The following is a 70793-nucleotide window of genomic DNA, read 5'->3' on the forward strand; positions in this document are numbered from 1 at the left end:
TGGTTGCCACCCGCACGGGCCCCTTTTCAGGGATTGATCTCTTTGTGGCCGTGCTCATCCACTGAGAAACCCTGTGGGTCCTCGGCGAGCCTGGCAGAACTGGGTCTTCCAGCACACACACCCCCAACCTCTGCAACCTGACCCCAGGTTGGGTGTAGGATTTCTGAAGCAGATTGTCTTCGTTTCCATGTGCTTCGGTGTGCGTTTGTCCGTGTGTTCGTGTACAGGGCGTTGCTCCCAACAGCTTTTCTCCTTCCCGTGTAGTGCAGCTCCCTTGTCAATGCATTTTAGACCTAGATTTGACTGTGAGGGAGGCCTTCTTTAGCATAAATCTCTGAAAATGAGCTGATGCATATGTATAGAAAATGTATTTTTCCTTTTGCTGAAAGCCTTCTTTATAAACACTGTAAGGGCTTGGTGCTGCACTGTGAGGTGGAATGAAGGACATGCATAATCCAGCATTAGGAACTCTGCTTTCGGTGTCCGTGAGCATTCAGTACACACTGGCAGATGTAAATATTTATATGAAACTGCAAACCTTTCTGTCCAGCAGTGTTCATGCCAGTCAAGTATTGGTGCTGCACCTGCTGTGGCTCCTGTTGAACTTGGTAGAAGTCCTGTGTGTGCAAAGATGATTTGGACTCTTGAAATAAAGAGTTAGTCAAGTGTCTTTTTCAGAGTTCGAGTGTCTGCTTGCTTTGATTGTATTGCCTCTTTATCATGTTCTTTGTGTGACTTTTATAGTCCTGGTGCATTAGAAATAAATTTCAAAGCCTCACATCAGTGTTTAATCACTTAGAAAAGAACAGTGTGTCAGAGGCCAGGCTTGTCTTCAGGGAGGATTGTACAAATGAAGTGTTTTTAACCTGTCACTTGAGGCTGTTCAGACACTGTGCACTTCAGTGTGCAAATGGCAAATCAGATGTTGGCAGAAGAATCCACTCGGTGCAGGAAATGAAAGCTGATGAAATGGTTTCTTTGGAATGTGGCAGGTTTTTTTCCTATTGACATGGAAAGTTTTACATCACTGCTGGGCTTTGTGGTGTGCTACCTGTGCTGAGGCTTTGTTAACTAATATAGAGTTTATACAGTACAAATGTAGGTACTGGGGAATACTCCAACTGAGCTGTTGCTTCCATTGAGGTCAAAACGAGCACTTTTAATGCAACCAGCCAAAATTCTGCAACCTTTTAGTACTTAAATTTAGCACTACTGTGCTCCTTTATCACTTGATCTCATTGCTTGTGCATCCTCAGCTTCAGTCAGATGATTAAAATGCTCTTTGTGATGGTTCTCTAATTAACCAAGTTCATAAAGTGTTGGATGGCTAAAAGAACCCATAAGATACACCTTGGTGGAGGAGCCCTGGTGAGCAGGCAGGGGAAGTTCAGGAACACCCAGAGCTGTGATTGGTGTTGCTGGTGAGCAGTGCCTCGTGTCAGGTCTGATTTGTGTGACAGGAATTCGATCCAAACTCATTGTCCTCTGTGTGGGGGCGCGTGTGGAGCCCGGCAGCCTCTGCTCTGTGTTCTGTAGCCTCAATGTGCAAATCAATGATGTGTTTGAGTGAGGGGAGCGCTGCTTCTGCAGGACTGACAGTCCCAGCTAACGAGAGCACTTCAGGATGATCAAATATTGACCTGCCTTTGTCCCGAGCAGATCGATGCCGCTCGCACCAGCACAGTTCATGGATTACAGCTGCTGATTAACCAGCAGAAACTTTGCTCAGCTCTGCAGTATTTGTTGAGCAGCAGAGGCACCATGTGGCCAGAGAGGTTAATCCAAAGGGAAGGCTTCTTGTGGCGTTGCTAAGGGTCTTTCCTTCTTTTTTGTCCTTAAGGCTAGGAGTCAAATGATTTCTTTGCATTGGTGTATGCTATGTTAACCTGCTTTAAATTCTAACCAAAAATTCTGAGCAGTGAAGTATAAATTTCCTTTTAAAATCAGCCACTTGTTGTCAGGCAGTGACACAGGTACTTTGAATTTCATTGCATGCTGATCTTTAAAGACACTGGTGGTGTTCCAGGAAAGCTCATTACAGAAAGCCCAAAATACAAACAGTAAAGAAACCCACTGGATCTGAAAACAGCCACCTGAAAACATTTCACAGCCCAGTGCATGCGAGGTTATAAATATCTGAGCTGTGCGTGAGAAGTCTTCAAACCTCACCATCATTGCTTGTAGGCTGTGTCTGAGGCTGCTCTTTAGCTTAGACAAGACAAACATACTCTATTTGCCTTTACTTTAGATTATAAGGTGACTTCGTGTATGAACTTGACACCACATAATCTTTGCACTACAGTGAGTAATTTTATCTGTAAATTCTGTGTTAACTTGTAAATAAGGTATCGCGAAGGAAAGCATCGTCCCTTGTCAGAGAGGGACTCATTCATCATGTTTTGGGTCTTTAAAGCCAAAGTTACAAGGTTCTGGTATGTGTTTTAAAGCTAGAGGAAGTCAGGGTGGGGTAACCTTGATACAGACATCCAGACTTCACTCTTGGTTTAGCTTTTTAAAAAATATCCTTTGAAGTCCCTCCCTGTGTTTGGTTCTTCACTGACTCTGACCCTTACAATACCCTTCAGTGGATCATCTCCTTGGAAAATAAGATTATTTTTTATATTGTTCCTGTCAAATGACACATTTTCTTAGAGAAATAAAGCCCTTCAGAATTAATTTTTTTGGTCACTTGGATTAGGTAGAATTAAGTGAGTTTGTTAATGTCTTATACAACCCTTCATAATAGTGACGAGGTAGAAGTTCTCCCAAAATCTCTTCTCCAAGCATGTTCTGCTCTTGCAGTGTGACCCAAAATGTTGTCATGTGGCAGAAGGACTTTGTTACATGTTGTTAAATAAGATTATAACCACTTTAGCCACCTTTTTTGCCTCTTTTCTTTTGAGGATCCCATTAGTTAGTATTGGTCCTGGGAAAGCCTGAAAGGTGATGCAAAATGTTCATTGAAACGGATTGTAGTTGTTATCTTCTGGCTCTTTCAAAGATATTTGTGATGTGTTTATTCTTACAGTCTCTTCCTTTTGCTGAGCGTAATGAGGAAGGAGAACTTTGTCTTGGAAAGTTCAGTTTGCCCTTTCCCTGGGTGGCATCTTGCATGGGTAGTTAAGGTAGTTGTACCCAGTAGTGTAAATAAACCTCTGGAATTTGGTTTTTGTTTGCTTGGGATGGCTCTGGGTGTACACAGGTACACACTGGCTCAGGGATCAGGCTGGAGCTTCCTACCAGAACATCAGTTAGTAAAATCTTATTTTGGAAAATCAGTCTGGGAACACCCAGTTGGAAAAACTTTCCTAAGGCATTGCCTTGTGCAGTGGCAACTGGAGTGAAATTAGAGATTTTCCTAAAGAGCATAGAAAAGCTTCCCTTTGTGGAATGACAAGTTAAATTAAATTCCTGAAACTTTTTGGTTATTGTTTATAATTACCCAGCCTGAAAATTGAATTATTTAATGATTACAGTTTAAAGATCGAGGAATCAGTAAGCAGATTAACTGGACCCCCACCTATTTGCAGGAGGGTGGCAGAGGTGTGGGGCTGGTGGCCAGGGATTGCCACAGCTCATCTGTGTGTTTTCTTTAAAATTGGCAGCCATGAATGTCCAGGGCTCCGTGAATTATTCCTCCTTCCAGAAGAAACTCCTTCCAAAGCCGAGTAATGACTCTGGAAGAGTGTTTTCCATAGGGCTTTGTGGAACAGCTGTTTGCTGAACCATTTTCCTGATGTGTGCAGATTTTTCAAAGGGAGTTTTCTCTGTCCCAAAGTTTTGTGCTGACCTGGCCCTGCTGTGCCAACCTGTGCTGGTGAGTGATGGACTCAGAGCAGAGTCCTGAGGAGTGCTTCAAAACTTGTTTGCTGCTCTTACTGTGAGAAAGATGAGCATTAATGCTGCTTGTGTCAAATGCAGGAGGGTGGCAGGTACCTGTAACACAAATACTATCAGCTCTCTTGCTGCCTCCTGCATTTCAGAATCAAGAAATAAATACTTTTGTAGAGCTGATTGAGTGAACTTTAAATTTGAATAACTTGTGTACAACCTCCATCTCTGTACAGGCAGTAATTCTGCTGATGTAATGCTGTGCCACTTCTGGGGAAAATGGCAAAAATTAGTCAAAACATTTCCATTCGGTCCCTTTGTTTTTAAAAGTGGGAAAATGTCTTGTGAAACCTTGAGTCCCCGTGTATGCTTTGAATTTTAGCTTATTAGTTGGCTCAGAGTTAAGGAATGTTTGGCTATTGTCAAGTGAAGTCCTGACAGTAAAAGCAGTTCATGTATGTCTCTGGAAGTGCTTGTGTTGTTTTATAGCCGTACTTATTACAGAAACAGAGGTGGACCCAGTTGAAAAATTAAAATTATCGGTGTTTGGTTTAGGGGGAAGATTATAGAAACTCTGAGCTTGGCCTATTTTAATAAGTACATGTGTTAATTTGGAGATGGGTCTTATTTTGTGAGAGGAGAGTTTAAGAACAACTATATGACATGTTCTTGCTATAGATTGCTAGTAGTATATAAGCTGTAAATACTGTTGAAATGTAAATGTTCTGTCAGAAGCTTGTTAGTGTATCTAAATGCCTGTGGGAATGGGAGGCCCAATCATATCCTATCACGGAAAAGGTTATGCTGGACATTATTCAAGTTGCGGTAATGGCTTATAGGCAAAATCCCTCTTTTACTGAAAGCTTCTAGTATAATGAAAAGTTGGAGTGGAGAAAGAAGGTTAACTGTACTGGAACCAGGATAAGAGTCCACGGCTCAGCGCTTGGATAAATTGACTCCAGATGCTTTTCATCCGTAGGCAATGGATCCAAATGTGGTTTTTAGAGTGGGAAGCCAGTTAATGACCAGCTTAGTGCTGCTGGAGAGCCCTTCAGGAGAGCCTCATGGGGCTGCCAGCAGGTGTCCCTTTGGCATTCCTGGCAGAGGGCACAGAGCTGGCTGGAGTTTGGGATTATCCACGTGTGCTTTGGTTATATCCATAAACCTCCAAGGAGGGTGCAATGGCTGTGTGGGTTGTGTGTAATTCCAGCTGCATGGCTGAGGTGTGGAGCTCTGCAGGGCAGCACCTTCCCCAAGCACAGATCCTGAGGATAACACACTGCTGCTGTCTGCTTTGCTTTCATGGACTTGGTTTGACAGGGGTGAACTCCAGATATTGCTGTGATCCAAATTCAGTGTTCTGCTTCCACTGGAGCTGCTGTCAGTGCATCACCTCCGTACCCTGACATCTGAATTTATTCTTGGTGCAGACACAGTTCCATGTTGCCTTGGCTTCCAGCTGTTTGCTGTAAGTCAGCACAGCTTTTACTGATGACCTGGAGAGTGTGAGTGCTGTCAGAACTCACTCGACTGTTCAACTGCAGCGTGGAATCACAGTTCATTCCTGGAAACAGGGATGTGAATGAACAGCTCAGAACTGGCTCTGTCAGGTTAGATTTTTGGGTTTGCTACTAATTTGAAAGGAAAGTCTTATCAGTGACAGGTGTGATGGTTAAAGCATGACCCCTTGGTTATTCCCCCATTTATTCTGAATTTTCTTTCCCTGTGTGGCTGTTCACTTCTATTAAAATGCTTCAGACTTTCCTGAGTTTAATGGGTACCTACAGAGGAATTAAAGGTTAGAGCTGCATAGTGGTTATTGAGGCATCAGTTTCCCCACATCATATTCCAGTTGCTTCCTTTGCAAAACTTCTTCCTGCTGCCTCTAAAAGGGTCAGGAGGGATCGTTGTGATTTATATTGTTCTTTCCAGGGCTGTTTCTCATCCTGAGTAAGGACAGGGAGATGTGGGAGATGATTTCCCACTGCAGCACACACTTATTTACTTGTGCCCTTCCATGGCCTCACATTCAGTGCTGTGATATTCCTTCCCTCCCATCTCAGGGTTTATTTTATGTGGCCCCAAGAGGAAAAAGGTGATGATACCAACCCTGAAGTTGTCCTAGGTTCCTGCACCTGCTCTAATCATCCCAAAACCTTTATGGGTGTCAGGGTGTTTGGTTTATTTCTGCAGCATAGCAGAGCAGAGGGAATGAGAAGAGAAATAATCTTGGGGTTAATTACAGGGATGCCTGATGTGAGTAGGTGTGTAATGTATGGTCTTTGTGGAAGGGCTTCAAAGAACTCTCCTAACCAGTAGCTTTGCTGTTCAGAGCTGATTTTACAATTTATTCTCTGACTCTTTATCAGAGAGAAGTGATGCAATATCAGGATCTTCTAGTCCTGGAGCTTCACCTCGAGCTTTGGCCCCTCTCCACCCCAAAGATACCAGATAGAATAATACAAATTTTATTCTCTCCACAGCAATTGTGAGGAAGCCAGTTGGGCTTAACCCTGCTCAGACAGACCGGAGGTGGTGCAGCACCATTGGCTTTTGGATCAGGTCTGGCTGCCTTAAGGGATTGTTTAAACCTAAATACATTCTGAGCTTTCTGATGAAAGCTGCCAGTTTGATTAAAGGAGATTAGGTGCTTTTTAATTAATGTGATGGTGGGGAGGCTAGACCATAACAGTGGCTCCAGTGATTGCAGTCGGTTGTCTCCACATCCCAAATAGCAATGGATAGGTTTTACTCCCCATTGATAGAAAAATATACTTTAAATATCCTGACTTAGTAACCAAGGAGTTCAATCAATTACTCAGTATTTCACTAAATAGAGAAGTGCTGCAGTGAGTGAACAGGGTCTGTTCATTAAAAAAGCCACTTAGAGGCTGAAAAGTGATTTTTTTTTTTTTTTTTTTTTTTTTTTTTTTTTTTTTTTTTTTTTTTGAGATTTTGAGATTTTGACAAAAACTTAGCTCTTAAAAGGGGAGCATGGAGGAGAAGTACTGTGCTGCTGACTTGTTTTCTCCTCCTGTCTGCTGTGGTCATCTGGAATGCAAACTAGCAGTGGAGGGTAAATATTGCCTTCATCTCTCCCTCCTCATTCCTGTCCCTCCCGTTGATGTTTTGATGTGCAAAACACTCTTCACTTCAGAAGCTGCTGTGCGGGGTGGTGGAAAGGAAAACAAACCCCTCGTTATTAGTAGCTGTTGCCGTTTGTTAAAGCTGTATTTTCTGCTGTGTCTTCCAGCACTCCCTCCTCCACAGCAGGAAATGAGGGGGTGCAGGGGAGACGTAAGCCAGAGAAAAAAAGCTTAATTATACAAACAAATGTGTTCATGGGAGTCTTGCAGATTGGAGGCCCCAAACCACGCAGACCACTTTGCTGAGGGACAGAAACTGAAAGTCTGTGGGCTCGTTCCTAGTTAATTGGAGGTGACATTCCCATCCTTGTGGGTTGGTGGTGTTGTGCATGTTGTGCATTCAGATGCTGAGATGCAGCGTGTCTCGTTTTGGGAGTGTTGAGCATCGTTAAATGTTTGCCCTTTGAAATTTCTGCAGTTGCCTCTCTTAGGGGAGTTGGTGGCATAGACAGGACCTGGGTAGCTTGGAATCAAACACCAGTGAGCTAGCTGGGCACCATCACCTGCCTGGGGTGGGGTTTTGAGGTGTTTGTTGAGCTGTTGCCTCTCCTCTGATGGTATCACTGTAGCGTGTGATGGTTTGTTTGTCTGGACCTTCAGTGTTCATTATCTTGTCCTCTACACCTCAGTGTGGTCCCCAAAAGCTGGTTCTCTCTCCCTAGTGCTGGAAGTGTGAGTGTCCAACCCCCTGTCCACAATTTGGCCTCTCTGTTCTGTTTTGGCACCCAGCTTGGAGAGTTTGCACCTGCCCAGCAATCCTGCAGGCTCTGGTGTCCGTCTGGATTCCCTTTGGTGTCTGTCCTGCAGTTGTTGTCTGGGACACCTGAGCACAGGAGAGCTGAGCTGAGAGGTGTGGACAGCCCTGGGCTGGAAAGAAGCATCCGTGGAGTGATGAAAGCTGTGAACTGCTCATGTGTTTTAATAGGAAGGTCAAATATTGACTGTTCCTGTGCTGAGCCCATGGTGGTTACAGGCATCTTCCCTGGACTCTGGTGATTCCCCTTCCCACCTTTTTTCTTTATGGATGATCTTTGTTCAGCCTGGAGTGTTAATTTTCTTCCTTGGCATAAATCATCTTGATGATTTCTGGGTTGGTGTGTGAGCCCCATGCTGTACATAAATGAATGAGTGACACGAGGAATATCTACAAATGTAGTTATGTTGTATGTAATGTACATAAGGAGAGAATGTATTTTGTTCATTTTTTCTTAATAAAAATGTATATGCTAGCAAGGGTGTTGATTTAAGATCTGTTTGTTCTCACATCGCTTCGGAGAGTGGAAAAATGCCTGTGAAGGTCTTTTAGTGCTGGAGAAATTGTGAAACCAGTGGTGCATTATGTCTGACATCACTGATGAGCTCAGTCAGTATCCCATAAATCCAGCATATTCCGAACATTCACATAGACTTTTTCTGGAGAGCAACACAGAGTTAGAACATAGGCTGTGGCAAACTGCTGATTTTTAATACCTGACTTCAACCAAATCTCCTTTTTTTTTTTTCCTTTACATAAGCAGAAACTTAACCTGGAACAAAATGTTTTATTTTGGGTGCTTGGAGGCCAATGGAACAACTAAACTGCCCACGCTGCTGCTGCCCCTGTGCTGCCCTTGGGTGATGCCTCTCCTGCTTTATGGGTGTGAGGTTTGATTCCCTCCTCCACAACCAGGAGGGGCTGCAGACCAGAGGGAGTGAGGGTGAAATGCAGAAATAAATAAAGGTGAAGTGCAGTAACAAGGGTGAAATGCAGAAATAAGGGTGAGTTGAAATAAATAAAGGTGAAATGCAGTAACAAGGGTGAAATGCAGAAATAAGGGTGAGTTGCCTTTCCATCTGACTGTTTGAAGGCATCAAGAGCTCAAACAAGTGCTCAGGCTGTGGTGGGGGTGCCCTCACATCACCCCAGCCTCCCACCCCTCTGAGTCCTCTGGTTTTTAAATTGAATAGATTTTCCACCACTCTAATACTTCCTTCTGCATAGGAAAAGTACAGACTCTTCCATGGCTGGCTACCATGAAGGTCTGGGTTGGTTTTGTTCCAGCTGATCCAGTGTTTTCCCATGGAGCATCTCCAGAGCAGGAAGTTGTGGCCCTGGAACTTGTCCTCTGCACTGCCCACCCCTTCCTCACTCAGCCAAAGACACGAGTCTTTTACATAAGAATGTTTATTGACAGAAATACATGATGCTCTCAAAATATATTTGTAGGAAAATGCAAGAATAATCTCTTACAATCCAGTTCCTCAGTAAATTCCAGTGTAAATCAGACTCCTGTCCCCATGAGAGATGCTGCTACACACAGTATGTAAGAGCTCTACTCTATGTGCAAGGTTCAACAGGTTTAACCACCTGGGGAATTAGGTTTTCCTTCTCCAGTCCCTCATGGATTATGACTTGTGTGTCTTCTGTAGGCAGCAGTCACAGTATCAACCTTATCAGCTGGGTCACGGCACTGCGAGCGGGAGATAAAATGCTCCTAAAGTTATTTACATGTTTCCTCATGAATCTGAAAATAGAAAAGTCTCTTGCAAGGACATCTGACCTGCTTGTAAAGCTCTCACCGAAAGGTAAGAGCAGGAATCTCTTTGTACAATGTGTGTGGGATGTTAAAGCTGTTTTGGGGGAGAGAAAGAGGAGCGCAGGGAAGGAAGGAGGGGCAGGGAGAAAGGAAATGCCTTGATAAATCTTTTTTTTATTATTAATTTATTTTTTTTGGTCTAACAATTATGGCTACAGTCTACGAAAGGAAGGGTTAAGGCCAAAGATGCTCATTGCTGCATTTCCTACCTGATTTTTTTTTTCCAAAAAAAGAATGTTCTCAACATTAAAAAAAAAAAAAAAAAAAGTACTGTTTTCTTTTCCTGTGGAAATAGTTCTTTTAAATAGGGGAAGGAAAATCTACTATAAAATATTAGTGGTTTAAAAATATGATGTCTGGAAAAATAAATAAATGTACAATTCCTATTCAAATATAAATCACTATAAGCACTTGCTGAGCAGTTAATGTCCTCACTCGTCTCTGCTCGGAAAGATTTAAGGTTACTTGATCTCAGGCCTCTGTAGGGTTCTCTTGGAAAGTCTTTAGACCTGACTCATTAAAGCACTTTGGCATCTCTTTGCTGGGAAGGGAGAATCTTTAGGCACATGCCAAAGCCTGACTGCCTGGAGATGCCCTGCCAGGGGTGTCCTCGTGGCAACTCCAGCCCCTGTGGCCACAGCATCGCTGCTGCCCCGTGTTTTCACTGTGTTTTCTGGGAAGGACAGAAATGTGAGCTCATGGACCTGCTCCTTGTCTGTCAGGGCAGCTGGGAGGCCACAGTGCTCACAAGAGCAGTTGTGGATGCTGAGGCCTGTTCTCTGAGACTTGTGGCCACATTAAAGAGCTGAACTTGATGCTGCCAGAGCAGGGACAAAGCCCTGGCACGAAGTTACCTGGGCAAGAGGTGTTTTTCTGCTTTGTGTCGAATTTTACTCCCCTACCAGGCTGGCCTTTAGCTTTTTCTTTCTTCTTTTTTATAGCTTTTTTTTTTTTTTTTAAGATTTTTAATTTTTTTGTAAATTTATTTTGTTTGTTATTTCTCCTCCCCTCCAAAATTATTTCCCCATAGTGCAGTGCACGGGTAAGTGAAGTGTGCAGAATACATTGCTAATGAATACCAGGAATATTTACATACAAAAATAAAAAGGTTTGAACACTTCAGACTCTGCCCTTCAGTGCAAGGACAGAAGGGGGAAGAGCCACTTGTATCTTCTGCCAGCACCTGTCCTGGGGCTGAGCAAAACACCCCAGTCCCCTCCTTCCTGAGTACTTCCAACTCCACCAGGGTTTCTCCAAGCTTCCCATTGCTTGGCTCTGCTTTTCCCCTGATTCAGGGCAGCCGTGGGAGCAGATCCCAGTCGGGTTCCCTTGGTGGCAGAGCCCAAAGGGAATGTCCCTGCTGTGCCTTGGTTTATGGCAAGCAGAGGAGAAGGGCCGTGTTTGGGCATCGCTCTCATCTGCAGCTCCTCTGGTTTGCAGAGGGTTTGGGACAAGCACCATCCTCATGTTGGGAGAGGAACTCAGCCAAGTGACCTTCAGGTCCTTCATGTGCTGGGGGATGGAGCCCAGCTGGAGGATGACCCCTGCCTCTGCCAGGACTGAGCTGCTTCACCAGAGCAAAGGCATGAAACTCTCCCCAACCTTTCAGAGCCGTTTAGGAGCTGTGGTGGGGAATCAAAATCCAGAAATGGCTTCAGTCCAGCCATGTTTTTCTTCTCCCCTTCAAAGGCTTCAGCAAAGGGAGACCTGGTGACAGACCAAGGGCTGCAGGACAAAGTTCAGTCCCAGCTTTGCTGCTGAGCTGGAGGTTGCTTTGCAGGTCTCTGTTACTTTAGTGGCTTGTGGAGAAGAGCTTGAGAGCATGGGCTGAGCTTTTAAACCTCAAGGGGATGAAACACCAAGGGCCACGTGAGTGCCACCAAGCTCCCTGGCTCATGTTCTGCTGCTCTTTTACCTCTTCTGCTGCTCACGCAGGAAAATGTGCCCTCAAAAATCACAAACCATCGTGGTGCATGTGTCCCACAGTCTTGTGGAGGATGGATGAGGGCTGTGAGATGCTGCTGTGTAATTCCTGGAAGGCAAGTGATCCTTCTATAGGGAAATGCAGCACCAGAGCTGGGCTCCTGCACCACAAAACCCCCCAAATCACAGCTGGGCTAGAGACCAGGCATCGCTCTTGCTCTCCACACCCTTCCTAAGAGGGATGAACTCAAAGAATTCCTCCTTTTCCTCTCCCTCCATCTCATCCTTTCAAAACAAGAAGCTGCTGCACCTCTCTCAGTCTCCAGGTGGGTGCAGGGTCTGTTCCATAGCCCTTGGCAGTGGGGCTGAGCATCACTTGGCACTGCTGCATCCCTGCCATCCCGCTGGGTCCAGGTGCATCCATTTGCCTGTGGCACAACGAGGGGTTCCTGTACGTTTTAGCTCTGAGGAGAGGATGGAAACCAGATTAAAAAGGAACAGACTGTTCCAGTTTTTTCATTCACTACCTGGGTGTCAGGGAGGGCAGGGTGATGACTAAACAGCGTGGGCCAGAGGATTTGTCGAGCTGTAATTGCCAGGTGCTGCTTTGCTGTCAGACGTGCTCCATCTCCTGTCCTATTTATTTTATTTCTCTTGATTTCTGAGCCACTTGGTAGCTGGGGGATGCAGCTGGTGTGGTCGGATGTGGGATGGGAGGGGACGTGCTTGGAGGAGACACCAGCAGCTCTTCAGGAGCAAAGCCACCCTGTTTTGCCCATGGCTGGTCAGATCTGGCTTGGGAGGTGGATGGGAGATGGAGGGTGCTTGGCCAGATGTGGCTTGTGTTGATGTGCCCCAGAGGTGTCTTCTCATGTCCTCTCCTCTTCCATCCTGAATCCCCTGTGGCGGCACAAGGGGCCATGATTAGTTCATTAAGGGATTTTCTGCTTTTTGGGGGGGAATTTTGCCTTATTTTGGAGCTCTGTGGGCGTGCGTGTCGGGTTTATGGGGTTTCTTTGGGGGGTGGTGGTGGTTGTTTTTCTCTTGATCGAGTTCCGCATCCTATAAATGCGTGTCCTCCTCTTCCTCCAGGTCCTCCTTCATGAGGGTGTCCAGAGGAACGATCCAGCTGTCCCCCAGCTCACCATTGAGGTTCACCTTCTTCTCCTGCATTTCAGAGGAGGTCTCCATCACCTCCAGGGTGGGGTTGTCGTGGTAGCCGTTCTCCATGGTCTGCATCTCCTCGGTCAGGCGCTGCTATGAGGAAAGAAAACCATAAACCCCACTGAACAACACCTTGGCCACGCTGTGAGTGTCACCTCAGGGCTGTCACCTCCCAGCCAGCTGTGACACCTGCCCCATATAGATCTATGTAATTACATATAGAGATTTTAAGGTTGAGGCAGGGGGCAGCAAGGGGATAGCATGGAGCTGGCAAGAGGAAGACTCTGCTGATGATGAGAAGGAGGAAAGAGCACATGTGGAAAACCTCCAGGAGCAGCTGCCAGCTTCAGTTTGTTCCCCCCAGGACCTTGGGAAGAGGTTGAGCATCTCAACTGCATCTCAACTCCTGCCTCCCTACCTCAAATCTGCTCTTCCCCTCCCCTTGCTCTCCACCCCTTTTTTAGCTGCTTTATTATTATTCTCCTCTACTCAGGGGTAGCTCCCACCTGCCAGTTCTTGAGCATTATCCCTCCTCATTCTGGAACTCTCAATGGAAATCAGGCAAGGAAAGATGGAATCAGGCACTTTGTCACCCAGGTCCTTTGATGTGATTCACTTCAGGCTCCGACTCAGCCCTTCATCCCTTGGCAGAACCCCAGCCCATCCTAATTTTGCATCCACTTGGGCTCCTTCATCCCCATCCTTCCTTAGAGGGATTCAGTGGGGAACTGCAGTCCTTGTCATCCCTTTTTGAAAACCACAGGGCTCTCGGTGGGTCCTTTACCCCTATCCTTCCCTGGAAAGATTCAGTGGGGAGCTGCACTCCTTGCTCAGCCCTTTTTGGGGAGCCCTGTTAAAATCTGCCTGGATTCACAGCTTGCTCTATTACAGTGCTCCTAGTAAATGTCAGGAGACAGGCGTGGGAGGGAATCCATGGAGAAGGAGAGGGATGGAGAAGCAAAACTGCAGGGCTTGGTACTAGCACAGGAGCTGCAGAGGTGCTGCTGGGAGTCCCCTGTGTCACCTGTGGCAGGGTGGGGACTGTGGGATGCTCAAAAGCAGAGGACACACCTGGGCTCTCCCAAGGCTGCTTCCCTGTGGGATTGCTGGTGTCCCACCATGGCAAGGCACCCTCCAGCCATGCAGCAAGGGGGAAAGGGGCTGTAAAGCTGGGCTTTAGTCCTGTTAAAAGCTCCTGGACCCTACCAAGCACCGGAGGTGAGAGCTGGGGGTGTTACGGATGCGGCGCCCGCCCCTCCGATCCCTGTGTTGGAACTCACATTAAAGATCAGGGCCACATGTCCATCATCAAACCCGGGGACATCAGGGTGGATGTTCTGGGTATTTCCAAGGTAAAACAACAGGGAGGGAGGTGGAGGGGGGTGAAGATGATTGGAGAAAAAAACAAAATAAAATAGAAAAAAAAAAAAAAACAAACTTTCAAGTCATTTTTGGAAACGAAACAGAAGGAGAACAAAAGAAACCACCCAAAAACAAAGCCAGGAAGGAGGAGTGTGTTTGGTTTTCGGAAATGGCATCCCTTGCTTTGCTTTTACTCTTTTACCCTGTGCCTGGAGGGAATTTACTTCTGGGACATCCAAGTTGGACTGGTACCTATTCCTCTGCACCAGGTTATTTTAGGGACACATGTTCCCATCACTAAAAATACCCTATTTCTACCTGTTTTCTGAACAACATGGGGCGTGTTATGCTGTTGTCTGTCCCTGGTGGAATGTTTCTCACCCCCACCAGGGAGGTTTCATGCAAGGGATGATGAAATCCTGGAAGCTCAAAGGGGACCACAGTGCAGGTCAAGTATTTATTGAGGTCTTGCTTCTCTCCCTATTTCTTCCCAAAAAATCAAGCCTGGAAAGTACAAACAAGTCTGACAGGGGCATTGGTTTGATCTTCCCTCCCTCCTGTGTTCACCTACCTTGCACTGTAAATATTTAAAGCTTTATGCTTTGTTTTCCTGTGGGGCAGAGGTTGGGATTGCTGAGAAAGGATGAGCTGGTCCAGGGGAAGATGAAGTAGGAGTGAAGTAGGTTTGCTTCTGCATCAGGAGGGTGGTTTACCCTGATTGCATTATCTGATTTCATATTTATTTTCCTTTTCTGTTTCTGTCTGTCCTAGTGTTAAGTCCTCAGGAACAGCAGCTGGGACCAGTGCAAACCTCAGTGCCCCAGGACATGGGAATGGCCAGTCCTTGCAGGTGGATGCTACACTAAAATCACCTAGGATTGCTGCCTGAGATAAAAATCATATTATTTTCTCTTTCTGTGTTGGTTCTTCCTTAAATCCTGCTGCTGCTGCTGCTGCTGCTCTGAAATTTGGCCTTGGCCCAGCTCTTGCAAAGATGTGGTGGTGTCAGTGCCCCTCCTGCTGATGCTCTGCACACAGCTTGAGGCTCCCTGGCACTCAACCCAGCCCCACTACTTGTAAAAGTATTTCAAGAAATTTTTTTTTTGAGGGATACAGCTTCTTTTTGGAATGCGGTTTTGGATTGAGAAAGGCTTTCTTGGCAAAATTATGACCCAGAGTGGTGCCCACTGGGCAAGCCAGGATGTCTCCACGGGCAGAGACAGCAGCACTGATGATCCTCATCTCCTGGAGATGCCTCTGGGATGATGGAAAAGGTCTTGGGATACCTGTCCCACCCTCCTGCCACCTTACCTGGTCCTTCTTTTGGGAGAAGCGCTGGTGGCAGCCGTAGATGGCGGCGACGAGCAGCAAGGACCCGGCCAGGGTGATGATGGTGATGATCAGGGGGGTGCTGAACTCATCATTGATGGTCATGTCCTCCACCATTTTGCCAGAGGTGATGTTGGCAATGCCCAGCTGCCACAGAAGGGACAGGTCAGGCTCCTGTGCCACCCACCACGGGGGGACATCCATGGGGGCAGATATGGCATGACCAGGAACCCACTTACCTCCTCTAACTTGTCCTTCTTCTCCTGCAGCTCCTTGAGGACTTCTTCAGAGTCCAAGGGATCTGGGGGAAGGAAAAGGCTTTAGTGAGCACACGGTGTGGAGAGGGGACAGGTTGTGCCACCATCCCCTGGTCAGAGGGGTAACCCCCTTTCTGGAGGAGGTGGATGAAGATGGGTGAGGATGAAGCCAACCCTTGTAGGTGCTTCACATCCAGACAAGGAGCCAAGATCTCTTCTGGAAAGGGGGATAGCCCCAGAGCTCCCAGGCCCCACCATTGATCTCCAGTGGCTGATTTACAAGAGAGCCAAATGAGGGGCTGTACCTGGCTCCTCAAGGATTAGTCCCCAGTGCCTGGGTGCCTTCCCTGAGGTTGGATGTGGGGTCTGGATCACCCACTCAACCCCTGCTCTGGTGATGAGTAAGAGCAGGGTGGAGCTCAGGCCTTCCTTCCCCTCATGCTCAGGCAGCAGCATGTCTCCATCTTGCAGGCACCCTGATCCTAAAGTAATATTTGGGAACCCCCAGCTCTGAGCTGGGGCTCAGACATGGGCATGAAGCTCCTCTCTGTGGTCTTTGGGGAAGGATTTGAACTGGGCACCCAATTTTAACCACCATGGGAGGAATTCCTCCTGGACACTGGTCAATGCCTTGACTCAACATGGCAGAGGGATCTGGTGCATTCCTTGGGGCTCAAAGCTCATTTCTGGGATCACTGTACCTCTCCCAAACTGCTGGGATGGGGCAGCCATGGGAACAGAACCCTTTGGCCAAGCTCTGGTAGACCTGAGGACTCTGCCAAGCCTCCAGCTCTGGGGTCCCCAGTGTCACCCTGTCCCAGTGTAGCAGGAGGGTGGGCTCATACTCACGGTGCAGGACCACCCAGACAGCCCAGTGCCGGGAGTGGGGCTGGCAGGCCATCAGTGTCACCGTGCACCGGTCCCTGCTGGCGTTAAACACGTGCTGGGCCGTGGAGCAGAAGCTCTCATAGAAGGAGTCGTTCCTGCTGGCAATATTCCACTCCTCCTGTGGAGACAGCGAGGGTCAGCACTGCTTGCTCCCCCACCCAGGGACATCCCACCCCATCTCCAGGGATGCAGGATGCCCCATCCTTATAGAATGTCCCTTTTAGGACTGGATGTGCCACTCCGTGCCACGGTCTGGTTGACAAGGTGGTGTTGGGTCACACTCGGTGATCTCGGAGGTCTTTTCCAACCAAATGGGTTCTGTGATCTTCCCTCATCCCCGTGCACTGCCCGGCTGCCGCCGGCCCTCCCAGGGAACAGGAAAAGTTTAAAAGTAGTTTCTTTACAAGAAGCCGAGCTCTTGGCTGCCGTTCCTCACCGGGGCCCTGCACCAGCCTTATCTGTGAGCCGCAGCTTTCGGTGTTCCAGGAATAGCAGGTCCCTGAGGGAAGCGGGGCGGGGGTGCTGGCGAGGCCAGGGGGCCACAGTGGGAGCGGGGCAGGGCTCTGCAGCCCCACAGTTCCCCCAAAGGCTTCTCCAGCCTTTCTACCCTCTGTCCCCACCAACACAGGTCCCTGTCCTGCCTAAAACTCCCCCACAGCTCTGCAGGGAAGAGCAGGAGAGTGTGTGTCTTGCTTTTGGATGGAATCACAGAACGAATCAGAGTGGTTTGGATTATAAGGACCCAAAACATCACCCAGTTCCACTCCCTGTAACTTCTGTAAGACCAGGTTGCTCTAAGCCCCATCCAACCTGGCCTTCAACACTTCCAGGAATGGGAAAGCCACAACTTCTCTGGGCAAACCAAAGCAACCCTGGAGAGATGGGAGAGGGGTGGATGGAGCCCACACTCCCTCTCTGGTGTTCCTGAGGGTTTTTGCTCAATGCTTTGTAGCATCTGGGAGCTCACTAAGGTAGAGGGGATCACCCTCCTGCCTGCACAGATCCTGACGTGTGGATGTGGCACTTGGGGACGTGGGTTAGTGGTGGATTTGGCAGTGCTGGGTTAATGGTTGAACTTGATGATCTTAGCAGGTTTTTCCAACCTAAATCATTCCATGACCCTGTGCACAGACCTGGCTCTCTCACAGGTCCTATATGAGAGCTGCTGTACATACAGCTCCTGTGTGCACAAGTCTTTCATGTGTGTAAAAGTCTTTAATCCCTGCTGAAATGAGGTGCCTGGCTGGGAAAGGCTCTGCTCCTGCCTCCTCCATCACCCCAAACCTTCCCCTCCCATCCCAACCCCACGGGTGGCTGGCAGCACCCTGCTTGCTGCACCGCAGGGATGGGAGCTGCCCGGCCCAGGGACGCACCTAATCTCACCCCATCTTATCTAAATATTTGGGAAGCAGCAGTGGAGACAGGATGCACTTGCCGGGGCGGAAGGCTGGCCCCGGATACCGTGCGAGGGTGAGCTCAGCATCGTGAGGCCCTGGCTGTCCCTGGGAACAGCCACTGTCCCTCGCCTGTCCTTTCGCTTTGCATTCCTCGGGGCCCCTCTGTGGGGTTGTGCCATCGCTGGGAAAAGAGCTGAGTGGGAAATCTGCCCCAGCCCGAGGGCAGCATTCCCTGGAAAGCTTGTTCTCAGCAGGGCAAGGGAAGAGGGGGATGTAGCTCGGTGGTTTTATCACGTCTGGACGCTGGGTTGTGCTCCTACGCTTGGAATGTCCTGTGATTTACCAGTCCCTGTCTGCGCAGCACTTTCTGCTTGGCAGAGGAAGGAAAAGCCTCTGCTGCCTCCCTGCATCCTCCTTCCCCTGATTTTGCCGCAGCTCTGCTTTCCCCCAGCTCTTAATAATTAATAATTAAATGATTTCCCCTGCCACCCCATGGGGCGGGGGGGGGGGGGGGTGGAAATTTCCTTTTTTTGGGTGGGGAGGGAAATGGGATGCGAGGCTAAAACCTCGCTGAGACCACTTCAGTGGCAGCTGGTGAGCAGTGCTTAAAGCCCATCAGAGGCTGAACCGGAGGGATTGTCCCTTTCCAGGGCTGGAGAGGGGCAGGGTGAGGCTGGTGGGGATGCCCTGGCAGCTCCCCCTGCACCGCCGGAGCCTCTTGCATTCCTTGGCCGCAGTTGACAGGCGCTGCCGAGCGGCTCGGATCCGGTTCCCACACTGGCGGGGACCTAAAACCAACATCCCCGAATGAGGTAACAGCACTTGAGTCAACAAACCGGCCCCGCCAGCTGCGCGGGGTGAGGGGGCACCATGACCCTGCTGGGTGAGGGAGTCCCTCTGCCTGCTGCAGGGACTGTCCTGTGTCCCCAGAGCAGGGGGTGTCACACAGCAATTCCAGTGGTCCTGCTGTGGATTTTGCATCTCCCACTGCAGCAGGTTCTGCTGCTCCCCAGCATCCAGTGACTCAGATCCTTGGCACATCTGTGTCCAGGTGGGGGGCACAATGGAGGAGGAAGCCCTGGAGATGGACACGGGGCTGTGTGGGTGAACCACAGCTCAGGCTACACCAACCACCTCTGTCATCATCACTTCTCACTTTACCTAACTCATTTTGGGGTTGGGATGAGGAGCAGAGAATCCATCCACCCATCCATCCATCCATCCATCCATCCATCCATCCATCCATGCATCCATCCATCCCTCCATCCCTCCATCCATCCCTTCCAAGGCAGGAGAAACCCAACTGAAAATACATTTGTGAGCCAGACCTTGGAAGAAGTCATCCTATAGAATGTGAGGTATTGAGCTAATAAGCTTTTTTAAAAAACTCATTAAGATCCTGCTGTAATCAAAGGAAGGAGAAGGAGAAGGTGGGAAAACATGGACCAAACTGTTCAGCATTGGTTCAAAGCATCACCTGAAGAAGAAGGATGCAGGAAACCAACCAGCCTGTGAAACACCTGCAGTGCACAAAGTGGCAGCAGCTGTATATTTGGCTTTTTTTTTTTAAGGATTTATAGTTTGAGTTCCTTGTTTTCTGGAGAATATGAGGTGTGGTGGGGTGACAGGTCTGCAGTTCCTGGGTTCAGTCCCAGCTGTTTGCTGGGGTCTCCCCATCACTGGTGCTGCCCCACCAGCCCAGCAGTGGATGGGGTGAGTGGCTCTCCAGTGTCCTCTCCCCTGCCCTGTGTGATCCAGACATGTCCCCCACTATTGGTCCCCCCACACTGCCCTGGCTTCTTGCTGAACCTGATTTTTAGTACAATACCACCCTAACTCTGGCTTGTTCTCGGAGCAGGATCAGAGCTGTTTCTGGAACACTCCTCACAGTACACACTTTCCTGTTTTCCCACGGGCTGTGAAACGCAAAGGATTTTTTCACTTTGCTGTCAGGATTTGGCCACAGCCGTGTTTACCAGGCCTACAAAGCAGGGAAACCAGATAGTGCCATTTCTCCGTTATCTGCTCGGCCTGGGAGGCACAAAATGGGCTGCAATTTTCAGGAATACAACGAGTGGAAAGTTAAGGGCGAGCAGGGGAGGAGGTATTTTGGCAGCTGAGGAGGGCGATGGGATGGGAGGATGCAGCCCGTGGGAGGATGCACCCTTGCAGCCCTGCAGCCTTTCTGTGGCTGTTTTGGGGCGTAATTGGCATTCTGTGCTAACAATGCTCTGGGCTGGTTATTGCACCCAGAGGAATCAAAGGGAAGCAGGGTAGGAGACTCCCTGGCTCACCTGCTCCAATGCTCCATGGCCCTGGGGCAGGCCATGATGCCAAAGATGTGATGTCTGCCCATCCCTCAGCTTCCCAGCCTCACCATCCCTGCTTCCAAAATCCTCCCAGTACAACTCCACGGGAAGGACAGCAGCTCTGGAACATCACTGTGCCCAGAAGGAAGGAGAAAGCTTTAAACACCAACTCAATCCTAAGTCCTTTTAGGCTCCCAAATTGGATTTTGTCACTCTGATTGCATATTTTTATATATTCAATACAAAATTTGATGAGAAGGTTTTCCAGCATGAACCTGCAGCTGTGTCCAGGCATTACATGGGGAAAGGGATGGTCTCAGGATGGACCATCCTGCTGGGGATTCATGGAAATCAGGCCCCTCCTTGGAATCATCCCCAACATTCAGAGCAGCATCACTAAGGACATCACCACTACTGCAGGTGTGTGGACAAGGAGCATTTACACCCAGCAGCAGCCAGAGTAGGAAGGTGACAACACACACCAGGCAGGGGCTTTCCCTCCTCCAGGAGCACAGTGGATGGTGCTGGGAGGTCCAAGCCCTTTCCAGGGCTGCCAGGCAGGGCCATCACCCAGGCACAGGGAATTTCAAGAGCTGCTGTGGTCAATAGTTGCACTCACAATGTGTCTGAAGGGGTTTAGTGAACACAGTGTGGCTTCACTTGGAGAGTCCCTTCCAACTTGGCTGATTCTGTGATTCACTTAGGACAGGGAATGACAGGACAAAGGGGAACAGTTTTAAGTTAAAAGAGCAGATATTTAGGTTAGATATTAGGAAGAAATTATTTATTGTGAGGATGGTGAGACACTGGAGCAGGTTGTTCAGAGAAGCTGAGATTGCCCCATCCCTGGAAGTGTCCAAGGCCAGGCTGGACAGAGCTTGGAGCAATCTGGTGTAGTGGGAGGTGTCCCTACAGGCTGTGAGGAGGCCCCTGAAGTGCCAATTTTCCACTGCTTACACTGCCAGAAACCAGAGCATTATCCTGCCAAAACCCACCCCTGAGCCCTACCCACAGTCACTTCGTCTGGGCCTCACCAGCCATTTACTGGTGCCTCTTCCTCTATCACCAAAAAACTTCCTATTTGGAACTTATCACCACAGTGCATCTTCCCTATTGCAGGAAGCTCACAATTTCCACCAGAACCATTCTGAAGGAGGATATTCTCAGGAACAACAGCAGGCAGTGCCCACCCACCAGAAAGAGTCCTGGTGTGGGGTCCTGGGTTGGGCTTGCCTGCCCCCAGCCTTCCCACCTGCTCCCTGGTCTTGTACAGGGTCTGAAACAAGTGAAATGGAGGTTTTTTTCCTCTCACTTTAGGGTTCTGTGAGAGCACTGAGGAGCACAGTGAGTCCCAAACTCCAGGCTCCTCTGCTTCCCAGTTGCTCTGCAGTTGGGTGTCACCCTACCCAATGTGAGGTACAAGACCTCACAAGTGCACAATGACTGTGAAGGAACACCTCATTTTTTTCCTTGGGTTTGGGGACAAAATTCCAGCCCCTCAGTTTAGGCAAGAAGATTTCCTGCCAGCATAGGGTAAGATTTACCCTTTAAAATTTTCCATTTGTCTTTCTGTAGGACCTGGGTGGGTTCACCTGGTCCTTCTACATGGAGAAGACAACACTGGCCTCTTCTCCTCCTGCCACATCCCCCAGTGTCACCAGCAGTGGTGACACTGCTGAATGCAGGGTTTGCATTCACCATTTTACATTGGTTGCAACTTTGATGAAATTCCCTCATTTCAGAGCATTTTCTCACATGCTCAGAGCACCACAGGTTAAAATCTGAACCTCCAACAGCTGCTAATTCTCCATGGAAGCCAAAAAGGTGGTACTTACACAGGTTCTAGGTTCTTTCAGCTGAATGGTGGGCCTGGCATGTTGCACCTGGTCGTGACAGAAGAGCTGGAAAGGCAGAAGAAAAGCAACTCTCAGTGGTGCACAAAGGTTGGAAGGATGGTTGGTCATCAATCCAACAGCCCATCATTCGTTTCCTGGGGAAAAGAGCCTGATCCCCTGCTGGCTGCACCCTCCTGGGGAGGTACAGAGAACCAGAAGATCCCCCTGAGCCTCCTTTTCTCCAGGCTGAGCCCTCCCAGATCCCTCACATCCTCCTGGTGCTCCAGACCCCTCTCCTGCACACGCTCCTCTTCACCTCCATCCTCATTGTCTCTTCTCTGGAAAGCTCCAGGAGAAAAGGATGAGCGTAAAGAACCTCTAAAACTCCTTTCCAACCCAGAGAGTTCTGTGATTCTACAACCTGGAATAAATTTGCTGGCAGATCTCTCTCTCTCTCTGACACAGAAACAGCAAGAAGAGCCACAGACTCCACGTGCATGTGGGATGGCAGCTAAATTAACACCCCTGAGAGGTGCCCACCTTCCCACTTGGTGCCATTACCTTGTTTGTGTCAGAAATGTTGGGTTGCTGGTGGCCAGAACCGCAGCTCTCTGTCTGGTCTGGTGTCTGGGCACTGTCAGGGCTCTGGGAGGCACTGGTGGGTTTGCCTGGTGCAGGTCCAGCCCCGCGGGTGCTCTGGTCTGGCTCCCCAATATGCACCAAAAAACAAACAAGACAGACACTGACACAGTATAGAGGATACAGCTGGCACAGCTCTGTTAGAGACCTCCCCAAAATCAGTTTTCATCTCTAGCCCTGCCTTGAAGCTCTTTGTGTCAAAGGCTGGAGAGGCTTTAGATTGCTCCTTTAATTTTATATCTTTTTAAAATTAGCTTTGATATGGAAAGAATCTGATTAGTGATTTTATTTTCTGCTGCTGAAAACTCATCAGAGTGTTCTGGAGAGAGGGAACCAAAGGCCATTGTGTGGGTAGCTGGGTGATAATTTAGAAGTATGGGGTGACCCTAGTTTCACTTATCTGAAGTGTCTCCCATGGAGATTTCCTCAACAGACACAGACCTGGCTACCCAGGATCTGCCACCCCCCTGTGCTAGGAGGGGATGTAATGCCATATAACCTCTGCTGGCTGCACCTCCATGGAAAAATTCCAGGGTGACATGCTTGGAAAGTAGTGCCTGGTTCTACAGGAGGCAGCCTGGGGTGTCCTGCCTGCTATTCCAGAAGGGCACAAGTCCCAGATCTACCAGACTCATTCAGGTGTCTCAGATAACTGAGGTCACCTGCAGGACTTGGTTAAGTTCTGCCACATCTTAGAATTGTTTGTGCAGTGGGAGCACAGCCTTGCTCCTGCCTCCCCAGAACCCTTTGAAGACATGGTTCATCTTCCCTGGCTTCCTAATTGATCCTTAAGTGGTGACAAAGAGATTTAAAATGCCACAGGATGTTCACAGCCTGTTTGCTCTCGGGACTCCTGCCTCTTCCACAGAAAAAGATGAGGGATATTTCCCTCCCAGACACATTCTGAAGGCTCCAGGAGAGAATTAATTCCAAAGCCATCTGTTTCTCATGCATTCTGCCAGCTATTTATTAAATATAAAGGGTTTTTTAGACCTCTTCAGGCTTAATGCTTGAGGCCCAATTTGAATTAACATAATTTTATATATCATCCTTCAGTGGAGAGCAGCCCTGTGGAGCAGGAGGGGAAAGAAAGAGAAACATCCTTCATGAAAATATCCATCTCACTCATTCCTGCCCACACATGAAAACATGACTTGGGGGACGCCAGTGAAGATGGCCTTGCAATAAAACCTTGGGCCATTTAGTGATGCCAACAGCTGGGAGGCTGAGGGGGATGGAGATGGTTTTTTAGTGGCTCCTGTATTCCAGGTAACTGGAAATCAGATCAAGAAGAGCATTTTCCAGGGTAGATAATGAAGGGCTCCAGAGTGATCACAGCTTTTATTCAGAGCCAGATGTGGGCTGAACCCACAATCCCAGCCAAGTCTGGAAGTCTCCATGGAGCCCTCACAGTCCCACAGGGTGATGACTTCCCTGTAAATGCTACCAGAAAAAAATACCAGTTTGGGAGGCTGAGCTGTGCCTCACCAGGACACCCAGCAACTAACACACCTGTAAAACTCCAGAGGTCAGAGAAAACACCTTAACGGTGTTCAGCAAAGTCCTGAACAGCACGTGGGCACTCCTAATGCTGCTTAGACAGCAGTCAGCAGCCCAAGCCCTCCCAAACGTCCTACCAAAGTCAGCTCAGGGGCTGTAAACTCAGAATTTAGCCACAAAATCTCCTTAGTCATCTAAAGCTCATTTTCTGTGCATGCCCAGACAGCCTTCCCTAAGCTGTCAGCTGCACCAGGGTTCCTCCACAGGCAGCATTCCTGGGGCTGTCACACTCAGCTGTCACTGCCAGCCTCCCCAGCTCTCCTCTGTCAGTCCCCAACCCATCTCTGCCGCTGCTGTCCTTCCCCGTCACTGAAGATCAAGCCACTGCAGTTGATGGTGCTTCAGGCACCCTTTGGTCCCTCCAAAAGCCAATGCCTGAGCTTTGCCTGTTGATGCATTCCTTGGATTTCACTAACTGCATTGACTCGACCTCCACCGAGGACAGCAGGGACCCAAACACGCACTTGTCACACAGACAACAGCATTGGAAGGTCCTAAAAATGAGACAAGGTGGTGACAGCCCATAATGAGAGAAAACACAAAAAGGCCTCCCCAGCACAGGAAACCAAGGTTCCTGTCTTCTGTTACCTGTCCCAGGAGCTGTGGTGGTGGGTGCCTCTTTGCTGTCAGGTTGTGACATTGGAGTAGTGGTGAGGGACAGGGATCCAACGGGAGTGGTAACAGCAGTGCCATTGCTTCCAGAACTGGTGGAAGGCGCTGGTGCCTGGGCATCTGTAGAACTGGAAGAAGGAGGCTGCTTGGTGGTACATTGGGCAGGAGGGACAACACACTCCTTGGAGCTTTGGGGAGGGTTAGTCTTCACCACTGTGGTGCTCACAGTGGTGTTAGGCAAATAACTCAAAGTCTGGTTTCCCTGAGGTTGTGTGGTGGGGACGGATGTGCCACCAGACCCTGCAACTCCTGGAGGACTGGCTTTATCAGTGGTGGTGGGTTTTTCAGCAGCATGAGTGGTCTCCGAGCTTCCTGTAGTGGCTGCAGCACCACTGAGCTGCTGGGGAGGAGTGGAGTTTGCAGCAGGGGTGGCAGCATTCTGTGTTAAGCTGTCCTGCCCAGACAGGAACGGGGTGGGGGTGGTAGTCGATGCTGTGGAGCTGGTCCTCCCGGTTGTGGTGGGTGTTGTGGTTGCGGGCGGTGTTGGCGGGGGTGTGACAGTGGTGGATGCAGCAGGGATGGGTGGTGTCACAGGGGTCTGAGTGGTTCCTTGCCCAGTGGTGGCGGAGTTGGTGGTTAGGGCTATGGTAGGGGATAATGCAGTGGTGGCTGGTGTCCTTGTGGTTGTTGTAGTGATGGTCGTTGCAGGGGCTTCTGTGGTATTGGTGATTTTTGTGGTACTGGTGATTTTTGTGGTAGTGGTGATTTCTGCGGTCTTGGTGGTTTCTTTGATGTTGGCGGTGGTTAAAGCAGGTGTTGGGGTTTGTACTGGGTCATCCTGAGAGTTGACACCTGAGGAAAAGCAAAAATGCCAAGGTAAATGCAGAACTAAGGAAATTGCCATTGGTTCCCCCCTCAGAACATGTATTTGTGGAAGTGAACACTGGCGTAAACCACGAGTCATTCGCTCAGGGCTTCCCTCTCGCTCTCCAAAGTCATATCAAACTCTGTGTTCTGGTATCACTGAGTCCAGCAGGAAACAGAGCAGAGGAGGACAAGAGGAACCTCCAAACGTAGCCAAGCTCACAGGACTTCAGAGCAAGAGCAAGAAGACAAGACCTGCTGGGTCTCAGGATGCAGGTCTCCCTCAGATGGCAGGTCCACCAGCTTCCATGCAAAGCCCTGCAAGTGGTTCCCAAAATAAAGCAGATCCCCCAAGGGATGCACTGACTGCAAGTGTCCATCCCTGTTATGAGGGTCTCCCACATCCCTGACGGGATAAGGTGACACAGAATCACAGAATCATTAAGGTTGGAAAAGACCTCCAAGATCATTAAGCCCAATTACCTCACATTGATAATCATTAAGTCCAAACAATTACCTCACAACAATTGCACACCACATGCAAAGAGATCTGTGTTTGGTTTCTGAAGAATACTTTAGACTTTCAAAGGATGAAGCTGTTCCTCAGTGGGGGATGCAGCTGAAGGACAACTCTCCTGACAAGAGAGAACTCTCCCACAGCAGAGAGCTCTGCAACGTGCTGCAATGCCAAAATAGGGTATTTTTACTGCTAAATCAGTATAAAAACCTGGGTCTGTTCTTCTGTTTCTAATCACTGCAGGAGCTCCATCAGTGGCCACAGAAAGTTTCCCCACATGGTGACCACAAGTTCTGGGCTTTTCTCAAATTCACCCCTGGAAAAGTTTGACCAATTTTTCACCTTTCAGGAAAAATGGGCTGAGCCACTTTTATCCACGGATCCCTCTGGAGTCCAGGCAATGACCTGATTTGGGGAGAAGGTTCTTCCTTCTGAGGACTGTGCAGAAAAACTGCTATATTTATTTTTTTCCCCATAAAGAACTCATATATTATTTCCAACCCTCCAAAACAGGAATCACACTTCCAAAGATGCATTTTTACCCTAATGCTGCTCTCCAGAGATCTGCTTTGTTCTTCCCTGCTGGCACATAGGCAAAGTTTCTTCTCTCATAGAGCCTGGCTATTGACACTGGTTGTGCATCAAAGATCTGATGAAGCTCAAGTTTCTGGTGAGAAAATTCAGCTCCACCATGCCAGGATCTGGCTTGAGAAGGAGTTGGATTTGGGGAGTGGGATTTGGGAGGCTGCAACAAATTTGAGTTCCTGTGGGGAGAGAGTGGGTTTGGAGGAGGCAGAGGAGCTACAGCTGGGCCTTGCATAGGCATCCAAACAGGGAAAGGAAAGGAAAGGAAAGGAAAGGAAAGGAAAGGAAAGGAAAGGAAAGGAAAGGAAAGGAAAGGAAAGGAAAGGAAAGGAAAGGAAAGGAAAGGAAAGGAAAGGAAAGGAAAGGAAAGGAAAGGAAAGGAAAGGAAAGGAAAGGAAAGGAAAGGAAAGGAAAGGAAAGGAAAGGAAAGGAAAGGAAAGGAAAGGAAAGGAAAGGAAAGGAAAGGAAAGGAAAGGAAAGGAATATAGAATATTTCAGTTGGAATGGACCTACACTGATCAGCTCACACAACTGCCTGACCAGTTCAGGGGAGTCATAGTACCACAGACTGATTTAGGTTGGAAGGGACCTCAAAGATCATCCCATTCCAACCCCTCCTGCTGTGGGCAGGGACACCTTCCACTATCCCAGGGTGCTCCAAGCTCTGTCCAAACTGACCTTGAATGTTTCCAGGGATGGGGCAGCCACAGCTTCTCTGGACAACCTGTGCCAGGGCCTCACCACCCTCCCAGCCAAGAATTTCTTCCCAATATTCCATCTAACCCTGCTCTCTGTCACTTTAAAGCCAACACCCCTTGTCCTATCACCCCATGCCTTTGTGAAAGTTCAGATCTCCTCCCAAAACATGGTTTCCCCACAGGCCACCAGGAGCAGCCACTCCTGGAAGCACAATCAAGATGTGAGTGTAACTGAAAGTAGCAGCACGAATTATTTTAGGAAACACTTGGCTTGTGAGAAAACATTTCCATTACATCTGCAGGAAAAGGGCTTTTGTGAAGATAAGTCACATTTCCTATGGGCTGACCACTGTCTGAGGGAGAAGAAGAGGCAAAGAAGTAAAACACCATCACAGGGTCCTGACAGATAAACCCCAGGTGCCAAAATTAGGAGGGAATTTTGACCTACCACCTCCTCAGTTGTGTTATCAATTTGTGTGGTTTGAATTGATGGTTGCACCAAGCTGGGGAGAGACCAGGCATCCAGTGAGCCTCAAAATGAGTCTGACCCATAAATAGGGTGTGAAAGTTTGACAGGGGGGCTGACAACAAAAGAGGCACAAAAAAAAAATCCGCTAAAGGTAGAAACGACACAAAAGAGACATAAAGAAAGAAAGGGTTGGAAGGAAGGAAGGAGGAAATCCCTTGCTGCTCTTGTTTCCTCTTCATGCCCCGGCCTCACCTCACAGGGGCAGAATTAAAGGCTCCAAAGAGAGGTCAAAAAGACAATTCAATTCAACTCAGTCCAAGAGAAGGGGACAGGACCTTGCTTTGGCTCTAGGCCAGTCCTGGTGGCCAGCTGGGACCACTCTGTGATCCAAGGAACCAGGATCTCTGCCCCAGCACTTCCCTGTCCCACCCAGGGGAGACACAGACAGGATTTTACCACTTTTAGCAAAGAAACTGAGGGCAAAAGTCCAAAGCAAGAGGTTGTTCTGCTGATGGAGAGATCTGGTGAGATCCTCCAGGCTTGTCCTGGCTGGGGTGGTAGCACATAGAGTGACATAAGCCTCAAAAAAATGACAGGGAGAAGAACCAAGACTCAAGTTGGTGCCCAAAAATCTCATTAGTGTTTCGTCTTTCTGTATCTCTGCATCCACTCCAAGTGCTCCTCTTCAACAAGGTCAAGAGATGTTAAAAAATCCATTTATTCTTCCTCACCAAGCCAGGACCAGTGATTTAAGTGGGATCAAGCATCATGGACTGGACCTAAACACACCAGTGGAAAGTAGCTGTGGCTACAGCTGGGTGAGATCCTGTCCCACAGAGCAACAAAATCCATCTCTATACTTCTCCTGCAGGTTTTTGGGCACCTTTCTGTCAGCAAAATTTACCTTTTCTATCCTGCTGCATTAAATTAAACTGTTTTCTCCCTGCTGCTGCACAAAGTGCTGCTGCAGTCACAGGGCTCAATACATTCCTGCAGTTTCATTGCTCTCAGCTTAATGTCGTTTGTCCAGGGACTCTGTCTCACTGCAGATTTGGGAAAAAAAAAAAGGCATTTCATTTAGAAAAAATGCATTTTTTTGGGTACCTTGCAGGATCACCACCCACAGAAGACCTGGCTTAGGCAAACCCATTGCAAACTTAATTCTGAAGCAGAGACAACTACAGAACGAGCACCACAGTCCCAGGAGTCACTGCTTTCCTTCCATGTGTACTGTATCTCTTTCAAATGCCAGAAAATGTTGGATTTTTTTTTTTTTTTAATCTCTTCCTCCCTCACTGGCCACCTGTGCCAAATTTCAGTGGTGGACTCAGGGGTAATAACTGGTAACGAGCCCCTGTTTGCCTGGGCTGGTGGCCAGCATTGCCTGACAACTGTCCCCAACAGAAGAAATGAAAAGGATCTGGTTGAAGGAGGAGGAAACCCCTGGTAAGAACAGCCAGAGAGGACAGGATTATTTTTGGGCCCCCTTCAGCATGAAAATCACTCACAAAAGATACAGTAAGTCCTTTTGCAGGGAACAAGTGATCCCTTCACGCCGTGAGCCCCAGAGATAAAAGGATTTAAGGCATCTATGAGAGAGGAGGAGGAGGATGGAGGAGAGACCCTGCAAGTTATCACTCCCCTTACCTAGAGAAGACCCTTCTCAAAAAAAAAAACCCACTTGAATTTCAGCCAGAGTCCCTCACCCTGTTTTCCAGAAGGCAGTAAAAACACCTGCCCCTGACCTTCCTGGCTGCATTTTGGCACGCCAAGGCCGCTTTTTCAATTTCACTTTTCTGGACCGTCCCCAATTCCCCATTTTAGGGAAGATGAGATCAATTTAGCAGCTGATGGGGGTATTTTGGCAGCACTTGGCTGCAATGAATCTAAAGGTTGATCTGCACTTGTCTTCTTGCATTTATCCCTCAGAAAATCCAAAGCTCTGGAGCTGGGTGTGGGGTGGATCCGTGGGAGGAGGGCGCGAGCCCTCCGCGCATCCACGGCCAAACGGGAGGAAATGAGTCCGCTGCACAAACATGATTTCATGTCCGGATACGTGTATCCCATGGCCCGGCCTGCGATACAGAGTGTCTGGGATGGGCACAGCCAGGAGGGGAGACAGCTTTCCCTTAGGGCTGGTTACCCAGATGGGCTTGTTGGGCCCATGGGGGAGGCTGGAATCACCCCCGTGTGCAGTGGTGGGTGGGGATGGAGTGGGAGTTCTCTGGTCAGGGGCTGGTGGGATGTGAAAAGGCACCCAAAATGTAAAAGGAAAGGTGAGCTGATTTGTGCCAGCATAGCTCCTCACAAGGGTAATTACAAACATGGCTTTGAACTGCTGTGTACCACTCTAACCCTGACCCTTGAGATGCTGTGCAGCACCTCTAACCACAAACTCGTGGAATCACAGAATGGTTTTGGTTAAAGGGGACCTTAAGGGCCCTCTAGTCCAATCCTCTGCCATGGGCAGGGACACTGTCCACTACCCCAGGGTGCTCCAACCCTTGGCCTTGAACACTTCCAGGGATGCAGCAGATGCAACTTCTCTGAGAGCCTCATCACCCTCACAGGGAGAAATTTCCTACTAATATCTGATCTAATTTCCAACAAATGTCTAATCTAAAGTGTCTCCCTTTAGGTTAAAGTGTGTTTAGATTAAAGTGTCTAAAGTTTAACCGTGCCAAGGAGTGATGCTCTGGTTGTAACCTCAGTGCAGTGAGTACGTGGAGTTTTTCAGGCTGGGGAAGGCACTCAAGGGAGAAGCTTTTTGGAAAGGTCAAGGCTTGGAGCGTGAAAAGCGAATCAAACAGGCTCCAAATGCAAAGTGAAAGGACATGTCCCCGTCCATCCTTCCACAGCCCACCCAAAGCCAGCAATTAATTCCCTCTCCACGCAGCTCCTCTGATTAATTCCCTGCCCAACAGCTTCCCGCTTCCTATTTTGGTAACGCCTCCCCCGTCTCTCCCCCCGTGTCCACCTTGTAGAAACGGCTCAGACATTGGCTGAAATTCTATTAATAGTGAGAAAAGGAAGCTCAGAAGAATAACTGAGGAAATGGTGGGTGACACACCCCAGGCCAGCAGGCTGAGCCCGGCTCGGAGCCTTACGCCAGCCGGCTCCTGCTCCTCCCAAGGCGGGATGAGAAAGCCCAGGGAAGAGGAAGGGATGTGAGCCAGGCCCTGAGGAAGTTCCTATTTTCCTCTTTTTTTTTTTTTTTTTTTTTTTTTTGCAGCCTTTCCTGATTGAACAGGGGCAGCGGGTTGAGTTCATCAAAGGCAAAGCAAGGGCTGAGGTGGCCTTTCCTAGGGGACAGTGTTGGCCAAAGTGACTGAGGAAGCTCCTGGGCTTTTCTTTGCCTTGCAAGAAACTCCTGGGAGCAAGGAGGGTTTTATCCACCCTCTGCAATGCAGCCATGTCTGAGGTGCAGCAGAGCCCAGCCACTGCAGAGGACAGGAAATCTGTCACCTCCTTTTGAAACTGTGAGAGGGATCAGATTGGCAGAATATCACAGAGAAGTGCTATTTATCCTGGAATTTAGCTGGGCCACTGGAGCAAGTGGTTACTGCACAGGGTTTTTCATTTTGTCTGTGCAGAGGCTCTTTCCCTTCCATCATCTTAGGGATAGATGGGATCCAAACAGGGTCTTCCTGAGCTGTCTGAGGAGATTTTAGTGAGGAATGTGTTACAAGGATGGTTTACACACCACCCTGGCACTCTCCATGTCTTAAGATGCTTTCCTAATGTGCATCACCCAACCCCTCTGCTGCCAGCCTCACCATCAGTTTTATGAAATGGCTTCACCCAAGCCAAAGACCAACTTGGCTTCCAGGGTTAGAGAATGGGGAAAGATCCAACAGCAGCTGCCAGAGCATTTGCCTCTAATCCAACAGTCCAATCATCCAGTGCAGACATATCCTCTCCAAACCCCTGCCAGAATAAAATCTGCTGCAGAAGAGTTTTGAGAGAATTGCTCTGCAAAATGCTGAAGTTGAGACCTACTGGCTGGGTCTAATTAGTGCTGCAATAACACTTGGGGAGAGGCTGCATCAAAGAAGTGTGAGCAGCAGGTCAGGGGAGAAGATTCTTGGCTGTGAGGGGGGTGAGGCCCTGGAACAGGTTGCCCAGAGAAGCTGTGGCTGCCACTGGATCACTGGAAGTGTCCAAGGCCAGGCTGGATGGGGCTTGGAGCACCCTGGGATAGTGGAATGTGTCCCTGCCCTTGGCACAGGGGTTAGAATTAGACGACCTTTAAGGTCCTTTCTGAACCAAACCATTCTATGGTTCTATGAAATGAGTGTGCCTGGAGTCTAATTCAAAGCCACTGAGTTTATTGTCAGCAGGGAACCTCCTTTGCCCTGCTGTGAAAAGACCCTATTGTGAAAAAAACTCTTCAAATTGCTGCTGTTTAGCTCGTGTGTGGAAGTGACAGTGACTTTGAGGCAATAATGCTGACAAGTGCCCTCTTCTCTGCTGTCAAACTGAAGGAATCTGCAGTCACAGCCTCTGCCCTGAAAACCCTTCCCAATAAACCCTTACTGTCTGGACATGGAGCAGGGCAGAAGGGAGAAATGGATGTGCTTCAAGCCCCAAGCAGTTTTGCCTCATCTCCAGATGGAGAGGAGTATCCAGGGCTTTCCACTCTACTGCCAGCCTGGGGATACCCCTTGGCAGGAGATCTGGGGCAACCCTCACTGCATCTTAGCATCATCTTGAGGACTCTAAGTCTGCAGCATTTTGCAGTGAGTCATGTCCCTATAGTATCCCAAAGGCCACTCTGCTTCCAGAACTGGGGAAAATTCAGTTTTCCCTAATCCAAACTGGGAAAAATTAAGTTTTTCCTTATTTTTACCAAGTACAGGTAACCCTGAAGCCCAAAGAGCAGGACTTGAAGCAAGCCTCATGTGAACTTTGACTGCTTCCTCCTCTCTGTTAGATCTGCCTGGCTTTATTTTATTCACACACAGCCTTTAAACCTCCTTGGTTTCAACAAGGAAACCCACCAGCAGCCTGATACACTTTTCCTGCCAGGACTGCAACAAATGTCCCCAGAATCCAGATTTTGATGAACCAGCATTTTCTGATGACAAACTTGCTTCATTAACAAATTCCCCATCAGCTCTTTCTGCAAGTGTTTGAGCCAGCTCAGCTCGTCTGCTGTTTCATTTGGAAGTACAACAAATATTAAAAATAATCATCCCAAGGCAGACCTCCCCACACTCCTCTTTCCCTGCAGCCCTGACTTGTCTCCTCTTTGCTCTCTAAATACCACATTTAGGGAGGCAGAAATGGGTTCATTTGCTGCACTAATTAATGACCAGACAGTGGATTGGAGGGAGCAGGAATATCTCAGTGTCCTTCACTCCCACCTTCTCAAAAACATTGTTGTTGAATTATCCTTCATGCCACGCTTGGACCTCTCCTGAATTTGTCCTCAGAGTCAGGGGTTTAGCAGAAATTTGCCATCAGTGGCATTTTTCCCTCAAGTGAACCCAGCTGGTCCATCCCAGGTTGTTCTGCATCCCATGGCCAGCTCCAGCTAGAGGTGAGGAATGCCAGCAGTGGGAAGTCCAGCCTTTCTTACAGATAAACATAGGACATCCTATTTAGGATTTTGTCTCCACGACTCTTCTCATGGAAAATCTCTGGCTATCTAAAAAAGTGAAGGGGAAAGACAAAAAAATCATCAGGAGGAGACAGGAAGACCACTGTGGAAAATGAAAGCTTTGAAATCCTTCACAGGAGGTTGCCAAGGAGTCAAACAAACACAAACACACGTGCCCACCTCTTATCCATGCAAACCACAGGTATTTTTCACCACTAAGCCTGGAAATAATCCTCTTTCCATCAGGGGAAAGGGGATATTTTCATGCCATCCATGATGGGATTTTTAAGGGACCTGGCTGCTGCCCTGCACCCTTCCCAGGCTGCAGGATGAGCTGGGGTCTCTGCAGCCAGGAACACCAGGAACACCTCATTGTGTAGGAAACAGAATTGGAGCTGCTGGAGAGGAAATTGTGGAGCATGAGCCAAAAATGCCTCACGTCCTAGTCTGACCAGGCTCTCCAAAACAGAGCATGGCCACACTCCTATCCTCTCCTGAATCCTTTATACCACTGGTGTGGAGCTATCCCATGACAACCTTGCTGCTTTGGAGGAGGATTTGTGGCTTGTATCAAGGGGGCATCAATCACCCCTGGCTGAAGGACAAGGTGTCTGGAACATTTAGCCCTGAGACCCCTCTATTTCTGCAAAAGTCACACAGGACTTTGGAAGAAACTCAAGGTTTACACCGAGTAATGGGCCAGAAAATCTCTCTGGATCAAGGTAAAGGGCAGGTGACTCTGCCCCAAGGTAGTGGTTGTGAGTCAACATAACACTGAAAACTGCAGGAAAGCTTAAGAATACATAACTCTGTTATACACTGAATATCTGGGGATTTTCTTTAATGTTGTTACTCTGAGATGGTCTTTCAGGATTTTGTCTGTGAACATGAGCACTAAAAATGCCTTTTTTTAAAAGAAAAGGCAAATAAGTTAAAAGCCTAGATTTCTCTGAATTTGGACAGGAATCTCAGGTCCATGAGAAGAACCTAAAGACTGGGGCTGCCAGATTGGGAATTCCACCTTGACCACATGAGGATCCCACCCAGCTTCACCACCTCTCTCCGGGGTGGAAGAAGGGTTGGAGGAACTTCACCACCTCTCCCCAAGGTTGAGGGCTGGGCCAGGAGTTGATTCCAGCACTAAGGAGCTGTGGAGCTGTTGGCAAGGTGGTGGGAAGGAGACCTTTGGAGAAGCCAACACTGGGAAGTGCTTGGCCAAAGCATCAGCTTTGCTCTTGAGGGCTGAACTGTCACATCCAGCAGCCCCTCCTGGGGACCTGACCTCCTTTCTCCAGCCCTGCTGCTCACCCAATGAGGGTGTCTGGGGACACAGATTTATTCATTAAGACAGAGAAAAAGTTCCTCTCTGTTCTTTTCACCCCAGAAAGATGAATAATCCCTTGCTGGCTTTTCCTGGAGGACTTCAGAGGGCTTGGGAAGGAGTGAGGATGTGAGCCTGGAGACAGGAACTGATCTTTATACAGCCTGATGGTTTGTCTGCACAGGGGCACTCAGAAAAGATTTATCTAAAATTAAAAGGAGGAATGATTTCAGAGTGGATTAGTCAAAGTGCACACAACCCACCAGGTGGCCACTCTCGTTCAGCTTTAAATCAGTCTTTTACTTAATTTAGCCCAAATGAAATAAGTGAAATCAAATCAAAGTCTCAGCTCTTAAAAAACCTGTTGAGGGGGACCTGATGCATTTTAGGAAAGTTAATTCAGGAGAAATTTGGTGATGATCTCCACAAAACAAGCTCTTAAATATTGCACTGATCAAACATCAGGGATGGGGCACACCTTCCTCCCCAGCTGAGGTTGGCCTTTCCTAATTCCTGGGCATGGAAAGCTCTGTGTGATGTCAGATTTGATGTCACATCACGGATGTCATGAGTTTAGGTTGGAACAGATGTTTAAAACCTTGTCTAACCCCCCTGCAATGAGCAGGGACATCTTCAACTAGACCAGGTTGCTCAGAGTATCATCCAAGTTGGTCTTGAACATTTCCAGAGATGGGGCACCCACAGCTTCACTGGACAAAATGTTCCAGCATCTCAGCACCCTTATCAGCAAAAAATCTCTGCCTTGTATCTAATCTAAATCAAAACTTGTTTGGTTTAAAACCATCATTCCTCGTCCTATTGCAACAGACCCTGTTAAAAAGTTTGAACGGCCACAGAAAGGCCACAATCAGGTCTCCCTGGAACTCGTTTTTTCCATGGAGAAAGGCAGGACCACAAGAAGGTGGTGGAGAGAGCACCCTACAAGTTGTGGGGTGGCACAGGAGGGGAATGAAATCCCTCACCTTGCTCTCCTCTCCAGCTGGCTGGGCCCATATCTGGGTTGATGCTGAGCAAGGCAGGGATGGAGCTGGCCCTGAGCTGCTCATCCTGCCAGCTGAAGCTCTGCCAGCTGGAGGGCACCGGGGAGGAGTTGTCACATCCGATGTCACTCAGGTTGAGTACCATGCATCAGCGACGTGTCTAGACTTTATCCATGGGTGATGAGGGCCACAGGGCTCTCGTGGAGGAGAGCTCCTGTGGGGTTGGCTGAGCAGCCAAAACTCCTCTCACTTTTTTGTGTCACTCGAATTTTTGCAGTGAGGGAGAGGAAGGGAAAAAATATTCCTTTTCTTATGGCGGAGGCTCTTTGTAAAGGAAAAGGATCAGCCCCAAGCCCAAGGAGAGACTATTGGCTTCTCTGGGACCTCACAGCTTGACAAATCAAAATCACAGAGAGGCATTAAAGCTGGTTGGCAGCAGGGATCTAATGCCCAAACTTGTGCCATCACAACCAAGGATGCCACCCCCAGCTGGAGGCCCAAGCCACAGCCCTAAGGGGCAGAAAACAAGAGGAGAGACCCTAAACCCAAAAGAATGAGGAGACCTCAGCCTGGTGACAGGCTGGTACAGGGGAGAAAATGGATTCGGGTGAGTGTGAGGTCAGTCTGTGCTGGCACACAGCGCGTTGTCCCCTGCTCCTTGCACCTCCCTTTCCTCTCCACCTCTCCCGAAGATTTACAGCAGGAACAGCCCTCGGGGAACAGCCTCTGTCACCACTGCTGGTTGTGTGGGGAGGCTGCCAGTGCCCCAGGGCCGTGCTCAGGGCAGGGCTCGGACATTGCCTGCCTATCCCCAGGACAGAACAGACCAGAGGAAAAGAGATGGTGGGGACACGATAAGGCCCAGAGCCTCACCCTCATTTGTTCACCCAGAACCTCTGATGAGTCACAAATCAGACCGAATTTACTCCCTCCATCCAGCAAATTCACATTCAAACTTTTTGGGGTCGAGAGTCATGTTTCCTTCCCCAGCCCATCTCACACACCACCCACCACCAGGCCAGGATGAGCCCAAAGAAGATGATCTGAAATATTTTGAGCTGGATGATCCTTGTGGGTCCCTTCCAGCTGGAGATACTGAGATCTTTGTGTTTATTGACACTCTAAGGTGACGTGAGAGACACAAGTGATGCCAAGTGACAGAGAAGCCACCTCCAAGAGGCACTGGTGACCCCTGTCAAGCATCCCAGCCTCTCTAAATAAAATTTCTGGGTGCTTCCTTGTTAAATATCACTCTCCAATTGTATCTGCTTTACTTCTCTTTCAGGCTATGCTGGAGACAAATTCCTCTCTGCAGGCACATCTGGGACACCTGCAAATCATCACTGACACAAAAACTTCCACCTCACGCCCCTCATCCCATGATTTTTGCAGGAGATGGATACCAGGATCCATCCCTCCACCACAATCAGTCCCCCATGACCTTGGCCAGCCAGGGTTACTGAGCCAGCAGCCCGGAGATTTCCTGTCAATGCCGTGAGGAGAGCTCCACATTTCCTTGGCATCCTTTGTGTGTCTGTGCTATTTTGGGTCCCATCTTTTATTTTTTCCCCCTCCAGTTCCACACCCACACCTCCCTCAGGGTGGGGTCTTCCCAGATAATTGGGAAGCTCTATATATATACATATGTACATGCATGAGCACCTACATATATATTTCTATAGCTGGGGCTGTGAGTGGAGCCTTTGGGATACACTGGACTTGGCAGGAGGCTCGGGGCTATTCTTTAGGTGGGGAGAGCCTCGGAAGGGAAGGACACAGCCAGCCCTCCCTCTTATTCAAAACTATTTAAAGACTGTCTGGCACTGAGTTTCTTTCCCACCAAAAGGCTTCAGTGAGGATCTGGCTTTACAGGCCCGTGTAATCTGATCAGCTTCTATTGTTGGCAAATTAGTAATTGCCTCATTATTTAACTCCCCTGAAACGGCCCGTTTTACAGAAAAAGAAATCTATTTTAGCTTTTTGTTTTGTTGTTTGTTTGTTTATTTTGTTTTTCAGGAGCACTGGGAATCAGTTTCTTTTTGAAGCACTTGTGTTCTTTGATATCTCCTATTCTTCCCCTTCTTAAAATAATACACATGATCACAGAAATCACTTATTAAAGGCACAAACAGCATGAAACCACCTTTTCCAGTGTTGTCCCAGGGCAGGACTCTCCAGCAGAGCATATTTGTTACTCAGTGGCCTTTTAGGTGGAACTGGAAGCATCACAAGTAGAGGAAGTGTCCAAGGCCAGGTTGGATGGGATTTGAGCAATCTGATCCAGAGGAAGATATTCCTGCCCGTGGCAGGGGGATAGAACAAGATGGTGTTTAAAGCCCCTTCCTACTCAAACCATTTCACAATTCCATGTTCTAGGATTTACCCCCAGGGAGGAAGGATGCTCCTGTAAGCACTGAGTGCTGGTTCACCTCCTTCCTCAGCCACAACTCTCTGAAACAACCCTCATCACACTTGTCAGCCTCTCCCTGCCTCAGTTTCCCCATCTCTACCTGCAAGAGTGGACAGATTTTGGACAGAAGGAGCTGTTTTCATTTCCAGGCTGATCCAGCACCTTTCTAACCGGGGCCCCAACCTTGGTTGGGTGCCAGAGCAATACAAATAATTACTAATAGTAAATCCCATGGGAGTCTATTACATTATGGTCCAACTTCCTCCCAAACAATTGCTCCTCTTCCTTGCTTTGTGTGTTCTTCAAAAGAAGCGGCTGCTGTGCTTTAGGGCTGGGACACTGGCCCTGGTAAACACACACCCAGCGTTCCTGCTCAGCTGGGCCTGGGCAGCACAAAGAGGAGATAAATCTGATTTAAGACAATCACACTGCAGGCAGAAAAAACCCTGAGGGTTTGATGGAAATGCCAAGGTAGCTGCACTGAACAGTGTTTGTCCTGTGGAGTCCCTTAGGGCACATTTATTCGCTGGTTTTGGGGTGACGTTACTCAGAGTGGAAATGAGAGCAAGAAAAATGAAGAGCAGAAGTATCCATTGGTCTCAGGGCTCAAAACATCTTCATTCAGAGAGCGTTGAGGGTCCTGGCGGTGCAGGAGCGCTCAACTGAGGGAAGCAGGGATTTACTGTGAGCATATTTCTTGCCAATGTTTGGACATGTCCCTGGTTTCCACCTGCACCACACCACCCAAAAAGTACATAGAGGGAAAAATGGCCCAGAAATGGGAAGAAAAATGCTCTTGGCCCACAGCTAGTGGATCAAATTGTCCTTCTAAGGGCTGCAGGGTATGGCAGCACCCCAATGCCATAGGCTTAGGTGCAATATCGAATTCCTGCAGGAGCTGGGAACACAAAATATCAAGTGTGCAACAAAAGGTGTGATGGTAACGCAGAGATATCGTTCCAAAGTGTCTTGAGTGGGCTTTGGGTGAGCTTTCTTGAGGTCCTTGGGGCCTCATTCTAACAGCTTGCTCTGCAGCATATGGTGGGATATCTCTGAGGAGGTTTTCCCATTGCCAGGACCAGGAATCCAGGTCTGCACAGCAAGTGGCAAAGTGGAGAAGGAAGAAAGGTCTTGCTTCTTAATCAGCCAACTGGCCTGACTTAATGCTGACAAAGAACAATGTCTAATTTGGTCATCCCTTCCAAGATGGAGCCTGCAAAAGCTTTAATTAGTCAATTAAAAGTGGCTTTGTCATAGGAGATGAGACACAACCGGGATCAGCCAGCTGGGTTCTTGGCTGCTGAATGACATTGTCTTTCCAGCCCAATGACCTCATTGTTAATGACTCAATAGGGGAACAATGTTGTCCACCCAGCAGCCCAGCAAGGAGTGAGATTCCTGCGTGGTTACAGCTGAGCAGAAGAGCATGGGAAGTTGTGGGATGTCACCGGGTTGGGGACACAACGCTTTGCGCTCAGTAGGTTTCGGTGGCGTGGTTGCGTGCTGAGAAACTCCAGAAAAAAAAAAAAAAAAAAAAAAAAAAAAAAAATATATATATATATATATATATATGAAAAAAAAAAAAAATACAGCACACAACAAGGGTCATACTCAGCTCCACAAAAACTCCCTAGACAGGTAGTGAGTTTGAGAACAAAGAGATTCAGTGGTCAGGGAGGAAAAACCTAAATGGTGTCTAGAAGGAATCAGAGCTTACACCCAGGGTGGTTTGGATGGAACAGACCCTGTCCATGTCACCTGTTGAGCTCAGGGCTTTGCTGGCATCTCCCTGCCACCAAAACATCTCCCTTGCCATCAAATCCTTCTCTCCAGGGCAGTGCCTGGAGGTTGTGCTGCAGGGAAGGCCATGGCAGGGCAAGGGAAGGGAGCAAAGGAAGCAGGAAGGAAGAAGGAGCTGCATCCCCTCCCTGCTGCTCCTGCTGCTAATCATCCTCCTCTTTCTCCTGAGAGAGGCCATCAGGTCTACAAAGATGAGGTTGAGTTCTCATCTTGGAGGGGATCCACAGAGGTGAGTGGCAGCTCTGGGTACAGCAGGGAGCTCTGGGGCTGGGCTTGGTGAAAATTTCCAAATTCTTCTGCTCCTGGGGTGGCAGACACCAGGTCCTGTTTTGGGAAACTCTGACATGCCAGCCTGGGCATTTCCTTTAGGAAACTGAGCTGGAATCATGGTGGGGTTGGAGATGGGAGGAGAGGGCAGGGACATGATGGGACCCACAGAAAGCCACCAGCAGAGAGAGGAGGGAGAGAATACTAAACTGGGATTCAGGGGGTGCTGCTGGTTGTAATCCTGGAGTGAAGATGGAGCCCCTAGTCTGGAGAAGGCTGCAGCTACATGAACATTCCTGACATGTTTGCAAGTGATCCCTGGCCAAATCAAAGCAGGGCTTTGCTGCCAAAACCACCTGAAAACAGCATCCCTGATTACAGCTAGGCAGAAGAGACAGCTGAAAAATCCCCACACAAATTTCAAATGCTCATTTGGAGAAGCACAGTCAGCTGTGCAAATATATCCTCTCACTGCCCCGAGCCCCATCTCATCCTGACATCCCTGGAAATTATAATTGAATAAAATGCTGCTGGACACCACTCAGAAATCAAGCCCTGCTGACCATGGAGGCAAGAAGGAGCTGAGCCATCAAAAGCAAATGACAACTTCTAGCAATGTTCATTGATAATTCTCAGTAATTGATTGTTGTTTGCTTTGACTTCTTAGCAACAGATTGCTTTAAATAATTAATAATTTTCAAGTCTATGTACTGCAGGCACTGCTCAGTGGTGCAGCCATGCTCCTACCCCTGGTGGCTGGCACAGAATCATCACAAAAATCACACAATACTTTGGGTTGGAAGGGACCTTCATTATCATCTCATTCCAGCCTTCCTGCCATGGACATTGACACCTCCCACTAGACCAGAGCTCCACTCAGCCTGGCCTGGAATTGCTCTGCTTCTCCATCACCAGTCCCTCCCAGCACCCAACCCCCCAGTGTGGGCCACAATGTCTCTGAGGAGAAGCTGAAATGCTCAAATGATCCAAACCAACAGCACCAGGTCCTTTTCCCAGGAAGTTTCTGCACAGCAGAGCAGCCAAATAAACAGGACACTTGCTGGGATCCAGACACTGGGACTAAGGATGATGCAGCAGATAGCAAAGTCCTGTGCTGCTGCAGGATTCAAATCAGCTCTCCCAAACAGGAGCAGAAACAGAGTTGGAGGAAATCAAGATGTGGAGCAAATCCCCTTCTTGCAAACAGCCCTGATGCTTAGAGGGCAGCCCAAACCTGTTGTGGAGATGAGTTACAGCATCAGGACATTCAGATGCTGGGCCTTCACCCCTGGGAAGATGGCTCAAATCCAAATCCAAGTAGATTCAAAAGCTGATCCTTATTACTACAGAACAAATTCCTTATTCCTAATCCAGATTATCAAGCAGAGGGCTCCTTCTTTCCCCACTCCTGGCAGTTTCATGGCAACAACCATAACAAGACTGGGAAAACTTGCAGCTCTGGCTCTGGGGAGTCCTGAGAGATGCAGGTGGCACCAGGTTCCTGTAACAAGACATTTCTCACCTTTTGTGAGGAGAAAAATGGGAAATCTGCCCACAGGCACAACTTTCCACCTCAGCAAAGAATAGTCTTGGTGTTTAAAACAGGGGCTGAGAGATCTGAGGGTCTCAGAAATAAATTCTAATAAATATTATCTCCAATATTTCCTTTCTAAAAAAATATTCCTCTAAGAAATAAATTCCTGATGCAGGGATGCTTCTAATTTCTTCAGACACAGGCTGTGAGCATCTGATCTTGTCAGATTTGAGCAGAGCCAAAATCTTACAGCCCTTTCTCTCTTGTCCCTCTGTGGGGTGAGTGCCTCTGCTCAAACCAAGTCAAAATCCTTGCAGGAACAGCTCAGGGGCTGCACTTTCCTTATCCTTCCCCTCACTGTGATGAGTGCCAGCCTTCAGGACAGGACTAAATAAATAAATAAATGAATAAATAAAGTGGGATCCCAAAAACACTCTCCGAAATTCAGCTTCAAAGGTAGTTCCCCTACAGTAGTTTCCTTGTTCTGCTCCTCCTCACCCAATCCACTTTATCAACACTCCTCTCCCAGCACCTCAGGGTACCAATCTGACCAGCCAAGACAGAGATAAACCCCTGCCCCAAAACTGCTTCTGAGCCGGATTAGAAGGGAACCCTCCCTAAAAGGCCAGCTGGGCTTGGGGCATCCCTGGAGTGCTGCTCCCAGGGAAAGCAGCTTTGCCTCCATCCCCACATCGCTGCTGCTCCCCCAGCCAGCCCCCTCCTAATCAAGCCTCCTGCTAATCAGATTGGAGCCATCCTGCCAGACAAGCAAAAGGCTTTCACGGCAGACAAAGCGTGGAGCTGCAACCCTCCTCCTCCTCCTCCTCCTCCTCCTTCTCCTTCTCCTGCAACTGCTCAAACACAAACACTGCCCCAAAATAGCCGGCATTCCTTTGGCATGGCTGTCCCCACAGTGTTCCCCATCAAACCCCCAAGGCACACTCAGATTCTTTTGATAGTTTCCTGATTTTTTTTTCCTTTTCTTTCTTTCCCTCTTGCAGGATTTTGTCAGGATTTTTCTGTGTGTGAGCACAGCAGAGATACGGAGAGTACGGAGAGTCGCGCGCAGTGGGACAACTCCAGAGCTTGGCTTTGGGTCTGGTCCAAAATAACCCATTCTCCACATCACTCCCAAGAATTTCTCACCAGTGACCATCGTGCTGGGGCTCTGCACCCATCCAGAGGTCTATCCAATTGTCCATGGCATGTCCTGCAATGCTGAAAGCCTCTGTGCCACCCAGGGATTAAGTGCAGAGGCTCCTGAAGGAGCAGGAGCTGCAGGTGGGGCCAGGTCACTTTGCTTCCATCAAGGATGCTGACAAAATGCTGTGATTTTAATTTCTAACATGATCAGGGAGGAAGAGCACTGCTCCCCTGGTGTTTTCCTGTGACACCCAAACTCCTTTAAACGCCCAAAATTTTACCTGGTGCAGCTATCAGCTGCCTGTGGCCAGATGCAGTAATAGGAACACACAAACAGGTGGATTTTTTAAGAGCAGAAAACCATCTTTTTCCTGTCTCAACCCATCAGTCTGGACTCCTGCCTTTCCCTCCCCAACCCTCTGTAAAGGGCATTCATAAATCACACTGATCATCACATCCCCTACTTCTTTTGCCACCAACCCAACCTCACATTTCTACTTTTCACCACCTTCCCACCACTCCACCCTGCTTGAGCCACTTCCTTTGCCAGAATAAAAGCTTTTCCTCTTGCCAAACTGGCTGCCCTAAATCACCCCCAGCAGCTGAAGCTGTGATTTGGAGAAGCCTGGAATGGGGAGTGTGGACAGAGGTGGGTGACAGGTTTTGTCCTTCACTGGGCAGATGACACTGGGGGTGGTATTGCCCATCCTTGTTCTCATTAGGAATTTCTCAACACCATCCCATCCACTGCTGACCTTCTCCTGGCTGGAAAACTCCCCAGAAAATAATGTTTGGGGGTGAGATGGTGAATTACAGGCCAGGTTCTGATAACCACTCGCCATGGAAGAAGTTCTCAGGAGCATGGCCATCGTGGGCTGCTGCTCCTCCCAAGAGCCTGAGAGGGATTTGGACCGAGGAAATGCAGAGTGAGGGCTGCAGGAACCTTCCCAGGGTCTGTTAGTGCATCCTCCACCTTGAGCTGGGTCAAACTGCAGCTTATCAGAGACCTTTATCAGCCTAAATTGATGTGTTGGAGCAGAAGCAGATGTGTCCCTCACTGGAATGGCTTTGTGCAAAGCAGTGATGGCAGGAGTGGCAATCACAGTCACTTCAGGATTATTTTATTTTCCTTCTTTTTCTCCCCTCTGTGACTGTTGCCCTAAACAGCAAAGTTTTGTTTGCCAAACTTGCTGGGGAAAATGCTCTCATGTTGGATCAGCAAGGGGACACATCAGAACAGGCTGGATGAGGGGAATGGGCCACAATCCATCAAGGCAAGAGCTCCTCCTAATTTTTGGGAGACCAGGTTTTATCATCTAGCACCAAAAAAGAAAATTAAATATTTTGCAGTGAGACTAAACCCAGCCAGGACACCCATGGCACTTGGGGAACTCGGTTTTTCCAACAGTGAGTGGGGCTGGATTTGGATGTGAAACAAAAACAGGGCAGTCAATTAAAAGGAGTCTTGTTAATCTTTGCTTCTCTTTAATTGCTTTCTGCCTATACTATGGGCAGATGTCCAGGGTATCCAGACATTCAGCATGGGACAGTCAGTTAGAGAGTCAAAAGTTATGTGCATAAACCTCAGCTATCCACTGAAATTCCCTCTGCAGATCAAGGAGAGAACATTCAGCTCCCCCAAGCTGCAAAAACAACTGGAAAGTGTCGGCCGAAAAATAAAATTGTTTCCTCTCCCATTTTAAACAGTAAAAGTGAATTTTAAGAGAATGACTCTTGTTAATTTGAAACCCTCGAGGGATACAGAGCAATTCATTTCAGTCACTAACTCCATCACAGATTGATGCTGGAGATTTGCCCAGTGAATTTCTCAGCACTAAACTGAAAACTTTGTTAAAAAGTTTATTGCACAAGACACCCAGGTCCTGGGTTATTTGATGTATCTTAAAGGAATTGTAAATGCTCTTTTTCATTTGTCAGTTTAACAGAAATTCCCTCTACGAGCAAAGAGTGATTTCCACCAATAAACCCTAAATTAGTTTTATTCATCATTACCGAGGACGACTCCAGAGATGCATAAATTAGAAATCAAAATAGAGAAGTTTCAGGCTATAAAATTCCTTCAACAAATATGTTCAGAGTGTGCCAGCCTAGTTAGAAAACACAGTTGAAAGGCAAGAGTGGGCTGTAAATCTCCAAGTTTTACAATGAGGAGAATCAGCCCTGCTTAAGGGATATAACTATGAATTGTAAATGAAAAACATGATAAAAATCAAATCATTCAAATTATGACTTTCTCCGTCTGTACTTTAAGTCGTGATTAAAATTCATAATTTAAGCCACATCAATTTAAATCAAAGCACCCTGCTATAAAATGAGGTTTTGAACCCTTTGTGAGGCTTTAATGAGAAAAAAAGATCATTCTCCTGTTGAATGTGGTTAACGGGGATTTATTGGTGCCATTCCTTGGCAGGAACTGTTTTAGAAGCCCACAAAATCACATGGACTGAGAGCCTTGGGGGCTTTTTTTAGCCATCTGGGAAAATTTGAAGGAAACAAAATAATTGTCTATAACAGGGTGTCCCATTAATCTCTAAACTTTCTTTTTCCGCAGCATTTCGTGCACTGGACAGGACAGGAAAAAAATATTCTTCATGTTGAAGAGATCTGCATCTCTCCTTGGCTTTTTGGTATGGGAATGACCCTGAGGCCTGGGAAAGGGGAGGTGATGGGGAGATTAACTCCTGCACGCTTGAAATTCGGGCTCAAGGCTGTGAATTTGGATTTCTGGCTTCACAATGCCCTGTCCCATTTTGCTTATATTTTGTCCTGGTTTGGATCTCAGTTGGATCAAGATTTCTGGGAGTCCCAGAACTGCTGGTTCATCCCATTTGCAGCACAGGTGTCGCAGCTTTTTGTCACCACATGGGATTTTTTGGGGTGTTTATGGCAATGCTGTGATTTAGTATAAACTTGTGTGCCCTTAGAATGAGGCAGTGGAGAGCACAAACATTTCTTAGCATTGTGTCAAACCAGATCAGGGTGCTGATCCATCTGAAAATGAGACCAATATGAGGAGGGAAAAAGCAACAAAAAGGAAAATAAAACAGGAGGAGGCTGTTTTCTGTTTTTACTGCATGTTGCTACTTTCTCCCCTTTGCCAAGAGAAACCCACAGGAACAAATTCTTGTTTGTTTATTTGTTGTTTTTACTCCTTCAGGCTCCAAAACTGAACCAGGTCGCCAGCAGAGAGTGATGGCTGTAAAAAAATTCATGATGAGAATACTGATTTGGAGTTCTGCAAATCACAACCTGCTAGAGGCTGCTCCTTATTACCTGACTCAGTATGTGGCAGAAAACTTGCTTCCCTTTACCTATGCTTTAAACATTTCTTCTGTTCCTTGACAAATTAGAAATGTCCAATGAGAACTTTATTGCTTATTTAATGTGCATATAGATATAAATATGGATGTGGATATAGATAGAGATATATAGATGATATAGATACATATGATATAGACATAGATATAGATATAAATATAAATATAAATATAAATATAAATATAAATATAGGACCTTGATTACTTGATGTTATTTCAGTATTAACCACTGCTAACCAGATCTGTTCTGGCACAGATCATCTCTTTAACTACTCTGCTTTTTCTCACAGTCAGGGCTCACAGTATTTTGATAAGCAGCACATAATAGTCACCCTGAGAGCTCTCCACTTTCCACAGCCTGCAGCAGTATCATTTAAACTTTTCCCTTTTTTTTTTTTTTTTTTTTTTTCCCCATTTGCCTACGTGGTGGAATGTCTTATCTTGCCCTCCTGCCTTTAGACTCCAGGGAGGAGGGAGAAAAAAAATTGGTATTTGCTATTAGGTTTCAAAGAAGGACTTTCTCAAACAGAGTTTCTCCAAGCCTTTCTGAAGAGCCTTTCAAGTCTCCTTTGTCCAAGTTAGAAATTGCCTATTTTTCTCTTTGCTTGTACCCAGCAGAAGCCACTTAGAATAAATGTCTAACAAGGCTGTCTCCTCATTTCTCTACAATAGATCTAATATATATTTAAGTATTAGAGCTTAATTGCTAAGCCAATTTCTACCTCTGCCTCCAGTTAAATTTGCCAAAATCAATTACGGCTGAGAGAGAAAATTTCAGCCTTTGCCATTAATAAGTGAGGCCTTATTCTTCCAGTGCAAAATGACCTTCCTTCCCCTTTCACCACCCTCATCAGCCATGTGGCCTAAGACCAAAGCTCTGCACACAGAGCCTGTGAAACAGATAGAAAGACACTGGATTAATCCAATTTTTATTCAGGATGATAAGGATATGAACCAGACCTCAAAACATCATCTAAAATGGGACTGACTCAGAAAGAAAAGCATCAGCTTTTCAGTTTTGGAGGAGCTTTTAATGCAGATCCCACCTCTGCCTATTTCTAAGGATCTGTCCTGCACCTGACAACAAGCACAGATTTTTTAAACCCAAGGATCATGTTCTTCTTATTTGCCTGTTCATTTTGCAGCCTTTAGGGTGCACTCCACCAGCAAGAAGTTCATCCAAACCTCAAAACCACTTTTTTTAAAACATTTTTGAGTGCATACAGACAGTGTTACACAACACAAGTGTTTCCAAGGGCAGGTCCTGGATGTTTTTGGTGCAACATCCATCCATGTTGGGGTGCATTTATGGAAACAAGCATCTCTAGTGGATAAATCATCCCAAGACACATCTGAATTGCCTTCAGAAGACACAGCTGGATTCAAAGATAACTCAGCTTCAACCTTAAACAACTTAGTTAAATGTCTGAACTTACATGGCCCTACCTTGGGTCCCTCAATGGGAGGAAAAAGCAGAAGAGTCACACTGTGACTTCCAATTTTCCCTTCCTCCTCAAACCCAGTCATCCCAGTTTCTCCAAACTGGAACCCATCCCCTTCCTGCTGCCACCCAGCCCCAAGACACAGAACCTTGGATGTTATTCACAAGTGGAGCCTTGCTGAAAGACAAATCTTGTTCTCTTCCCTCTGCTGCTCATTTCAGATGCACATCTAAAAGTAGATGCTCCAGCAGCGCTGGAATTCCCACTGCCCAAAATAAAAGTTCACTCCCGTTCCTTCCTCCCTCCCGCTCTCTGCTGGGGTGCTGAGACATCACACAGAGTGGATTTTAATAAGTTGTTTGAATTCTCCTTGTGTCCTTGCAGTGCTTTGTCACCAAACTGTCACCAGTGTCCGCTGAGAGTGCCTGGCCCGCGGCCAAGTGAGCCGTGAGACACACGTTATTTACTGGGCAGAAAAGGTGCCTGCAACATGCAGAGCTGTAGGGATGCAAAAGATTTGCTAAACAGGCACATCTGGTGGTGAGAAAACTTCCATCAGCAAGAGCTGGGGGCCAACAGGCAGGTGAGTAATGAAGGGTATTGCTGCTTTCGGAGCTTGAGCGGCTTCGCTTCACCTCTTGAAGGAGAGAGGGATTTTTTTCTCTTTGGGGTGTCCTGGCATTTTCTGGTTCCCAATGGATTTCAGCAATATTCAGTGCCAAAGGCTGGCTCTAAGACACACAACAGCTCAAATCAAGTGCATATGGGCGTGTAACCCTCAAAAAAGTCACCCCAAATAAGCCACCACAGAGCTCTGCACTCCCCAGACGCACAGAAGTTCCTCTTGGCATTTTCCAAGATTCCCACCAATAATCCCTATTTCCAGCATTATTTGCAATTCAAAGCCAGCAGGTAACTTGAAACAGGTTTAGTCATCCTTGAAGGAACCTCAGGTTTACTGTGAGGTTGGTGAGGCCCTGGCACAGGGTGTCCAGAGAAGCTGTAGCTGCCCCTGGATCCCTGGAATTGTCCAAGGCCAGGCTGGACAGGGCTAGGAGCAGCCTGGGACAGTGGAAGGTGTCCCTGCCCATGGAATCATGGCATCATTAGTAGGAAATGACCTCTAGGAACTAATTAAGTCCAGCCATTAAGCTAACGTGCCAGGTCCATCACTAAACCAGGTCCTTAAGCACCACATCTGCACTTTTGAACATTCTCAATGCAATTTGTGCCACAGCAGCTCCAGCTGAGAGAATCCCCCCATCCCCAACCACTCACTGCACACTCTTGCCCCCAAACACTTGAAAATAGAGAGAGGAACTCCACCACAGTCAGTTCTTTAAACAGCATTTCACCTCTTCAGTTTATAGCTGGAAAAAGGTCTTATATGATTTTTGTAAAGTGACGAGGAAGATTATCTGTTTCTCCCCAGGCAGGGTTTTTTAGCATAAAAATTACCATGTTTTTGGATAGCCCCAGTGGTTGAGCACCTCTGGAGCTGTGATATGAGAGCAGAGCAAATCCCTATTGCCTGTTTGCAGTGGATTTGTGCATCCCTCAAGGATTCCCAGAGCAAAACACTGCAAGGCTTCAGCCCAGCACTACAACAAATATATAATTAGGACACTTAAAACCCAATAAAGCTCAGATAAACTGACCCTAAACCTCCCCAGTAATTAAGGGGTGTGGAACACCATCCCACCAGGCAGTTCAGGAAAAAAAATAGGATTTTTTTTATTAAGCCCCAATGGCAGACAGAGAGGTTTTTTGGGGGAGATGGGTGGCACATCCCCAAAGGAGCTGTGAGACTCCCATGGAGAATCCGTGTGGATTCACAAACTGCAAGTGAAAGACTTTATGGATTTCTTTGGGAATTCCAAACCCAAAGGAGCTGCTCTCTGCAACGTGGAATATTTGGCAAAGCCCTGGGGGTGGCAGTGGACGGAGCACAGGTAGCTGGAGAACAGCAAATGCCAGATGACTGCATGCATTGCTTAGAGAGTAGGGAAAAAAAAAAAAAAAAGCAAGGTTTGCTCAGGATCTCTCCGTGAAGGAAAGGGCAGGCATTGCAAGAATTCAGAAACAACATCCTTAGGTGGAGATGGGCCAGTTGTGGAAGGAGCTGAGCACGTAAACAGGCTGTGGAGCAGGAAGCTGGCAGCGAAGGCTCTGCTGAGATTTCACATGCCTGCACATGGGGAATGGACCAGACCGGGCCACCCGGATTCCTGCAGGGTTCAAACCCTCTCCTGCTGTTCTGGGCAGAGCTGAGGGTGGTTCCTGCTGGTGCAGGAGTGGTGTCAGGCTGGGAACAGCACAGGTGCACACTCAGCCTCTCGACCTGCACTCTGAGTGTCACTCCCCATCAGCTCAGCAGTGGGGAGGGAGGAATTCCTGCACGTCCACAGGTGGGTTTGCTGCAGGCGTCCTCCTGCCTGGACCACCTGGAGGTGAAGCTGCTGAAGGCACCTGAGCTTGGGGTTTGAGGCCCTGTAGCAAAGAGCAGCTCAGAAAGATGTTACAGCCAGAACTCACCTCCACAGTGTCACCCTTTAAGGATAAAACCCCATTCTCCCTGGCCCTGCAGAGTTTTAGGGTGGTGTGGTGGGTCCTTGGGGACACAGCAAAGGGGCCACCCAGAACAGCATCACTGATAAAGGGCCAAAATTTAGGGTGGCTGAACCCCAACAGCTCCTTTCTGCTCTCACAGAGCCATAAAAAAGGTTAACGGGGGCACAGCAACAGCCAAAGGGATCCTCTCCGGCTGGAAATTCCTCCCTCAGTCCCCAAAAACACCCCAGAAGTCATGTTGGTGGGGTTAGACCATGCAGAAGTGTGGATAGGGAGATAAAATACATGGTTTATAGGGAAAATAACACCCAAAGTGCCACCCCAGCCTCTCTGCAAACGCTGAGAGCGGATATTTCCAGCCGGTCTCCCATCACCAGCAGCATGAATGATCACCCTCATCACAAGCCTTTAGAGCAACTCCCTGGAATTAAATCACTATATTGCACGGTTCCAGCTCCTTTCATCTAGGAATCTCCAAATGATTTACAAACAATCCTTTAATTAAGCCTCCCAAACAGCCCCCGGGGCAGTGTTACTGTGTCCGCGTGGGGCTTTGAGCTGCTAAAATGGCAAAAAAGGTCGCAAAAATCTTCTCAAAGTTCCTCCGAGACAAAATATCTTAGAAGAGTCGCTCTGTTTTGATGCTGATCCTAAAACCCTCTAGTTAAACAATTTTTTTTTTCTCCTGGGCACACGGCCCCAGTTGCCTCCTCCTGCCCAGTGTCAGGATTAGTATTCAATGGATAAAATGAATTATTATTATTTTTTTTAATGCACATTTTTTGACAGCTCATCTGCAAACACGAACTCCCAGTACCAGGGAACTCTCAGTACTCAGGGAGGTAGCCTGGGAACTCAGCTTTGAGAATGAAAAGCGGTGTTTTGGCAACAAGGATTTCAAATTTCAAACCCATCAATCTGTGGTTTGCTTTGAGCCTGGTGCTTGATCTATGGTAAAAAAAGCCCTTCCTGCCCTTTTTTGCCCCCAGGACAGGTTTGAGCTGTGGCTCTTTTGAATCCCCTGAGAAGAAAAAAGTATTGTTTGTCGCTTCCTGATGCAATTTTGCAATCAGACCACCGGTGGGACTACAAGATGCAATAAAGAATAAATAAAATAAAATATCCCATGAAGATGCTGTAATGGGTAACTCTGAGCCCCTCCCTGGCTGGTGGAATTTAAAGATGCTTTTTGCCTAATGCTGTATTTACTGCATGTCTTTTACACACTGTGCCTTGTCTGAGGGTGATTTTCTTCTGATTTAAGCAAGGGCATAAAGGGGAATCTCTGCAGAATCAGGGGACTGGGATGTACAAGCCTGGGAGTCAGTATTTCAAAGGAAATTCCTGTACCACAAAGAGCTGCTTTAAAAAACTTCAGCAACCTTCAGCTTTTAAAAACTTTAGCAGAACCTCAGTCCTGCTCTGCCCCCCACACAGAAGTTGTCACTTTCCAAAATCTGAAATCCCTAACTCTCATTTCACATCCAATTTAAACACAGAAAATCATGCAGGCTCCATCCCAACCATTATTTCCTGAGATACACCAAATATTACAGCTTCACTTACAAACTCAACTTCTTCCCATTTAAGGAGGAAGGAAAAAAACCCAAAAAGATGAATTTTAGGCTTTGAGGAACTCAGATGATCACAGCAAATGCCAGTCTTGGAGTTAAGCACTGCTGGGACTCTGAGCCCAAACACTCAAAGGAAGAAAATCCTGGTTCCAGCACCCAGGGAGCAACATAAAAGCATCTCTAAGGAGCTTATTTCAAAATTTAAGAGCAGCAAAGAATGGCAGAAAAACACTGTTTTGAAGGATTTCATCAATTAATTTTTGGGAAAGATGTAATGGGGTCACTTCAGGGTGTTATGGAAACAGGTCCCCACAACATCCCCCAGCAAAGAGCCCGTTTTGTCCCAGCCCCAGGGGATTTATCACCTCATTTTGGAAAACAGAACAAAACCTTCTGAGAAGGCAAAGTCAGCTAAACTCAGCTAAATTCTGGCCAGCACAAGAAAAAATTGCATTAACAGCTCCTGCTTTATGCCAGAATTAATGATGCTCAGGGCTTCCTGAGTTTTAATGGGAAGAGAAATCTCTTTTAAAGCCCATGTTGGCATCAGGGACAGGGGTTTACACCTGCTCTGCCATCAAACCCCTGAGTCCCAAGAGGAGCAGGAAAAAACAAGCAAACAAACGAACAAAAAAAAGGTGCAGGCAGAGATTTCAGCCAGACCTCTGGGAATTCACCCCAGAGTTAAATCCCCGGGGCCCTGCCTCCACTTGTGCTTTTACCTCCGGAGCATCCCCCAGCTTTTGTTACCTTGAATAAAAGCACATTCAGCTCTGCAGAGGCTCTTCTGGGAGCCATGAGTTGGAGCAGGATTTCATCTTATTTTATGTTATTATCTTATTATTTTATTTTATTTTGAATTTATTTAATTTTATTTTGCACCCCACTCGCCTTCCCTGATTACAAAGTAGAAATGCCCCCACTCCTCCCTACCTTTCTTCACTCTGGAAAGCATCAGCGCGTTATAAAGAACATACTGTATTAAATAATTCGTGCTGAAATAAAGTATAAATAAAAAGCAATAAGCAGATTTATAACAAGTGCCTTTCCTTCCCCTTTTTCCATGGGGTTTTTGGCCACCTCTCCAACACAACACCCCACCAGAGAACCAAAACTCAGACTCCATCACCCCAAACCTCACCCTGAGCTGTTCCCACTCCCAAACCTCCCCAGCGCGACACATCCCCAAGACTCCCCACTTTAACCTTTTCCCAACTCCAGCACCAACTTCCAGCAGGGAATCGCTGTCTCCAGCTGCATTCCCCCCTCTCCTCCCTCTCTCAGTTCTGGCTCTTCCGTGGGTGCAGCACCTGCACCGCCGCAAGAACAGCCCCAAAACGCCGAACTCAGAGTCCTCCTCTCTCCATAGGACCCCAAAAATTTAGGAGAGAAGCTCGGAGCTCCGCACATCGAGCCCGGAGCCCCGAGCGGGATGCGGGAGGGAAGAGCAGCAGGGTCGGGCTCGTCCCTCCGCAGAAAGAAGCAGCACTGCGGCCCCAAGTTGCGCTGCCGCGGAGCGCTGGATGTGCCCGGGGTTCCGATAAGAGCCAAGATAAAGCCGCATTCGGGCGGCGGGGTGGGAGCCCGGCTTCCCGCAGCCGCTTTTCCGCCAAACTCGCCGGCGGTACCGGGAAAAGCGGAGCGCGGCCGGAGGGCGAGGGATGCTCGGAAAGGGAAGGGAAGGCAGGGAAAGCGGAGGGGCGGCACTCACCGAGCAGCAGCAGCAGCAGCAGCCCCGCAGCCCGCATGGTGCTCCCGGCGCGGCTCCCGGCGCGGCTCCCGGCGCTCTCTCCCGGCGGGGCGGGCGGGCGATGCCCTCCCTCCCCCGGCCACGGCCCCGGCCACGGCCCCGGCCACGGGCCCCCCCTTCTCCCACTGCTGCCGGGGGAGGTGCAGAACCGGCCCGGACCGCCCCCGCCTCCGCCCCCGGAGCGGCGAGAGAGAGCGCCCTGGGATGGGGATGGGGATGGGGTGGGGTGGAGTGGGGATGGGATGGCATAGAGATAAGAGGGGATGAGATGGGGATGGGATGGCATAGAGATAAGAGGGGATGAGATAGGGATGGGGATGGGATGGGGATGGAGGTGGAATGGGACAGGTATGGGGATGGGATGGGGATGGGGACGGGGGTGGAGACGGAATAGGATGGGATGGGGATGGAGATAAAGATAGGATGGGATTAGGATGGGGATGGGAAGGGATGGGGATGGGGATGGGATGGGATGGGGATGGGATGAGATTGGGACGGGATGGGATGGGGATGGGAATGGGGATGGAAAGGGGATGGTGTGGGGAAAGGGATGAGGATGGGGTGGGGATGGGATGGCGTGGGATGGGGATAGGGGCAGGGATGGGATGGGATGAGGATGGGGACAGGGATGGGATGAGGATGGGGATGGGGATGGGGATAGAGGTGGGTTGGGAGGGGAGTGGATGGAATGGAGATAAGGATGGGAATGGAGATGGAATGGGACAGGGATGGGGACGGGATGGGGATGGGGGTGGAGATGGAATAGGATGGGATGGAAATGGGGATGGAGATGGGGATGGGATGAGATGGGGATGGGATAGAGATGGGAAGGGGAGGGGATGGGGAAGGAAAGGGGATGGGATGAGATGGGGATGGGATGGGGATGAGATGGGGATGTGGATGGGATGGGGATGGAAACAGGGATGGGATGGGATGGGATGGGGATGGGGTGGGATGAGATGGGATGGGATGGAAATGGGGATGGAGATGGGGATGGGATAGAGATGGGAAGGGGAGGGGATGGGGATGGGAATGGGGATAGGAATGGGAATGGGGATGGGACGGGATGGGATGGGGATGGAGATGGGGATGGCGATGGGATGAGAATGGAGATGGGATGGAGGTGGGGAGGGGATGGGATGGGGATGGGCATGGGGATGGGATGGAGATAGGGATGGGATGGGATGAGGATGGGGATGGGGACAGGGTGAGATGGGATGGGGATGGAGATTGAGAAGGTAGCAAGAAGTTGGGGATGAGCTTGCAGAGGGGAGGTGGGGTTCGTTGGGATGAGGGATCTGGGGGAGGTTTGGGCTTCTCAACTTCATGGAAGGATTTGAGGGGAGTTCATTAGAGTTGGGAGGTTGGAGAGGGTTCATTGGGATGGAGGTATGGGAGGGGGGATTTGGGGTTCTCAGCTTCATGGAGGGATTTGGGTGTTTCATTAGAGTTGGGAGGTTGGAGAGAAATCAGGGGTTTCATTGGAATTGGGAGGTTGGGAAGGGCTTACAGGTTCATTAGGATAGGGATATGGGGGGGATTTGGGGTTCTCAGCTGCATGGAGGGATCTGAGAGTTTTGTTGGGGTTGGAAGGTTGGAGAAGATTCAGGGGGTTTTATTGGTATTTGGGGTTCTCAACTGCATGGAGGGATTTGAGGTTTCATTTAAGTTGGGAGGTTGGAAAAGGATTTAGGGTTTTTGTTGGAGAGGGGGTTTAGGGGGATTTGGGGGTTTCTTTGGAGTTAGGAGGTTGGAGAGGGTTTAGGGGTTTTGTTTGAACTGGGATTTGGTGTTGTCAAGTGCATGGGGAAGTTTGAGGATTTCACTGGGCTGGGGATATGGGGTTGGGATTTGGGGTTCTCAAACTCATGGGGGGATTCAGGGCTTTTGTTAGAGTTGGAGGTTTGGGGAGGATTTTGGGGTTTCATTGAGGTGGGGATTTATGGAAATCTGGGGAGTGGATTTAGGATTCTCAGCTACATGAGGAGATTTGGGGGTTTCATTCAGTTTAGGAGAGGATTTGGGATTTCCATTGGGATGGAGACTTGGGGAGTGGTGAGATTCCTGCCTGCGTGGAGGGAGTTTGGAATATTCATCAGGATGAAGACTTTGGAAGGGTTTGGGTTTTTTGCCAAAGTGGGCTGTTTGAGGGGGATTTGTCATTCCCATCTGTGTGAGGGGGTTTGGGTTTTCTCTGGATTTGGGATATTGAGGAGGATTTGGGGTTTTTATTGTAATGAGGGGAGTGAGGACGATTTGGTATTTCAACCTACATAGGAGTGACTTGGGGGACTTCACTGGTTATGGGGTTTTTATCATGGTGAAGACTTGTGGGGGATTGGGAGTTTTAATCTGGATGGTGGTTTGTAAATTGATTTTGGATTCCCACCCACATGAACAAGGATTTAGGATTTCTGTTTGGATGCAGACTTGGGGATCTCTTTGGGATTCCTCCCTGCATGGCAAAAATATGTGGGTTTTACCAGGACAATCATTTGGAGCTGGATTTGGGATTTTCATCTGGATAGGGGTTTGGGGTTTGATTTCAGATTCACATCCAGGTGTGAGTTACTTGAGGATTTTCATCCAGATTGGGTTCATTTGGGGATTCTCAGCAGGGCTGGGGGTTTATTTAGAGTTTTCATCTGGAGATGGGATTAATTTGGGATCACCTTTTGTGTATACGCCACACACACACTGACCCCTCCTCTCTCCCCCTGAGAAGGTACATTTTCACAGTATGTTTTCTGGGAAATATTTGCACCTGTTTGAGAAATGTCTCAAAGGAAGCCAAAGCACGAAAGGACAAAATTATGATCAAATCTTGGCACCGTTTGGTGTTGAAAGTTGTTTTGTGGTGTTCAGGCAAGGAGTGCTCACTGCAGCTGGGAGAAGACTGAAAATCAGCTCAGGGATGTGCACTGAATCCTCCTCTTGGCTCTGCTGGATTCAGCTAAACCAGGAACCTTCCCAGCCTGGGCCCAGAGGTGGTAAAGGCAACCTTCACTCCAAAAAAGGACTTTTCAAATACAGTTTTCTTGATGCCTTCAGTTAAAAGTGGACTTTATTCTTGTTGCCAGGCCACCTTCAGAAGATGAGGACAAGTTTGGTTTTGCTGGCTCAGCCCTCCCTGCATTGCATGTTGTCCCTAGAAAAGGTTTCTTGTCCTGATTTAACTTCTGGGTCAGTGCAGAGAGATTTTCCAGGTGCCTCAGCCCAGCCTCATCCCTTCTTGCCACAACTGTGCACTACACAGCACCCAAAAGCTGTGAAACTTGAGTTGCAATAAATGAATGAATGTGTTGGTGCACATTATTAATCCTGCCAGTATCAGAGAGGCAGTTCCTTCTCTCCCTGAGAAGTATTTTTAATAAGAAATTCCATCTACACGCAAACTCTCCCAATTTTTTGGTGTTAACTGCCAAGCCAAGGCAGCCCAGGGAAAAACTTGGGCTGCTTCAGTAGAACAGAAACCTTGGGATAGAGAGGAGGGAGGTGATGCTGAGCTCCTCAAACTCTCTGTTTATGGCACCAGTGCCCATAAAATGTCCTGTGGCTCATTGCCTGGGAGATGGGGGTTTCCCCAAGGTATGTTGGGTCTCCTGTCTAACTGAGAGCTCTGGGAATAACAGAAAGGAACAGAGCTCCCTTGGCAGCAACCTAAGGAAAACAGAACAGTCTGAAATCCACTTAAAAGTCAGGCTGGATGTGGTTTTATTGTTTTATATGTTTGTAGCTAATGAGAGTTAGGAGAAACATTCTGTCTGGTTGGTCCCATCAGCAGATCTGGGCTGTGCTGGTCCTCTGGCCTTGGGCAAACAGGAGGGAGCCTCACCCCCTGAGCATCTGAGTCCTTCTAGATTGCTGATTTGGGATGTAGGTTTTCTCTTAATTATCACAGAAGGCACCCTGGCACTTACACAGGGAGTTCTGTGAGTTCTCAACAGACTTGTTGGAGGTAGAGCTCTTTTATTTCCTCAGACCTTGGCTGCTGGCACTTACAACAGCATAGCCTCCAGTTCTTGGAAAAAGAGATTCATCCAGAATCATGGAGCTAAACCTCCTTTTCCATGAGGGCAGCAGGAAGGTCTCCCATTTTTCCTGTTGCTTTGCAGGGCACAGGTGCCTTCCCACCCTCTCCAGCTCTGAATCTGCCTCTGCTGCAAAGGGGATAATTACTGAGGGTGTCAGAGCAAGGCTGTGAATCATGAGCAGCTGATGGCAAAAAGAAAGGGCTATTTAGTGTGACTGCTTCAAAAGCTGGGTGTCTGATAAAGTACATCCCAACCATCAGCTGGGGGAAAGGTCAGGAAAGAACCCTAATTTTTAAAACTGTGCATTTTTTAGGGTGTCAAAAAAGGCTTTGGTATTTCCCAGAAAGATGGAAACAGTTTTTGACACCCCAAAACATGCAGCATTACTGACTAGGAGCTTTATTACTAGTAGCCCAGCTCTGGGGGTTTTCCTAAATACCAAAATCACAGGGCCAAGAAATTATGTAGAGGATTTTGCTTTCAACTCCAAACATGAAAGTCTCAGAGGTGAAGGGAAACCCTTTGGAGAATGGCCTGCACAAGCTGCCTGAGAAGTGGGAGCCAAAAATAAGAATTCACTTTAAAATTTATTATTGACATTATGATTATTTAAAATCTCACGGGCTTAAGTGAGTCAAGTGTGTTTTTTAGTCCTGACATTGATGTGGCTGCACACAAGCTCACATTTACCTGGGTCTGTGTGTTCCAGCCAAATATTTATGTAAGGCTGTGAAAGAGCAGCACAAGGAGTCAGTGGTTTCAAGGTATGCAAGTCAGCTGGGCTGAAACCCTCTCAGGAGGAGGAAGATTCCACATGACACAAGATTTCCTTGTTGGGGAAATCTCAAAATGGTTTCTTTTGTGATTCCCCAGAGGGTACAGACACCCCATTTCTTCCACAATTTAGGAGCAAACTGGACAAAGGGGAAGAAAACATAAAGCAGGAGTTGCTCTTGTGCTTCACAGTGCTGGGATAAATCCCCCAAGACAGTTTTATCTTCTCTGCACCTTGTAATTCCTTCTTGGCTGCGTTCAGATCCGTCACAACATTTGACTGACGTCTCCAGGCAGCCTGGCAATATTTACCTCTTCTCACAGAAAATGACCGAGGGAAGCCTGAGCAGCTTGAAAATCCTCGGGCTCAGATCCAGCTCGGGATCATTTAACTTGCCAGTAATCCGATTTTACTGGATGTCGTCACCTATCTCCTTGTGCCACTGGGCACGGAGTAATAATGTCTGGAATTCAAATTTGGGGGTTAAGATGGGGGAGATGAAGGGCTGATACCTCTGACGTGAGTAACAGTGTGAGCAACAGCCTGTGGACTCCTGGGTTGAAGATCACTAGAGGCTGTTTCAGGAAGGAAAGCAAAAAATCAACAAAGCCAAACTACCCTCCTTTCATCGAAAGACAAAAATACCTGAGGTCTGATGTTTGTACTTCAGAAGATTCGGAGTCAGAAGCGCCACATGGGAGTTTGCTCCTTAGCCTGGACCTGACCCAGAAGAAGGAAACAAGATGCAGCTTGCCTCAGGAGCAGGAATTGTCTTGAGGAAGCCAAGAACAGTCCAGGATACTGCTCCCAATGCCAGCTGTCTTCTCCTGAACTCCCGTGAGTGAAGAGGCAAAAATCCTGTTGGTATTAGACAAAGACTTTCGAAATCCAGGTTCAATCCTCAGTTCTGAAATAATCCCCTGATCTCAGCTGTGGTCTCATTTTGAAGACTTCTGTTCTTCCACTTTTCTCTGCACCTGACCACTCAAACAGGTGTAATTTCTGATTCTCTTGGGTTTAACTTTCCAAGAGAAAAAGGCAGGAACCTCATTTTCAGCAAGCTGCCAACGTTCCTGCCAGGGAGCCTGCTGCAGTGTTTAACCACCCTCTTGGTAAAGAAATGCTTCCTCATGTCCAGTCTGAACCTCTCCTGACAGTTTTCACACAGAATCACAGAATCTCTGGGTTGGAAGAGACCTCCAAGATCACTGAGTCCAACCCAACCTTGACACCTCAACTAGACCATGACACCAAGTGCCACATCCAGTCTTTGTTTAAACACATCCAGGGATGGTGACTCCACCACCTCCCTGGGCAGACCATTCCAGTATTTTATCACACTTTCCATAAAAAACTTTTTCCTGATATCCAACCCATATTTACCGTGGTGCAGCTTGAGGCTGTGTCCTCTCATTCTGCCAGTGCTGCCTGGAGAAAGAGACCAACCCCACCTGAGCACAGCCACCTTTCAGGGAGTTGTAGAGAGTGATAAGGTCATCCCTGAGTCTCCTTTTCTCCAGGATAAACACCCCCAGCTCCCTCAGTCATTCCTCCCAGGGTTTGTGTTCCAAGCATCTCACCAGCCTCATTGCCTCCTCTGGACACCCTCAAGCATCTCAATGTCCTTCTTAAACTGAGGGGCCAGAACTGGACCCAGCACTCATGTTGAACGATTTCAACATATCCTGCCACTGGATATCAGGGAGCAGAGCTCAGCACCTCCCTCTCCACTTCCCCTCCTCAGGATGGTGTAGAGAGCAAATACAAACAACTCTTTTTTTCCAAGGCCACAGTGAGGGAATGATTCCTGCTCCAAAATCCCTTGTGTTCATCCTCCCCACAAACCCCCTGCAGAGGTCTGTAGGCTGTGAAAGACCAGTGGAAGACCTTGAAAATAAATTTGGGATAGATTGCACCATTTTTCTGGACAAGGAATCAGCAATTCTTCCTTCTAGATGGAGCAGGGAAACTCCTCGAAGTCCCAGTGTGGATCCAGTGGGAATTTCCCAAGATGACCCTTGGGTGCAGCACACCTCTACAACCCAAATATCTTTTGCCACTTGGGCACACACTGCTCTCCCAACACCAACTCCACATCTCTTGGAAGTGACTTTGCCACCACCTCTTCCCTCTGACAAGGATCTGCCCTCCCAAAAAAGCCTGGAAGTTACCAGGACAACCTGCAAAATCCGGCAGCTCTGGTCATTGTTTGGGGCTGCAGCAGCCCTGAGGAATTCACTATTTGTTTTACAGATAAAAGCTGCAACTTCCACACATTCTTCTTCAATTTCACTCTCCATTAAGTGCATTGCCCTGTCATAACAAAGCTCGTTGAATTATTAGAGATGAGGGGAATTTTTAGGAGCCTGGGATGGGGAAGGGGATAGGAGGGAGTTTTTAATTTGTCTTTGTGAATCCTCTCCATGGAGCATTTGGGATGTGGTTGGGGCTTTGTGAGGGTTGCTGGGGGACAGTGAGGGCTGGGAGTGAGGGCCAGAGGGTTGGGTTAAGTTGGGTCAGGTAACTTTGGACAAACCCCTGTTTGTTTGTTTCTCTGTCCCTGCCCAGGACTGAGTTTCAGTTGCTGTCCTCCTGCTTTCCCTTGTGCTTTTTTTAGACATGGATAAAAACTAAAGAGGAAAGAAGGGGTCAAATGAAAGCCTCATGTCCCAGAGTCGTGGTTGACCCCTCTAGTTCCTCCAGCACTATCAAAAATCTTATTTCCTCTTCCCCACTCCAGTGTCCACTGTGGGGCTGGTGCTCCCAGCTGCCTTGTGAGCAGTTTCCTTCATGCCTGCTGCAAGCCATGGGTTGCTGAGACATGAGCCACCTCAGAAGGTTTCCTTCTACCCCCAAAATCCCTCCCTGGGATACCAGAGTGGCAGAGTTGGTGTGAATCCTGTGTCACCCCAGCACCCACAATCTGTACACTGATGTTTGTTTGTGGTAAATTAAGGTGAGAAAGGTGCTTTTGGAAAGGGGAATTCACTTCTGCAGTGGGAACCCAGATGAGTCACTTCTCACAGTCAGATGAGGTGAACCCCACTCTCATTTCTAATGCTCATGTTGGTTTAGTTTTTAAAATATGATTTTCCCTTCCAGTTCCTCAGTTTCCCAAGACAAGCTACAAGTTGCATCCTGCATCTCAATAAGATTGACAAGACTGTCATGGGTTGGGTCTGTGAAAGGTTTTGATATTTACAGAAAGAACATGCAGTGGAAATAACAAACGTTACTATTTCCATGAACTAAAGCTTTATACAGATAAACACATTTTTTCTTTTTCTTCCCTAACAGTGAGGGGCTTTTAAACACTTTCTGTGGAGCTCTCCTACTTAAAGACAAGGCTGAAAACAAACTGAGAGCTAATTGAAACACTGCCTCCCTTTTATTTCCCTGCTTCCATGTTTCAGTGAAGATTAATTTAAGGGACATTCACTCAGTTAGTGGAAATGCGTCACTCTCATCAGCAGTAATGGGAATTACAGGAGGATTGCAAGGTTGACAAGGATGGAGCTAAATTTCCCTGCAGAGACAGGAGAATTTCTGCTTGCATCAAAGCCTGTGGACAAAGTACTCTTCAGGAGGGGACAGCTGAAGATCTCTCTCCCTCCAGTTGCAAAAGAATAGCAATAAATAGCCAGGGGAAGAGGGGAAATGTGAGGTAGCAGGAGAAATCTCCATCCAGGCAGTTCCTCACCATTCCTGCAGTTCTGTGCAGATGTCCACACCAGCAACATCCCCACCATGACAATTTTTGAATGGTGTTTGAAAAGAAAAGACAGCTCAGACTTTTCCAAGCAGCTGGGAAAGGAAAGACTATGAAGGTGTGAGTTCCTGTCATCATCTCCCCACTGCTGGTGCTGGGACTCCCAGCAAAGTCCTGACCCTGGAGAAGGTTTGGGGTGGTTTTCCTGCTGCAGTTAGGTGCTGGTGATCTGTGATGGCTTTAACCTCTTCTCTGGCACTCAGATCTAGGATAAGTGAGGCAGGAGTTTTTAACCCAAATCACCCCAAATGTGGAGTCACTGTTGATTCGGCTCAAGCCAAACCTACTGCCCAGACACTGGGAAATTGTTGCCAAGAGACTTTGTGCAAACACTTCACCTCCTTGAGATCAAGCCAGCCTGGAGGCAGAATGCCTGAAGCCTCTACCAGTAAAAAAGAAATTCTCCTTTTAGCCTGGGACACTGGCAATGGGATGGGATTTATTAGAGCTAAGGAATATTACTGCCCGTTCTTGTGGCTCAGATTGATCTAAGAAAGCTCAAATGGATTCAAAAGCTGCCTTTTGCTCAGTGCTGTGCAAACAGGCATGGAGAGCACTCCTGTCCCAGCACAGCACAAAGCCACATCCTCTTGGCTGTATCAAGGGTGTTAATGAGGTACCTGGGGAGCTGACATTTCGTGAAGGACAATTAGCAGCATCCACAACCCTACACCTTGGTATTTTACATCAGACACAGCCCTGCTTCATGCCTCAGCTCTCTGCTACCTGCAAGAAGAGGGATTCAGCTCACAGATAGAGGATGTGATGGCAGGGGAGTTGCTCTGTCCTAAAAATGTCAGTTTTGGCTCTCAGGTTGAGCATCCTGAAGGAGGGAGATCTTCAAGGGCACTCCCACACTGGCACCAGTCAGATGCACACGCTCACTCACCCCTGCTCTCTACCAAGATAATAAAAAGAGAAGAGTTAAAAGCCAGAGTGGAGAGAAAAACAAGAAAATTAATAAATAAATCCCCAGCAATCTGTGGTTTGTGGCATGGTCTCCTCTCAACAGGTTGGCCGGTGGGAAAGTTGAGTGTCCAGGAGAACACTCCAGGTGTGGTCTGTGTTTCACTCTGCTCAGATTAACAATAAAAGGAAATTCTGGGAAGAACAGGGGGCTGAGCTGGACCTGCTCCTTTAAGAAACCTGGTGGGAAGGCCCCCATTGTGGGGAGAGCTTTGCTGAATTTCTGGGACTGAAGGAAGTTGTCATTATGTCACTGCATCCTGTGTGCGAGAGAGACCTGAGGAGAACATCTGCAAAAGATGCAAAAGGGTCATACAAGGCTTTGACCTCCCTCTGCAGGTTGAACTTGACTGGTTTTCCTGCTAGAAAATTGCAAATCCACTCAGAGAAAACCTGCAATTCCTTCCCCAACAGGCTTGCAAACTGCTAGACCTCAACACAGCACCAGCAGTGACCATGCTGGAGAGGCCCCATGGCCCTGAGGATGGATCAGGTTTATGCATTGGGTAAATCAGGCAGCAGGGGAGGAAGGAGGTGTGGTTTCCATGCTTTATCTGGTGGACCTAGTCCAGGACCAGAGCTGGATCCCGCACCTGCCAAGAACAGGCTGGAACTGGAATCTATACTATTGATCTCAATCTATACTCTTGGTCTCTACCTAATGTATCTTGTTCTGAATCAGAGGCAAGGCTTGGTTTCAATCCACACCCAATTAGTAAATGTCCACTGTAAAGTTCCTGTGGCTCCTGGGTCACAAGCAGATGGACTTTTCTCTATTTAGGGTCTCTCCAGTCGCTGGAGAGGATGGAGATGTTTTCCTCCATTGCCCTGGGAGGGATGGACAGAGAGAGATTAACAGGGATGTTCACTCTTTCCTCTGGGAAATGTGTGATGGGGCACAGTCACCCTCTAATGACCCAGAAGGCAGTGCCATACTAACCTCCTTCATACTTGGAAATATTGAGGATCCTGAATCAACAAGGAAAATCTGAAATCTGTAATATTTACAATCCTCTGGGCAGGGGCTCAAGCACTGAGATGATCAATGGGGGCAGGGTTGCCATGCTGATGATGCCCTGGAGAACCCAGGGTGGAAGGAGCAGGATGGGCTCATGAGGGTGATAATGGAGATGCAGCACTGGGAAGAGTCAGGAAATCCTGGAAGAACTCCCAGCCCTTTTGTCTGCAAGATCTTGAGAACAAAATTAATCCCTGCCCAGACTTAAGGAGCATGGTTGGTTAATGTTAAGGCTTCATCTGGATCAATGCAAACTTCTTGATTCTTAATGTGGAAAAACCTCTCTGAAACAAGGACTGTGAGCACAACTGCTGTCCCGTGAGAATCTCCCCTGCAGGAAGAGCCTCACCTCCTTCAAAGCTCCTGAATTCACAGGGTAGATGACAAACCCAGATGTTGATTCCTAATGTTGCTTTTCAAGATGCTGGATTAAAGAACAGGTTGATGCTGTAACACTGCAGTTTGTTGGAACTCTGGGCACTAAGAATTTCACATGTTCTGTGCTGACAGGCACTGACCCCCAAGAAAACACTGCATTGACTTGAGGCCTTGGAATGGGCTTCCAAAATTGAGTGATAGAACTGGGATTGTGGGTGTGGAGTTTGAATAGAAGTGTGTGATATCACAGGGTGTAAAACTTAGAGTTTAAGGTTTTAGAATATAGTAATATATATATAAAGCAAGATGGAAGTTTTAGGGTGTAGGCTGAGTCTTTCTTTTTCACATTCTTCATGGGTTTGGGTGGTATCTTGTAATTGGGTAGAGAAATCCACATTGCAGGCCACAGGTGGTTGATTATTGGGTTAAAAGTAAAAATAATTTAAGCGTAATTTCTTAATCAGTTTATCCTTAAAAGGCCTTGTAGAGAGAGAGAGGAGGGGCATTTTTTACTTTGTTAGCTAGAAGTGCTGTAGAACTTATGGCTTGTGAGACTGTAACATAGATAAGTATTAATAAACATCTGAATCTGAACAAAAAAAATCATCTCACGCATTTAACCCAACTCTGTAAAAAAAAAAAAAAGAAAATAAAAGCAACAGTAGTTCACACACTGAATTAAAAAAAAAAAACAACTTTCTCCAAAAAGAGTCTGTTTGTCCTCTTCAAACTTTTTCTTTCTTGTGTCTGCATGTGATGGCATTACAGAACAGCATTGAGTCCTGAACACAGCAGGGCAAGCAGGAAATATTATGGCCATTTTCTACAGATAATGAACCAAAATAAGGTAGGCCTGACCTCACCCTCAAAACTGAGCGAGTGGGTTCCCAACTTAATTGTCCTTTTTGAGGACTGAACCTCAGATGAGTCAGAACCAGAAAGCCAAACTGCAGTGACCAGCCCAGGCTGGGATCTCTCTTTTCCTATTTTTATGTGACATCACTGAGCTTTCCTCATCTGCTTCCCCGGCTCCTACAGCACCAGGCAGGGTGGGACTGCTCATTCTTTATTAAAAAGCACAGGATAATCACAGGAAACGGTGAGGAAGAAAATGGAAGCCTGAAACCTCCTCTGGTGCATTAGTCATGGTGAGTTTCCTCTTCAGCGTGCAGTGGGTTTGATATGAGACATTTATTTGTCAATGAATGAGAGAGATCCTCACTACAGGGTGCCTGTGCATGTTCTGAGAGTGGTAAACAGAGGAATCCAAAGCAGAAAGAGGAGGAGGGAAGGAGAGGAGCAGGAGGTGATGAAGAGCTCCCTGTTTCCCCGAGGTCCCTCCTGGCAGGACACAAGAAGCACAAAACAGCACATATTCAGGAATAAACGAAGCTTTTCCTCCTTGACTGTTGTCATCTCTTATTTAGTGTCCAAAAGCCACTCTCCTGGCAAAGCACATGTCCCACCACACCTCCCTGTGCTAAAGAACATCTCTCTCTATATTTAGCATTCCCCATCTCCCATTGTGTAGCTGCAAACACATCCCAGCAGTGTTCCCTGGGCACGCCAAGGTGGGGCTTGGTGATTCCTGGTGCACCCTCCCTATTTTTAGCTATCAGATGATCTGTACATGTGTGTCAGCTCCTCGTAATTCTTTCCAGGAAACAGATCTGGACACAGTTTATGGCTCCCCATGATGTAAAATCCTGCACATTTTCTCCTCCTGGTGCCAGTGGGATGGAGGAGGAGAGAAGGATTGGAGATGTGTCCTGCAGGTGGGATGGGTGGGATAAGGTGAGATGATTCCCCCAGAGAAAATCAATCTTCTCAGTGAGAAGAGAAGGCTTTGGAGAGGCTTTGTTGTGTCCTCTCAATTCTAAAACAAAATTTTTAGCAGGGCCTGTGTTGATAACACAAGGGGTGATGGTTTTAAACAAAAAAGGGTCAATTCAGATTAACTCTAAGGAAGAAATTTTTTTACAATAAGGGTGAAAAAATACTGGCACAGATCACCTAGAGAGGTGGTAGATGCCCCATCCCTGGAAATATTCAAGGTCAAGCTTGGAGGAACCTGGTCTAGTGGAAGGTGTCCCTGCTCATTGCAGAGGACTTTTAAAGGTCCCTTCCAACCCAAACTATCCTCTGACTCTATGACTTAATGGTTGAATCTCCTACTATTAGACACATTCATCTTCTCATGGAATGATGTGGACTACAGGAAAGGCTCTTGTGGGAATTTGTTGGAACCCTTGAAGGCTAAAATTTTCAGGCTTTCTGTGCTAAAAGGTGCTGACCCTCAGGCAGGCATTACATTTGATTTGAGGCCGTAGAACAAGCTCCTGAGATTGAGTGACAGCACTGGGATTGTGGGTGTGTAGTTTGAATAGTGTTGTGAGATCTCACAGGGTGAGAAACTTAGATTTAAGATTTTAGCATATAGTAATACATGTGAGTCAAAATAGAGGACTTTGGGCATTGTTTGAGTCCTTCTTCACTTTCTTTTTCTTCTTCTTCTTCTTCTTCTTCTTCTTCTTCTTCTTCTTCATGGGTTTGGGTGGTTTTCTGTAACTGATGGATGGAGTCCTCATTACAGACTTTAAGTAGTCAATCACTGGGCTTAAAGAAAAAATAATTTAGGTGGCATTTCATAATTGGACAGATTGTCCTTGAAAAGACCTGGTAGAGATAGAGAAATTCTCCATTTTACCTAATTTCTCTGACTTGCTAGTTAGAGCTTGTGGCTTGTGAGACCGTAAATAGGTAAAAAATTATAAACATCCAGGTCTGAACACGAATTTCGACTCCTGTGTATTGATCCTGATCCTGGCAGGGAAAAAAAAATCCAGAACCATCACAGGAATTCTTCCTGACAGCCACCAAAAAGCAGCAGTTTGAACCTCAGGGGTGAGTGAGGCCATCCTGCCACTGGGACTTTCTGGCCTCTTTTGCTGGACCCTGTCAAAAACACGGGTGAGTTGGCACATGGGCAGAATCCAATGTGATGAGAGTGATCCAATTCCTGGAGAGACTCTCCTACTGTCCTCATTCAGAGGCTGCAGTGGATTAATTCAGTGTTCAAAGCTGGGGAACAAAGGACAGGAATGCGTGGCTGATTTTCCCAGAAGAGTCGTGATGCTGGTTCTGTTCTGCTCAGGCTGTTCAGGGGTGATGTGGCAAAGGGGGGGAATTGTGAAACCAGCAGAGATTTAGTCTACTGAAAACTCACCAGGAAAACCTGCTGAAGGATATTCTTCCTACTCTGCAGGAAGTGAGCAGGAAAAGGGACAGCCTACGTTTGATGTTGAAAAGTGAAAAGGATTGCACATGGAAAAAAAAAAAAAAGAAAAAAGCAAAGCAACCTGAACATACAGAGCCCCCAAATTAGCCATTCCCAGGGTGTCATCCTTGCAAAGAGTGAAATGTCATCACTGCACTCAGCCAGAGTCAAAAAGGTCAAATAAGAGTTTAGAGTTTTTATGAGAATAATATTGTTAAAAAACCCCACCGTGGTGTGGAGCAAATCACCTGGGCTCTGACCCCTGGTGGGGTGGGTACAGTGCTGATCCCACACCTCAGGAGGATACAATAATGCAGGAAAAGGTAAAAGCACCAGGAACAATTCCAAGCCGTGAATGGCTTCAGTGTGAGAATAATGCATTGTGTGCAGCAGAGAAAGCTGAGCAGGAGAGCAGCCCCTGGGTCACAGCATCCCCAGGGTCAGGGGGAGGAGGCAGGAGGAGCATTTGCTCCTTCCCCAAAACTCCAGCAGCTGGGGCAGCATCTCTCAGCCAAGCAAGGAGCCAGGAGGAGCTCAGGTGTGGCTCTTGCTGTCTCAGGATGCTGTGGAGACCAGAAGCATGGAAAAAAGCTGAAAATTTTTAATGGAGGACAAGTTGGTTGATGAACATGATGCTCTGGAGCATCAGCCTCATGCTGGAGCTCCTGGGGAGATCACCTGCTGCTGCAATTCCCATTCTGGTCCCTGGGAATATTCCTCCATTCCCACTCTCCCTCTTTTATCCACCCCCGGTTATTTTGGGGACCTGATGGTGGCTTTGCTGAGCTCCAGGGTGGTGGTTGTTTGTTCCCCGAGGAATGTGACCAGCTGGGATCTGACAGTGAAAAGAAGCGCTGTAGAATCGTGTCTAAAGAAGAGCCAAGGGACCTCCATCAAACAGTAATTATGAAGGGAAACCAGCCAAAAAAAAAAAAAAAAAAAAAAAAAAAAAAAAAAAAAAAAAAAAAAAAAAAATTGAGCCCCCAGGGATGTACAGAGAAATTCTGCTTTCCTACGGGGATCAAAAAGACTCGGGGATACCCAGTGAGATGGCAGGGAGAGCCCACAGTTCCCTTGAGAGCGATTTCTCCCTCAAAACCCCAACGAGTTTGCAGGTTTCTTTTCTTGGAAGCCTTTTAAGGAAGGGGATAAAGAGGCGCTCAGTGCTGGGAGCGCAATCCCTTCTCTGCTGGAGGGGGCAGGAGGCTTAATGCAGCCCGGCATCCCTCCCTTTCAGCTCAGCCCCCAGACACAAAGGCAGAAAAATGCCAGGAATTTCCCAGCGCCCTCCCCAGACCTGCTCCCATCTCCCTTTCCCCCCTTCACCACCTCCTCCTCCGGCTGGGAGGGAGGAACACTAACAACAAAACAGGGATCTTTAATAGGCCCCTTGCCTTCTCATTTTGGGATTGAATGCTGAAAGGGATGGACGTGACCAACCATAAGGAATGAAGCTTCTTCAAGTCTCATTTCTTGATTTTTTTTTTTTCCAAATTTCTCCCCCCTTTCTACTCTGCTGAAAAAATTCCTCTCGGCCCCTGGCCTCTGTTCCTTTCCCTTGGAGTCAGGCTGCAGCTCTAATCACTGCTGGGGTGATTAGCATGTGAAGGGAGAGAGGAAAACAAAATCTTTATTGCTGCCTGGTGGAGCCCCAGCAGCTGTCGGGATGGATGCTGGCTCCTGTGCCATCCTCTGAGCCTTTCCATTGTGGATGTTTTGCTGGGAGAACAGGCAAACACACCAAGGAAAGGCAGAAAAAGGGATGGGGATGAAAAGTCAGAGCAAGGAGGGATGTGTTCTGTAGGGAAAAAAAAACAAACAACCAAACCAAACAAAAACAAACAAACAAACAAACAACCTAACACAAAACCCAAAAAACCCCAAAAAACACCCCCCAAAAAACCCCAAAAAAACCCCCAAAACCCAAACAAAACCAAAAATACAAAACAAAACAAACAAACAAAAAAAACCCCCAAAAAACCAAACAAAAAAACCCAACCAACCAACCAAAAAACTAAAAAAAACCCAAAAACCACCAAAACAAACAAACAAACAAAACCCCAAAAAACCAACCAACCAAACAAAAAAACTAAACAAACAAACAAACAAAAAAAAAAAAACACAAAAAAACCCCGCACAAAAAACCAAAACAAACAAAAAAAACCCCAACCCAGAATGTAATTTTTGTTTTCAGCTTTGAACTTGGACAGAGCAGTGGGGGGACAGGGACTTCAGCTGAGGGGACGACAGCAGCAATGAAAGGATAATTTGTGGTGGCTCTGCTCAGAGGGAGAGGGAGGCACAACACAAGAGCCCTTTGATGAGTCGGATGGAGGAGATGGAGGCTTTTCTCCATTCCCTCCATCCCAGGAGATGGAGTTGGATGGAGGGAATGGAGAAAAGGCAAATGCCAGGAGTTTGGTGGTGGTGAGGATGGGGCTCCATCACTGTCCCCTGTGAGGGAAATCCTGGTCAGCAGAAGATGAAGGGCTGGCAGGTGGACAACAGGATGTTTTTTTGCTCATCCTTCCCCAGCGCCTCGATGATGAGCGATGGATGTGCAGAGCTGGGTAAGGAGTCTGCAGCAGCCAGGGGCAGTGATTACAGCCCGAGGTTGGACAGGGACTCCAAAGGGACGTGCTACTGGAGTGGAAAACAGTGTGTGTTATTTGTTATGGGCTGTGATGGGAAGGCCGGTGCCCCTGGGGCCGGTATTCCCTGGAAGCTCCAGAGCCAGCTCTGCTCAGCCCCTCCTCCCCTTGCTCCAGGTGTTTCCTCTTCTGAGCTCGATAATGAAAATCTGTGGAGCCCCAGCCAGTTTATATTTAGTTTCCACTCCTGCTGGGAGGGGTCTGCCTAACA

The 70793-nt window shown here is 47.8% G+C and overlaps 1 protein-coding gene and 1 long non-coding RNA gene across 5 annotated transcripts; one reads left to right on the forward strand and one right to left on the reverse strand.

Moving 5' to 3' along the window:
• Positions 1 to 9422: 9422 nt before the first annotated feature.
• LOC310908440 lies at positions 9423 to 14914 on the forward strand. The gene is made up of 3 exons (XR_014589851.1): positions 9423 to 9542; positions 12569 to 12784; positions 14774 to 14914. It is a non-coding gene; the product is annotated as an uncharacterized lncRNA (long non-coding RNA).
• Positions 10472 to 53744, reverse strand: PODXL (podocalyxin like). 4 transcript variants are annotated; one of them, XM_083859478.1, is made up of 9 exons: positions 53676 to 53744; positions 24805 to 25680; positions 22579 to 22718; positions 22018 to 22083; positions 16438 to 16594; positions 15571 to 15632; positions 15314 to 15478; positions 13921 to 13977; positions 10472 to 12730 (listed from the first exon to the last, which is right to left on the reverse strand). In XM_083859478.1, exons 1-9 carry the CDS (start codon positions 53710 to 53712, stop codon positions 12539 to 12541), a joined length of 1752 nt encoding a protein of 583 aa, XP_083715604.1. In that variant the 5' UTR covers positions 53713 to 53744; the 3' UTR covers positions 10472 to 12538. The 4 variants fall into 4 exon arrangements, with proteins under 4 accessions (XP_083715604.1, XP_083715603.1, XP_083715606.1 ...); XM_083859477.1 differs by having other exon boundaries at positions 10472 to 12733; XM_083859480.1 differs by lacking the exon at positions 13921 to 13977.
• Positions 53745 to 70793: the final 17049 nt, after the last annotated feature.

Source organism: Zosterops lateralis, assembly GCF_965231275.1.
Source record: "Zosterops lateralis genome assembly, chromosome: 4".
NCBI lineage: Eukaryota > Metazoa > Chordata > Aves > Passeriformes > Zosteropidae > Zosterops > Zosterops lateralis.

Coding starts and splice junctions, on each gene's coding strand:
- PODXL (XM_083859477.1), bottom strand. CDS start 53,712: ATGCGGGCTGCGGGGCTGCTGCTGCTGCTGCTGCTCG. Junction 22,719..24,804: donor CACCACAGCTCCTGGGACAG/GTAACAGAAGAC, acceptor TTGGGGAGCCAG/ACCAGAGCACCCGCGGGGCT. Junction 16,595..22,017: donor TGAAAGAACCTAGAACCTGT/GTAAGTACCACC, acceptor CTGTCTCCACAG/GAGGAGTGGAATATTGCCAG.